The sequence below is a fragment of the Oreochromis niloticus genome, linkage group LG3 (genome assembly GCF_001858045.2).
Source record: "Oreochromis niloticus isolate F11D_XX linkage group LG3, O_niloticus_UMD_NMBU, whole genome shotgun sequence".
In the NCBI taxonomy this organism is placed as follows: domain Eukaryota; kingdom Metazoa; phylum Chordata; class Actinopteri; order Cichliformes; family Cichlidae; genus Oreochromis; species Oreochromis niloticus.
Window position 1 is genome coordinate 16,510,362 of NC_031967.2, and position 72,089 is coordinate 16,582,450.

The 72,089-nt window shown below is 41.4% G+C and overlaps 4 protein-coding genes and 1 long non-coding RNA gene across 6 annotated transcripts; 4 read left to right on the forward strand and 1 right to left on the reverse strand.

Annotated features, from left to right (window-relative positions):
* Positions 1–19,476: 19,476 nt before the first annotated feature.
* On the forward strand, positions 19,477–20,757 carry LOC112846203 (uncharacterized). Its single transcript, XM_025905574.1, has 2 exons — positions 19,477–19,487; positions 19,717–20,757. The coding sequence occupies exon 2, from the start codon at positions 19,726–19,728 to the stop codon at positions 20,512–20,514; it is 789 nt and encodes a 262-aa protein (XP_025761359.1). The 5' UTR covers positions 19,477–19,487; positions 19,717–19,725; the 3' UTR covers positions 20,515–20,757.
* A 10,636-nt stretch (positions 20,758–31,393) lies between these two features.
* Positions 31,394–36,313, forward strand: LOC109197043 (uncharacterized). Its single transcript, XM_019352066.2, has 4 exons — positions 31,394–31,707; positions 32,353–32,382; positions 33,727–33,830; positions 35,699–36,313. The coding sequence occupies exons 2-4, from the start codon at positions 32,370–32,372 to the stop codon at positions 36,311–36,313; spliced, it is 732 nt and encodes a 243-aa protein (XP_019207611.1). The 5' UTR covers positions 31,394–31,707; positions 32,353–32,369.
* LOC109201618 (uncharacterized) lies at positions 36,305–38,914 on the forward strand. The gene is made up of 4 exons (XM_019357392.2): positions 36,305–36,674; positions 36,943–37,095; positions 37,268–37,360; positions 37,978–38,914. The coding sequence occupies exons 1-4, from the start codon at positions 36,633–36,635 to the stop codon at positions 38,293–38,295; spliced, it is 606 nt and encodes a 201-aa protein (XP_019212937.1). The 5' UTR covers positions 36,305–36,632; the 3' UTR covers positions 38,296–38,914.
* A 7,133-nt stretch (positions 38,915–46,047) lies between these two features.
* Positions 46,048–47,348, forward strand: LOC109201616 (uncharacterized). 2 transcript variants are annotated; one of them, XM_025905575.1, is made up of 3 exons: positions 46,048–46,277; positions 46,671–47,060; positions 47,163–47,348. In XM_025905575.1, exons 1-3 carry the CDS (start codon positions 46,149–46,151, stop codon positions 47,190–47,192), a joined length of 549 nt encoding a protein of 182 aa, XP_025761360.1. In that variant the 5' UTR covers positions 46,048–46,148; the 3' UTR covers positions 47,193–47,348. The 2 variants fall into 2 exon arrangements, with proteins under 2 accessions (XP_025761360.1, XP_019212935.1); XM_019357390.2 differs by having other exon boundaries at positions 46,671–47,348.
* Positions 47,349–47,766: 418 nt separating this feature from the next.
* On the reverse strand, positions 47,767–51,891 carry LOC109201622 (uncharacterized). Its single transcript, XR_002061676.2, has 6 exons — positions 51,836–51,891; positions 50,242–50,288; positions 49,885–49,929; positions 49,008–49,037; positions 48,202–48,549; positions 47,767–47,841 (listed from the first exon to the last, which is right to left on the reverse strand). It is a non-coding gene; the product is annotated as an uncharacterized LOC109201622 (long non-coding RNA).
* Between the last annotated feature and the right edge of the window lie 20,198 nt (positions 51,892–72,089).

Genomic DNA, 72,089 nt, shown 5'->3' on the forward strand with positions numbered 1-72,089 from the left:
ACGATTCCTCTCCACTCGACCTCCCAGTAACAGCGAGCAGTCAGACCATTTCTACACAGCAGCTGATGATACACATCAAATCTGTCTGGATGATCAGGATATGACTGAACCTCCTCCACATGTGTCACCTTCCTGTTGTTGTCAGACAGTTGGAGCTTTGTGTTCACTGTGTTTGTGTCGATTGTGAGTTGACAGGAATCTGATGGAGAGAACAAACACAATCCAGCTGCAGTTATTGATCCATCATCTGTTCATTGATTGACACTTTGATGATGACTCCTGACATGATGAAGATGGTTGAATGTGTGCTGCTTTGTTTTCATGAATCCCATTAAAAACACACTTACACTTCCTCAGACCTGGTCTCAACCATCGGACTCCAGCAGGCTCCACCCTGAAAGGAGGAGGGGTCAGAGCAGCACAGTCAGCATGTACACATGGACATTACATGGCTCTCACACACACACACTGTTACACACTGATAAAGGAACAGTCCAACATTTTCACAAATACACTTCAATCCATACGTGGATCAAACTGCTGATGATTTGGACTGATCCTGGATCTGCCAGTACACCACCGTATTGAATGAAATATGACTGATTCAAACTTTGACCTTCATTATGTTTATATTCTTCTTCTGTTTAGCTGGAAAGGACACCTCCCTGTCTTAATTTCATTCATGACCTTTACCAAAAAACAAACAAACAAACAAACAAAAAACAACTAAACAACCCCCCCACACAAACACAATATCTGAGAATGGCATAAAGTCAATCCAACTTCTGGAATATTGGTCTACTAAATTATGTGCCATATAAGTTTTGTTTTTCTTAAAAAATAGGTTTCAACTGCATGGTGTTAATGAAATAAAAAACCTGGTTTTCGTTAATGATGGTAGCAGTGTCAAAGTAATAATAATCATACTAATTTTAGTATTTGATATAATGCATTTAAAAAGCAAAGCAGTACTGTCATCACATAAGTTTTGTCACTGACACTAAAATAGGATAAAATAGAAAAGCCCATTATTGAGATTGTACTACTCCCTCCAAGTGTGTAGGAATAAAATATAAATAGTAGACAGCAGGCATTAATAGCAAACTGGATAAATATATGAAATATATTATATTAAAAAAAACAAAAAAAAAACAGAATTCCCCGCTCGCCCCTGTGGGTGGTCTATCGTCCAAGCTCGGGTCCTCGGGCCTGGGAGCTTCAAGGTCCTGCGCAGTATCTTAGCTGTTCCTAGGACTGCACTCTTCTGGACAGAGATCTCCGATTTTTTTTCCTGGGATCACCTGGAGCCACTCGCCTAGCTTGGGAGTCACTGCACCGATTAGGGTAGTAATGTAACTACAATACAAAGCTTAAACTTAGTTTCATAATAATTCAATCTGAGACTTTGGTTCATTATAAGGTTGTAAATTTTTAAGTTGTGTAATAAATAAATATACATTTTAAATTTGATATTTTAATTAAATAACAGATACAATGCTATCTACAATGATGGCAATATACTTGTTTGTTGTTCAGCAGAACAGACTCATACTTACATACACTGTTTCTATTAAGTGTTGTACTAGAAATCGCTTAAGTTCAATGAGATAAAATAAAATGTGAATTAGTTGCATTTAATTTGTGTGTAAGCAAAGCAAAAAAAAACAAACAAACGTGAACGTAAACGTGAACAAACTTGAAATTTTTATCAGTGAGAAAACGATTAGTATTGTAACATCAAAAAAAATCAAATTATTGTTGGTACTGTGTATTTGCCATGAATACGTTGTCTTACCATAGATATCATTAGGTTTGAGTTTGTTTTGTATTTTTGGTTCCTTATATTGTTTGAAATATCTTAAGTTCTTCTGTTGCCACTATTATCTAGGATTTAGTTTAGTTTCATTCTACTTTTACTTCTTCTATAACTGATTTATAACTGAGTCTTTTTTTGTCTTTAGTGTCAATATATTTGACAATATAATGTATTACTTGTCTGCGTGCTTCATGTTGTCAAGTTTGTGTGCAATGTTGAAGTCTCTCATCATTTCCTGTGTTATTTTGAAAGTCTGGTGTTTCCATTTTTTAGTTTGCTTAGTTTTACTCTTCTCCTGTGGTGTCATTATGTTCATTTGTGTCAGCTGTTTCCTCATGTGTTTCTACTTCCCCTGATCACCTCCTGTGTATATTTAGTCTGTGCATTTTTATTGATTACTTGTCAGGTCGTCTATTGTTTCACACCATGTTTCCAGGTCTCCTGTAATCATGTCCAGGTTTCTATATTTTTATTTTAGTTACCAGTTGCAGGTACCAGCAGGTTAATGTTTTGTTTTGCATCCGTTTGCCTTGCCCTTTATTTGTACGTTTTTATCATCCTAGATTTTCTATGGGGTTGAGATCTGGAGCCTGGCTAGGCCACTCCAGGACCTTGAAATGCTTCTGACAAAGCCACTCCTTTGTTACCCCGGGCAGTGTGTTTGGGATCATTGTCATGCTGAAAGTGTCACAATACATGGCCACATTTCTTCTTTACTTTACAGGGATCAGTCGTCCTGGTCCCTTTGCAGAAAAACAAAGCATGATGTTTCCACCTCCATGCTTCAAAGTAGGTATGGTGTTCTTTGGATACAAATAAGGCTGCCACGATTAGTCAACTAGTCACGATTACCTCGACTATCAAAATCGTTGAAGCCTAATTTAGTAGTCGACGCGTCGTAAGGTCCTGAGAGGCGCAGGAATAACAGTAGGATTTAATAGTGTAATAATGGACTGAAACAGAAGATGGCGGCAATGCATCTACAAGGATGACAGCTGCCGTTAAACGCCAAAGACTAAGAAGAAGCAGTCTCTGTTATCATGGCTAGTCGGCAATGGAACTCGAAAGTCTGGATTTTGACAAAACAAAAGAAAAGAAGGTCCAATGCAAAATCTGCAAAATGGAACTTGCCTTTCATGGCAGTACGACGGCGATGCACGAGCATCTAAAAAGGAAGCCCGTCGTGGCTTCTGACGACGAAGTGGTACAGTCGTCTCGGTAAGCTAATTGGCTAGTTAGCTGCTAACATTAGTGTAAACAGTGAGCTACTTATGACTTATTATTATTATTATGCTGTCAGCATTAATCTTGTTAAGACAAAGTTAACGCCATAACTGCGTTAACGCGCAAATCCCCATTAGCGCGTTTACGCGGATCGTCTCATACGAGGGCTGCACGGTGCTAACCGCACTAACGCGTTGACACCGTGCAGCCCTGTCATATTAACAAGATTAACGCGGACAGCACTACTTATTATTACTTATATTGCTTATATAGCTGTAAGCATTACGTTACAGGACTGCTAAAAAAAATATGTTTGTCTTCAGTGGACGACTTTGTTATCAAGCCAACAACATGTACACCTCGGCAAGAAGATGTTCTGACTGAATCAATCTTGAACATGTTGACGGACATGAGACCCCTGTCTATGGCTGATGATCAAGCAGATGATCAAGAGATGATCAAGCAGTTCAACCGAGATTACCATGATAATTACCTACCAGACCAATCCCACTTTACCAAATTGATGGAAAAGAAATATGATGCAACCTTTGAGAAGGTTGGTCTCGCCTTCTCTCAAATCTCTCACGCCACAAAGACAAAATAGCAAATTGTATTACAATTTCATACATTTCATGAAGAAATAATATAGCAAGCAATAAATTAATCTTGGTTAAAACATGTAATGCAAAGTCGTTGTTTTTTACTGATATGTTAAATGTTTGTTTAACATACTTAACTGTATGTGATGTAACTGAATCATTCAATCGGTAAATTTAAATCTTGATGCATAAACTGACAAGCATTATTAATAATGAAAAAATGTACTGTAATATATTTCCCTAATGCTTACTATTGTTCGAAATCATCTCATATCTTTAGGTAAAGCAGACCCTTGGCGGTGTCAAAAGTTTTTTTATCCTGACTGCTGATGTCTGGACCAGTCGTGCAACAGAGGCCACAAAATCAATGCTTTTTTGCAATAAACTAGATATTTCTCTCATTTTGGTTTAGATGATATATTCATATCCTTAGCTAGTTTGCTCGGCATATACTGCAAAAGCTGGATCCTCCCTCTGAAAGGCACAAGTTGTTCATCCACTGTAACACAATCACTGGGGATGAAATCGTCATGAAATCCCTCTTACTTTTGCCGTTTTCCTTCCACCGCGATAAAAATCGCACTTCCTCCAGACCTCTCTCTCTCCCAGTGTACTTTAAGAACAGCTTCGCATCTCAAATTTCTGTTCTCTGCATTATTTGTTTGTGTATTACGCACAAGTAATGTACAGCACTGCCGGCTGCTGTTTTTTTTTCCCCCAAAAAATAACCTCCAACCAGAAAGCCTAATTTCTGCTGTTTTATAGCGAAGAAATTAAAACTTTTTTAAATGATGCCAAATTGCAAAACTTAGCTGTGTGTCTAATAAAACCTCTTTAACTTACGCTACGATACTGTGCTCCTCGACTGTGCAAAATAGGGAGAGATAAAAATATTATATACAGTAAGCAAATTGATATATACAAAGAGGATATTATGTGAAATAAGTGAGTGAATTGTATACATTATGTTAAACAGAACAAAACAATCTGGAAATTTACAGTTCAAAATTTGGGAATGTACATTGTGTGAGTGGGGTGTTAAAGTGACTTGTGTTGCAATCAAGTCAGAAGAATCAGGCATGATATGGGAATGTGTGAGTCCTGTCTCAGTTCGTTATGGAGCTTTTAACACATGGATGACCTCAGGGTAGAAGCTCCTGTTGAGCCTCTCTGTTCTTGTCCGGATGGTGCCAAACCTTCTGCCTGATTGCAGAAGCTGGCATAGTTTATTGCTGGGATGGAACGGGTCCTTCAGTATCTGAGCTGCTCTGGTCCAGCTTCTCTTGGTGTAAATGTCCTGTAGGGAGGGGAGAGCAGTCTTGCAGCAGCATTCTGCTATAGGGATCATTCTCTGAAGAGCATTTTTATCCTTGACACAGCTGTTTCCATACCAGGACGTGATGTTCTGTGTGAGGATGCTCTCCACAGCGCCTGTATAGAATCCCTGGAGAGACCCTGAACTTCCTCAGTTGCTGTAGGTGGTACAGGGGCTGCCTAGCCTTTTTGGACTGGACCTGAATATGAGCAGACCATGTCAAATCTGAGGAGATCTGGACACCGAGGTACTTGAAGGACTGCACCCTCTCCACTGGAGCTCTGTTGATGATAATGGGCTTGTAGTCTCTGTGCTTACTCCTTCTGAAGTCCACTAACAGCTCCTTGGTCCTGCTGACGTCGAGCTGGAGGTGGTTGTCCTGGCACCACGATGCCAGATTCTTCACTTCATCCATGTAGGCCGCCTCATCGTTGTTGGAGAGGGCACCCAACACTACTGTGTCGTCACTTCACAATGGTATTGGAGCCGTGGGTGGCCACACAGTCTGAAGTGTAGAAAGAGTAAAGCAGTGGCCAGAGTACACACCCCTCTGGCCCTCCCGTGATGATGGTGATGCTGTTCGAGATGCACCTACCCACCCTCACCACCTGAGTTATGCCAGTGAGGAAGTCCAACACCCATGCACACAGACAGCTGTTGAGTCTTAGATCCCTCAACTTTGCAAACAGTCTGCTGGGCACTATTGTGTTAAACGATGAACTGTAATCAACAAAACAGCAGTCTCACATAGTTACCCTGTTTCTTGTCCACGTGGCTAAGGGTGGTGTGCAGGACATGGGCGATGGCATCCTCTGGATCTGTTGGGTCGGTAGGCGAACTGGAGCGGATCTGTGGTGTTTGGGATGGAGAAGGAGATGATGTTCTTCAGCAGCCTTTTGAAAACCTTCATAACCACCAAAGTCAGTGCAACTGGCCGGTTGTCATTCAGGCATGAGGGCTTGTTGTTCTTGGGCACAGGGATGATGGCGGATCTCTTTAAGCATGTGGGGACCACAGACTTCGCCAGGGACTGGTTGAAAATGGAAGTGAAAACACCTGGTAGCTGGTCAGCACAGCACCGCAGCAGACGGCCAGTGATGCCATCTGGTCCTGCTGCTTTCCTTGTGCTCACTCTCCTTAGCGCCGCTCGGACATTGTGCTCTGCGATCCTGACCACCCATTCCCTCTCTAATGACGTCACTGTCCTCAGTTGTCAGGCGGTGGTTAGCATTAGCTGCCTGACTAACCCCAAAGCGGGCATAGAAATCGTTCAGCTTGTTGGTGAAAGCAGAGTTGGCGTTGCTCGTCACAGTGCCCCTGGCTTTATAGTCCATGCCACACGCTCCGTGTGTCCCCCTGGCTGAACCGAGAGTGTACGCGCTCCCGATACCGGCGTTTGGCATCCCTCACCGTGTGCCGCACGCCGTATGAAGCAGCACTGTATGCACGCATGTCGCCAGTGGCGAGACCGGCATTGTAGGTGGTGGTTCTGGTGGCCACTGCAGCGCGGATGTCCCCCCGTGGCTTCTGGTTTGGGAATCTCATGACTCTCACAGTTGGGATGATCTCCTCCGCTAGCATGCTACATCCGTAAACTTGTTGATGTCGACTGCGTATGCTCTGAACATGTCCCAGTCTACGTCATTGAGCGTGTCCTGTAGCATAGCTTCTGATTGGGCAGACTGACTGGGCAGACCAGCGTTTCACCTCCCTCGTGGTTACTTCATCCCTCCATATGTTTTGTTATTACTGAGGAATGAGGAAGATGGCATTGTGATCAGACTTCCCAAAAGACGGGTGTGAAACAGCCTTGTAGCCCTGCTTGTATGGCGTGTAGCAATGGTCCAAGATTCTATCTCCCCTCGTCGGACACGTGACATGTTGATAAAAGTTGGGCATGACTTGTCCGAGGTTTGCTTTATTAAAGTTTATTAAACAATCAGGGGCTTGTGAATCGGAATCGAATGGATTATAGAAATCAGTGACGATACCCAGCCCTAGTGAGCAGCTTAGGCCCGAAAGAAGTGGATGTAGCTGTGGGTAATGAGAAAAGAACAATTGATAACTTTTTCTTTAAGTTAATGCCTGATCCATCTGAAATTCATAGCCCTTGCTCTGACACGGACTCATCAACCTCTGAACGCTGAAAAAGCACAGTGTATCCAGAAAACACATTATATGTCATGATAAATGCACTGCCTTTCAGCGGAGGGAGTGGTAAACGGAGGTAAACAGGTCGTCAGAGGAAGCCAAGATGATGATTAAGTTTAACATTGTCTACAATATTGCCAAAGTGCCAAAGCACTTTAAGCACAAGCACCTTTTCAGTAACATATCTTCCTTGTAGAACTGTGCTCCAAATAGAGAACATTGTGTTGACAAGATTGTTACTTAATAAGTTACAAATCAATATTGTTTGTATGGACAGCAATTTAAAAAAAACAAACAAAAAGGAACATGTTAAGCGATGTGGTTGAAAGATTTGGGTGCAGCTAACTTTTGTGCTAGTGCACCTAAGAAATAAGTTAGGTGTGCAAGTGCAACCGTGGCAAAAAGTTAGTCTAGAGCCCTGGAAAGTCTGAGTTGCTAAGAATTACAGGTTCATAGAAAATTTCATACGAACTGCTTGGGGTTATTTATTTTTGACCTCACGTGTGCATCTAAGGGTTAAATGCAGAGGTGTATAAACACACAAAGAGTGAAAAGAGGTGAAGGAGAAACACGTAGTGCAATAAATAGACAGGTTCCTGTCTGTGATTGTTCATGTCTCATCTGCATGAAACAAACAGGAAGTGAGTGAAGGACACAGGAAATGTTTCCAGCTCTTCCTCCTCTATCAGACATTCTCTCAATACCTGAGAGTCTCCAGTCTCCAGTGTGGATCCTTCAGTCCAGCCGACAGCAGCTTCATTCCTGAGTCTCCTGGATGATTGTAGCTCAGGTCCAGCTCTCTCAGATGGGAGGGGTTGAAGCTCAGAGCTGAGGCCAGAGATGTACAGCCTTCCTCTGTGATCAGACAGCCTGACAGACTGCAGACACACAAAGAAGTAAAGGAGTAACCAATATATATGCTTGGATTCCTTCATAAACTGATACAGAGGTAATTGGTTATGGTTAATGGCTATGTATCGTAAATAGATAAACTCGACTAAATTCTGCAGCAGACAGTAGAGCACTTTATCTTTTTGAACTTCACCTAAATATGAATGAAAGGTCAATTTAGAATTCAATAATGTTTTTGTTTGACGAATATTATAATCCAGATTACGAATATAAATTAATGGGAAAAAAACTTTAATTAAAGTTTAATTAATTTAATTAATCTTCACCTGATAGTTTCCAGGGTACAGTTTGGACTCTTCAATCCAGCAGACAACAGCTTTACTCCCGAGTCTCGCAGGTCATTGTTACTCAGGTCCAGTTCTCCCAGACTAAAAGACTTAGAGATGAGAACTGAGTGCAGAGCTTCACAGCTTCTCTCTGAGAGGTTACAGCCAGGCAGTCTGAAAATCAATCACATTTTTGATCAAATTAAAAAAAACTTATTTTCAACGTACCACAGGAAAAACAAATAATTCCATGTCCACTTCATAAATATAGAATATGAATTATAATTCAAGCATGGAAAAAAAGAAAAAGAACTTGCTTTGAAACAGCACAGATACGCCTCTGTATCTGTTAACAACTGGGGAGCTAGTACTTTTAGTCTTTATAGATCAACACCCACTGACACAGGTATTCATACTTTTCAAAATACAATATGTGGAATTGTTGTTGCTAGAAACAGTTCAAAATAATCCTTAATAATCACATACTGAACCCGGATGTAGCCACCATTCATGCTCTGTTGGAAATGAGCTGCTTTAGCTCCTTCAAAGATTTTTTTATTATTTTCTCTTTATTTATATTAGTTTTTGAAGAGTTAAAGAAAAGCTGACTCTACTTTGATAAGGGTTATATACACAAATGTTTTATAAATGCTAAGAATTCCAGCTGCTATAAACCACACGTGCATGAATATTTGAACAATAAAAGCCTGCATAGATGCATACATACAGAGCTTTGTTGGAGGCTTTGACCACTGGCAGCAGCCTCAGAAGAGCCTCCTCTGAAGCAGAGTATTTCTTCAGATCAAACACATCCAGATCTTTTTCTGATGACAGTAAGATGAAGACCAGAGCTGACCACTGAGCAGGAGACAGTTTATCTGTGGAGAGACTTCCTGATCTCAGGGACTGTTGGATCTCCTCCACTAGAGAACGATCATTCAGTTCATTCAGACAGTGGAACAGATTGATGCTTTTCTCTGCAGACAGATTCTCACTGAGCTTCTCCTTGATGTACTGGACTGTTTCCTGATTGGTCTGTGAGCTACTTCCTGTCTTTGTCAGCAGGCCTTGTAGGAGAGTCTGATTGGTCTTCAGTGAAAGACCCAGGAGGAAGCGGAGGAACAAGTCCAGGTGTCCATTTGGACTCTGTAAGGCCTTGTTCACAGCACTCTCGTAGAAAAGTCTCCCTGTAGATTCTTTTGTTTCAGACATCTGGGATGTAATTACTTGTTCTTCCAGCAGATTGAGTAAAGAGTTGACGAAGGTCAGATGGACATGAAGAGCAGCCAGAAACTCCTGAACACTCAGATGGATGAAGCAGAACACCTTGTCCTGGTACAGTCCTCTCTCCTCTTTAAAGATCTGTGTGAACACTCCTGAGTACACTGAGGCTGCTCTGATATCGATGCCACACTCTGTCAGGTCTGATTCATAGAAGATCAGGTTTCCTTTCTGCAGCTGATCAAAAGCCAGTTTTCCCAGAGACTCCATCATCTTCCTGCTCTCTGGATTCCAGTGTGGATCTGTCTCAGCTCCTCCATCATACTTGACCTTATTCACTTTGGCCTGAACCACCAGGAAGTGGATGTACATCTCAGTCAGGGTCTTGGGCAGCTGTCCTCCCTCTCTGGTTTCCAGCACATCCTCCAGAACTGTAGCAGTGATCCAGCAGAAGACTGGGATGTGGCACATGATGTGGAGGCTTCGTGATGTCTTGATGTGGGAGATGATGGTGCTGATCTGCTTCTTATCTGTGAATCTCTTCCTGAAGTACTCCTCCTTCTGTGGGTCAGTGAACCCTCTGACCTCTGTCACCCTGCCAACACAGTCAGGAGGGATCTGATTGGCTGCTGCAGGTCGTGTGGTTATCCAGAGGCGAGCAGAGGGAAGCAGTTTCCCCCTGATGAGGTTTGTCAGCAGCACATCCACTGAGGTGGACTTTCTAGGGTCAGTTAGGATTGTAGTTTTGTGGAAGTCCAGAGGAAGCCGACACTCATCCAGACCATCAAAGATGAACACAACCTGGAAGTCTTCAAAGCTGCAGATTCCTGCTTCTTTGGTTTCAGTAAAGAAGTGATGAACAAGTCCCACCAAGCTGAACTTTTCCTCTTTCAGCACATTCAGCTCTCTGAAAGTGAATGGGAATATGAACTGGATGTCCTGGTTGGCTTTGTCTTCAGCCCAGTCCAGGGTGTATTTCTGTGTTAAGACTGTTTTCCCAATCCCAGCCACTCCCTTTGTCAGCACTGTTCTGATTGGTTCATCTCTTCCAGGGGAGGTTTTAAAGATGTCCTCTTGTCTCATTATTGCTTCTAGACTGTCTAGTTTCCTGGATGCTGTTTCAATCTGTCTGACCTCATGTTCATCATTGACCTCTGCAGTCCCTCCCTCTGTGATGTAGAGCTCTGTGTAGATCTGATTCAGAAGGGTTGGGCTTCCTGCTTTAGCGATGCCCTCAAACACACACTGGAACTTCTTCTTCAGTGCAGATTTAAATTCATGCTGATGCCACTTGAAGTTCCTAGTGCAGGTTCCTGAGTGACCCCCCCACACACACACAGAGAGAGAGAGAGGGAGAGAAAGACAAAATGAAGGATTTATCATTTGCACATATTTTGCATGTATTTTTGTGTATTTCTTGGGATATTATTGAACGTTTTAGCTGCGTAAATATTTAGAGAATAATTCTCACTTCTCAGCAAACGCTCAGCGAACTTATTCTGCTTCATTCTCTTCAGAAAGTCCACTGTGATCATCACAAATGCTTCTCTGCTGCTCTTACTCTGTTCTTCATCCACACTCTGTAATACATTGTCATCCCCACATTGACTCTTTAAACATTGTAGGTCATCTGGACTCATATCTGTCTGGATCTTCTTCAGCTCGTTCTTCACAAAAGTGATGATTTTTTCTTCCAGTATCTGAAACAAGATATGTTTATGAATGACCCAAAAACTTTTCTCACACAGGACAGAAAATAAGAACCTAGAATGAGGTATGTTTCTGGAAATCCGTTTAATTAGGTACAATATACACAATCCCTCAATCTCTAAAAGAAGTGGGAAAAGGTAAAATCCACATTTTTTCAGAATATTTTCCACATATCTATCCCTTTCTGTTGTTGTTAAATCTAAATGTTGTCACTAAAAGTTATCACTCATGTTGTTCATAAGAATATGTCACTCACACACACACACACACACCTGTAAGGATGCTGTACTTGCAGCTAATCTGGATATTATGGAACATTTATCAGATCTGGTGAAGTGAAAAGTAGAGCTCTTTTCTCTACTATAATAGTGTCTTTTAGCCACCTCAGTGCTACTGCACTGTGCTGTGTATTACTTTAATTCCCCTTTTCAGTACTATAAGTTTTATGATCCCTCAGCAGCTGACTCTAGGTAATCCATATAGTACATTGTATTATGCTCGCCATACCAATACCAATTAGATTTTTAAGTCTTAATATAAAATGAGTAATAGTACAGTTGTTTGGGTTTCCACCGGCATGGAAGTACTAGAAATAGAGAGAGCATAGTCTAACACACATGTGTCAAACTCAAGGCCCGCGGGCCACATCTGACCCGGCGGACATTTATATCTGGCCCACGAGATCATTTTATATAGATTTATTATTATTGTTATGCATGGCCCGGCGATATGAGGCGCTAATAACACACAAACTACAGATCCCATAATGCAGCGCTGCAGCCTCGTGGCCGACCGCTAGGCTAGCTGGGAACATTCTCGCGTCAATCAAGTCAAACTTCTGTTATTGCGAAGCTAGCCCCTCACAATTCGGCTAGAGAAAAGAGAAAAGTTGATTCTGAAAACAGAGCCTTTCAGCACCAGTGGGAGGCTGAATATATGTTTACAAACATTGCCGTGTGTGTAAAGCCGTGTCTTATTTGTGGAGCTAATGTGGCTGTAATTAAGGAATTTAATTTAAGACGGCACTACGAGACAAAACATCAGGATAAGCTGAAAAACCTAAATGCAGAAACTACAGAAAGTAGAAGAGCTAAAGAAGAATCTGACATTTCACCAGACTTCTTTTTCACCAGAGCAAAATCACAAAGTGAAGCTGTTGTGAAAGCAAGTTTTATTGTAGCAGAGGAGATAGCCAAATCAGCCCGGCCATTTACCGAGGGAGAGTTTCGAAGAGCTGCATGATGAAGGTGTGTGACGTCTTGTGTCCAGACAAAACGCAGATTTTGGCAAATGTGAGCCTGAGCAGAACGTATGTCAAAGTGTAACCAACATGAAACTGCCCTGGGACAAACTTGTTGGACTTACAAGATATGGAGCGTCGGTGTTCTGTGGTGAAAAAAGTGGAGTAGTCGGCAGGTTGCGACTCAAGATGCAGAAGAACTGTACCGGTGAGTTAACAGCATATCACTGCATCACACACCAGGAAACGCTGTGTGGTAAAGTCCTAAAAATGGAGCATGTAGTGATCACCGTGACGCAAACAGTAAATTTTATCCAAACTAAAGGTTTACATCACCCTCAATTTCAGTCTTTTATGTAGGAAATAGATTCAGAGTTTGCCAACATTCCATATCATACAGAGGTCTGTTGACTGAGTTGGGGAAAAGTTCTCAATAGAGTTTTTGAGCTCAGCAAGGAAATCTGTCAGTTCATGGACACGGCATGTATGATGCGGTGAAGGCATTTCAAGTGAAGCTGTCACAAATGCACCAGTGCAACCTGCCTCACTTTCCCTGTTGCCAAGTAATGTTGAACCAAGTCAGCGCAACAGTGTTCCCAAATGCGCACTTTGCTGATAAACTGAGCGCACTCAGTTTGTGCAGCGCTTTGGTGACTTTGAAGCACAAAATGAGAATTTCGAGCTGCTTCACAACCCACTTACAGTTGACGTGGAAACTGCACCTGTGCAGATTCAGATGGAGCTGCATTCTAATGGGACACTCAAGGGAAAGAATGCCACTGAATGGCCTTCAGAGTTTATTAGTTCAATTCCTGAAGCAATGCCCCATCTCCGACTACATGCGGCTCGAACCTTGTGTTCGTTTTCATTTATTTTTTCTGGGGTTTTTGGCAGCATGTTGCATAATTTTGACAGGATGTGTTTTTATGGAGAGCAAAATATTTAAAGTTAAAGTTTATTTTTTAAAGTTTATTTATTCTTGAATTATATTCCTGTCTGTTTTTATTCATATTTATGTTTAAAAAAAACATTGTTTTAGTGTGTTCAATAACTATTTATCTTTTTTGGCCCGCGACCTAAAGTGTGCCTTGAGGTTTGGCCCCCTGTGCAATTGAGTTTGACACCCCTGGTCTAACATATGAAACAGGAAAAGAACACTGTGTAATCCATTTAATTCAACAAAGTAACTGTATTCTGAATACCACCTTTTTAAACAGTAACTGTAACGGAATACAGTTACTCATATTTTGAATTCTAAATATGTAACGCTGGTACATGTATTTCGTTACTCCCCAACACTGCCCACAGCTAACATTACTGTTATTCTTGTACAAGTTCTGGTTATATTCCATATGGATTATTATAGTTTATCCTTTCTAGATAACCACACAAATGTCTCCATAGACCTCAAGCAAAGTACAGCTGCTTGTGTCATTACCAGAACCTCCACAACATTTTTATATCGTCATCGGATATATATCGTTATATCGAACAGCCCTATTGCAAGGTTTACTTGATTGTCTTGAAAGACACTTCTAAATAAAATAATATTTTATTCCATTTATTATTTTGGGCCTCCCCCAGCTGCCAAAAAAGATGGTTTGCTTTATTTCTGAAATACTGAGACATGCTTGATGGCTTGTGGCACATTAGTATATGTGAGGGGGCAAACTCCTCAAGATGGGTGGTGACCATGGTGGTCATTTAGAAGAATGGTGAAGTTAACAAACAAAACCACCACTATTGGTCTGACACTAACCCACATTGGATGGATCCCTCCAAGACTGTCGGAACAACAAAAGTGATGGCTTGGTGTGGTATATGGGATACAACGATAGTGGGTCCATTTTTCATCAATGGAAACCTCAAGGCCACTGGATATTTGAAATTGCTACATGATGATGCATTTCCCTCTTTATGCACTGAAGCTGGCACGTTCCCTGATTTTTTCCAGCAAGTTGGTGCACCACCACATTATGGGTGCCAGGTCCGAGCATTCCAAGATGAACAGTTTCCTGGAAAGTGGATTGGTCGTCGTGGGCCAGTTGAATGGCCCCCAAGGTCTCCCGATCTGACCCCCTTAGACTTTTATCTTTGGGGTCATCTGAAGGCAATTGTCTATGGTGTGAAGATACGAGATGTGCAGCACCTGAAACTACGGATACTGGATGCCTGTGCTGGCATTTCTCCTGCGGTGTTGCTATCAGTGTGTGGGAGCAGAGGGTTGCATTGACAATCCAACACAATTGGCAGCACATTGAACACATTTTATAAGTGGTCAGAAACTTGTAAATAACTCATGAAAGAATAAAGTTACCTTGGAACCAAGCACACCATTGTGTTTCTTGTGACATTACCAATAAGTTTGATGGGTCACATGGCCCTCTTCCTATTGAAAAAACAAAAGTTGTATGCAACATGGCCAAATTCTAAATGGCCACCATGGTCACCACCCATCTTGAGGAGTTTGCCCCCTCACATATACTAATGTGCCACAAACAGGACTTTAATATCACCAACCATTCCCATGTTATTACGGTGTATCCATATAAATGGCCCACCCTGCATATTCAATCTACCTTCTGAGCCAGAACCCAGCATGGAGATGACTGTGAAGAGAATAGATATAAAGCAGTTGTTGTACATGTACAGACCATAAATATGGAGTCCAGGTGTGTTTGATGCTGCTGGGCAGACTGACCACTGGGAACCTCTGAGCTCTGTTGGTCCACTCTGTGGAGGAATCATCAAGAATAAGAATAATACTTAAAACCATTACAACCTAAATGCAACCTGCTGGTGTGTACACACACACACACACATACATATATATACATATATATATACACACACACATATATATATATACACACACACATACATATATATACACATATATAAAAACACCCAGCACGCCCCTGCGGGCGGTGCGCTCTTCTGGACAGAGATCTCCGATGTTGTTCCCGGGATCTGCTGGAGCCACTCGCCTAGCTTGGGAGTCACCGCACCTAGTGCTCCGATTACCACGGGGACCACCGTTACCTTCACCCTCCACATCCTCTCGAGCTCTTCTCTGAGCCCTTGGTATTTCTCCAGCTTCTCGTGTTCCTTCTTCCTGATATTGCTGTCATTCGGAACCGCTACATCGATCACTACAGCCGTCTTCTTCTGTTTGTCTACCACCACTATGTCCGGTTGGTTAGCCACCACCATTTTGTCCGTCTGCATCTGGAAGTCCCACAGGATCTTAGCTCGGTCATTCTCCATCACCCTTGGGGGCATCTCCCATTTTGACCTCGGGACTTCCAGGTTATACTCGGCACAGATGTTCCTGTACACTATGCCGGCCACTTGGTTATGGCGTTCCATGTATGCCTTGCCTGCTAGCATCTTGCACCCTGCTGTTATGTGCTGGATTGTCTCTGGGGCATCTTTACACAGCCTGCACCTGGGGTCTTGCCTGGTGTGATAGACCCCAGCCTCTATGGATCTTGTGCTCAGAGCTTGTTCTTGTGCTGCCATGATTAGTGCCTCTGTGCTGTCTTTCAGTCCAGCTTTGTCCAGCCACTGGTAGGATTTCTGGATATCAGCCACCTCCTCTATCTGCCGGTGGTACATACCGTGCAGGGGCCTGTCCTTCCATGATGGTTCCTCGCCTTCCTCCTCTTTCTTGGGTTTCTGCTGCCTGAGGTATTCACTGAGCACGCTGTCAGTTGGGGCCATCTTCGTGATGTATTCGTGGATGTTTCTTGTCTCATCCTGGACTGTGGTGCTGACACTCACCAGTCCCCGGCCCCCTTCCTTCCGCTTAGCGTACAGCCTCAGGGTGCTGGACTTGGGGTGAAACCCTCCATGCATGGTAAGGAGCTTTCTTGTCTTTATGTCAGTGGCTTCTATCTCCTCCTTTGGCCAGCCTATTACCCCAGCAGGGTACCTGATCACGGGCAGGGCGTAGGTGTTGATGGCCCGGATCTTGTTCTTACCGTTCAGCTGACTCCTCAGGACTTGCCTGACCCTCTGCAGGTACTTGGTGGTTGCAGCTTTCCTAGCGGTCTCTTCATGGTTCCCATTCGCTTGCGGGATCCCCAGGTACTTGTAACTGTCCTCTATGTCTGCAATGTTGCCTTCTGGTAGTTCAATCCCCTCAGTTCTGACTACCTTCCCTCTCTTTGTTACCATCCGACTACACTTCTCCAGTCCGAACGACATTCCAATGTCATTGCTGTATAGCCTGGTAGTGTGTATCAGTGAATCGATGTCTCGTTCACTCTTGGCATACAGCTTGATGTCATCCATGTACAGGAGGTGGCTGACAACCGCTCCGTTCCGTAGTCGGTATCCGTAGCCAGTCTTGTTAATGATCTCACTGAGGGGGTTCAGGCCTATGCAGAACAGCAGTGGGGACAGAGCATCTCCTTGGTAGATCCCGCACTTGATGGTGACTTGTGCTATGGGCTTGGAGTTGGCCTCTAGTGTTGTACGCCACATCCCCATTGAGTTCCTGATGAAGGCTCTTAGGGTCCTGTTGATCTTATACAATTCTAGGCATTCCAGTATCCAGCTGTGGGGCATTGAGTCATAGGCCTTCTTGTAATCAATCCAGGCTGTGCACAGGTTGGTCAGTCTGGTCTTGCAGTCTCGGCTGACTGTTCTGTCTACCAGTAGCTGGTGTTTTGCGCCTCTGGTATTCTTGCCAATCCCTTTCTGTGCCCCGCTCATGTATTGACCCATGTGCCTGTTCATCTTAGCCGATATGATGCCTGACAGGAGCTTCCATGTAGTACTGAGGCAGGTTATTGGTCGGTAGTTGGATGGGACCGGTCCCTTCTTGGGGTCCTTGGGGATCAGGACCGTCCGACCTTTGGTTAGCCATTCCGGGTGTCTCTCGTTAACTAGCAGCTGGTTCATTTGTGCTGCCAGACGCTCGTGGAGTGCAGTCAGCTTCTTCAGCCAGTAGGCGTGAACCATGTCGGGGCCTGGTGCTGTCCAATTCTTTATACTGGAGACCCTTTCTTGGATGTCTGCCACTGTGATGGTTCTGTGGAGAACAGCTGGTTTATTCTCCTGCCTTCTCCTCAAGCGGCTGGCCAAGGCTGTGAGTCTTTGCTTGGCAGTTTCCAAGGCCTCAGGTATGGACAGCTTGTTGTATTTCTTATGCACCTTCTTTGTTGCGCCTTTCTGCAACTCCGTTAGTTGGCTAACCTACTTTGATCTTGCCCTCTAGCCTCCTTCTCCATGGAGGGTACTGCCCCTTGTGGCTGTTCAACTTGTAGCCAAGCATCTCACTGATCACTGCTGCCGTAGTGTAGATCAGCTTGTTAGTGTCGGTAATCGTGGTTGTAGGTATCGTCCGTAGTGCTGCATTAACATCATCTAGCAGACCTTCTGAGGGTACTTCACGTAATCTTGGTAACCGGCTACGGGAGATCCAGGTTTCAAGCTTGGCCATGATCCTATCTTTCAGGTCAGTTCCTCTCGCACTCAACGATCCTTCTCCTATCGCACTTGGGGCTATGTACCCAATCTCGGGTGGGGGTGATGATATCTCCCCCCTGACCTGGCGTCCTGACTCCTCCTTGCCGTAGCATTTATGTTGTACCTCGTCAATCTCTAGCTGTGAGAGCAGTCCCTTCTTTCGAATGTTGGAACACTGAGCTACTAGTTGTTTCGCCGTCATTGTGGATGTTGGGTATCGAAGAATCCATAGGTCCCTCATCCTATTCATGTAACCCCTTCCGCCAGGGTTACTTGCGTAGTAGCATTCCAACAACGCCCTGTTTTCGTCTCTTGCCCACCGATGCCTTCTTGTTCCAGTAGCCCACTTGTCGTCAGGGTGCCCTGGTTCCTCAACACCTGACGCGGACCTTGTTGATCCGGGCGACGTCCGAGCCGGCATGCCTTCATATTTATCTGTCTCGCTCATGTCTGCGGTAGGCTCACTTTTTTAGCATAGGGGGTCTAGCCTTAGGACCCTTACTGGATACAGACGCCCCAGGCAGGAATCGAACTTGCGATCTTCTGCTCCAAAGGCGTGTAGTTTTTTTTTTAGGTCTTCGTCAGCACACGAGCTGCAGAGTTTTGCAAAAGTTGCAAAGGTGAAATATTCTTTTTGGGGAGACCAGAGAGCAGGGCATTACAATAATCAATGCGACTGGTAATAAAAGCATGCATCAATATCTCCGTGTTGGCCCGAGAGAGAATAGGGCGGACTCTGGCTATATTTTTTAGATGATAAAATCCAATTTTGGTTACGTGTTTAATATGTGGGATAAAACCAAGCTCAGAGTCAAAAATAACACCCAGGTTTTTCGCTTGTAGTGAAGGGCATAGTGAAAATGCCTGTAATTTAGACAAGAGTTTCTCTCTCTGAGCCTCAGGACCGATGATTAAAACTTCAGTTTTGTCCTGGTTAAGCTGTAAAAAGTTTTCTGCCATCCAAGATTTTATATCTAAAATACAGTTAAAAAGGGCATCCATTGGTCTGGTGTCATCAGGAGACACGGAGATGTACAGCTGAGTGTCATCAGCGTAACTGTGGAAGTTCACTCCATGCCTCCTGATGACGCCGCCAAGAGGGAGCATATACAAATTAAAAAGTACAGGGCCTAAAACCGACCCTTGAGGCACACCACATGTCATTTTATGGATCTTAGAGGAGCATGTATCCATACTCACCATAAAAGTTCTGTCTGAGAGATAGGAAGTGAACCAGTTGTGTACAGCACCAGAGAGGCCCACCATGTGTTTCAGTCTGTTTAAAAGAATAGCGTGGTCTACTGTATCAAAGGCTGCGCTTAGATCCAGTAGCACCAGGACTGAGAGCTTTTGGGAGTCCCAGTTACATCTAATATCATTTAAAACCTTTAGGAGAGCGGTCTCTGTGCTGTGGTTCACCCGAAATCCAGACTGAAATATTTCTAGGATCTGTTTATCATTCAGAAAATCATTAATCTGAGTAAAAACAAGTTTTTCTAAAATTTTACTTAAAAATGGTAAGTTGGCAACGGAAGTTGGGACGGAAGTGACGGACAAGGTAAGCGACTCATGTTGTAACTGACGTCAGACGCCGGAGATTTTGGCGGAAAATTAAGCAAATGGTAGTTTAGATTTGAACAAATTCCTTTAAGCTTCAGTACCATTACCAAATACACTTATCAATTGTCTTATAACTAACAATATTTGTCTTAATAATCTCCAACACCCTGGAGAACAACGGGGAGAGTTTAGAGGCTCTCCAAGATTACATCGATCAGTGCTTTCAGGATCTCGTGATGAAGAAGGCCCAGAGTGCATCTTCCCCGGCCAAATCTGAGACGCCATCGTCGAAAAGACTTCGCCCGGCAGATTCCCCCGGCACAACATCGCCAGCCGGCAAAGATATTGCCGACATACTGGAGTCAATCGACAAGCGATTGTCCAGCTTCGACGCAAGGCTGTCCTTGGTGGAGATTCTTCACCGGGAATTTAAATGCTTGCGAGAATCCCTGGAGTTCAGCCAGCAGCAGGTGGAAACGCTCGCTGCTGAAAATGCCACGCTAAGGGAGTCGGTGAAATGTCTCACAGAAAATGTTACCCAGCTCAATAGAGAAAATAAAAAAATAAAAGAAACAGTTATTGATCTACAAGCCCGTAGCATGCGTGATAATCTGGTATTTTCTGGTATTCCAGAAGCCGCTGGAGAGGACGCGGAGACCACGGTAAAAAGCTTCATCAAAAACCACCTGAAGCTGCCGGAGGACACGGTGAAGAACATCGTCTTCGATAGGGTGCATCGCCTCGGCCCCATGCGGGCTGCGGCCGGGAGACCACGTCCTATCGTGGCCAAATTCGGCCACTTCAAACAAAAGGAACATGTGAAAAGCCGCGGCAGGGAATTAAAAGGAACGGACTTCAGCGTGAACGACCAGTTCCCCAAAGAGATCCTGGAACGACGCAGGGTCCTCTTCCCAATCCGACGCGGCTTCATCCAGAAGGGCTCCCGCGCTGTCATCGCTGTGGACCGGCTGTACGTGGACGGACAGCTCCACCGCGACCTCGACATCACTCCGTGGCTGTATTAACTTCACACCAGATAAGAATCCGCTACACCCTTTCCCCATCCACTCACACTAACTTGCATTAACATCTGTTTAACTTACCAGTATCAAATCGCATCTTAGGTGTGATATCATAGCAGTATTAAAACCGTCACTCTCCGTCAGTGGTTTGATTAGAATGTTTCCGGTTTTTCTTTTTCTTTTTTCTCTCTTCTTGTTTTTTTCTTCTCTCCTTTTCCCCTCTTGTTTTTATGCTGCTCACACTTGTCCTTGGTTTCTTTCTTTTTTTCTTTCTTTCACTGCTTCGATCACCTGCTTCCACACTCATCCACAAACAACATCCTTTATTTCGACACATACGCACAGCACGATCACGCACAGTCATGCGCTCAACGGCAGCACATTTACATCAGTCAGACAGCGCACACAGTCGTATAGGATACACACACTTAAGCCAAGCGTACTCATCTTAGTAAATATGCACACACATAGTCAGACTCAGGGAGCATCTCGCCACATATTCCTTCTCTCTCTCCGTCTCTTTATTTATGAACAAGTGATGTATTCTCTCCACCTGTCTAAGCGACACACACAGCATACACCCCTAGTTATACACAGACATCTATGGGTGCACTGAGATTCGTTACATGGAATGTAAATGGAGCTGGCTCCAGAGAAAAGAGGTTAAAAATATTTAACCAACTCAAAAAACTACAGGCAGATGTTGTCCTTTTACAAGAGACCCACAGACCTCTTAGAGGTTCGAATGAACTTAAAACACCTGAGTTTCCTAATGTGTTCTCAGCTTGTTATAATTCTAGACAAAGGGGAGTAGCAATTTTAATACATAAAAATATTAATTTCACAGTACTCGATACAGTTATAGATCCAGAGGGCAGATTCTTAATCATTAAACTATCTATACTTGATAAAAAGCTATGTATTGTAAGTTTATATGGTCCAAATGTTGATGATCCCTCATTCTTTCACAGTTTTTTCAGTGCACTCTCTGAACACTTAGATGGCACACTTGTTCTTGGAGGCGACCTCAACCTTGGACTAAATGAAGAAATGGATAGGCTCAATACAGCAGGAACTCAGCGTAATTGGCAGTCCACAAATATAATCAAACAGTATATGAGCGACTTTGGTCTTTGCGATGCATGGCGCTCCCTTCACCCCACCAGTAAGGAATATTCTTTTTTCTCACATGTTCATCACTCCTACTCTCGTCTGGATTATTTTTTGGTCAGCAGCTCACTGCTGAGTGACATTTCAGACACTGAGATTCACCCTATAGCTGTCAGCGATCATGCTCCTGTATCTTTAACACTAATGCACAAGAATAATACTACGCCAAGTAAAAACTGGAGATTTAATACATCACTGCTTAAAGATGAAGACTTTATTAAATATTTTAAAAAGAGTGGACTTCATATTTAGACTTTAATGACACTCCCGGAACATCAGCTTCTGTTTTATGGGAAGCAGGGAAAGCTGTGATGAGAGGTAAAATAATTTCTTTCTCATCACATAAAAAGAAAAAAGAAAACAAAAATATTCAGGAATTAGAAAAAACCATCAAATCACTAGAAGAAGCCTACGCGTCCCACCAAGATCAGGAAACATTGAACAAAATACGCAAAACAAAACTAGAATTAAATGAGATAATTGATAAAAAAAACAAAATTCTTAGTACAAAGACTACGCTTACAAAATTATGAACATAGTAATAAATCCGGTCAATTTCTAGCAAACCAGCTAAAAATAAATAAAGAAAAAACAACTATATGTGCTGTTCAAGATTCATCTGGGAACACAATATATGACCCGAAACAAATAAACAACATTTTCAGGGATTTCTATAAAACGTTGTATTCACCACAAATAAACCCATCTAAAAAGGAAATTGATCAGTTTTTAGACAACATAACTCTCCCAAAATTATTAGACACTCAAGCAATGGCACTAGATTCGCCACTGACACCAGGTGAACTCCAGGAAGCCCTGATAAGTATGCCCAATAATAAGGCTCCAGGTCCAGATGGCTTTCCTGCAGAATTCTACAAAGAATTCTGGACGATTCTAGCACCAGTTTTTTACAGAACGTTGTTGGAAATCAAAGAAAATGGCAGACTTCCATCAAATATGAATTCTGCAAACATTAATCTCCTGCTAAAACCAGGCAAAGACCCTGTATATCCCTCAAGCTATCGTCCAATATCCCTTATAAATGTAGACCTTAAAATAATCTGCAAAGCTCTCTCGAAGACACTAGAGAAAATAACCCCCCTCTTAATTCATCCTGACCAAACTGGTTTCATAAAAGGTAGGCACTCATCAACAAATACACGTAGATTACTTAATTTGATAGACTACTCATACAGTAAAAACCTTGAAACTACAATATTTTCTCTAGATGCAGAAAAAGCGTTTGACAGAGTTAACTGGAAATTTCTATTTGCAACTTTACACAAATTTGGTTTTGGATCTTCTTTCATCAACTGGTTAAAAATATTATATAATTCCCCAACAGCTTGTGTCAGAACAAATGACCAGACATCCTCCAGCTTCTGTCTCCTGAGGGGCACCAGGCAGGGATGCCCACTCTCCCCTTCACTGTTTGCGATTTTTATCGAACCACTAGCAGCAGCAATTAGACAGAATTCAGTAATTAAGGGCATAAAATGCAAGAACGTGGAACATAAAATCAGCCTTTATGCGGATGATGTGTTACTCTTTCTCCAAAATTCACAAACCAATATCTCTGGGGTAATCGAATTGATAAACTCTTTTGCAAGAATATCAGATTACTCAATTAACTGGTCAAAATCTACAGTCCTTCCGATTAATTGCTCCTTCCATAATTCCTCTTCTACTCCACTGCAATCGGGAAATATAAAATATTTAGGTATTAATGTTTCTCCCAAGCTTGCAGATCTAACTAAATTAAACCATATCCCACTTTTAAAGAAAGTAGAAGGTGATCTGGCTAGGTGGAAATGTCTACCCATATCACTCATGGGAAGGGTTGCCGCTATAAAAATGATGGTATTACCAAAATAAATTATTTATTCTCAATGATCCCAACTAAACCGCCGCAAGATTGGTTCAGATCTCTAGATTCATATATGTCCAAATTCCTTTGGAAAAATAAGCCCCACGTATAAGCTTAAAAACACTACAAAAGACCAAGGATAAAGGAGGATTAGAACTACCTAACTTTCAGCTATACTTCTTAGCCAACAGGCTTCAATTTATCTCAGGATGGCTAAAACATACCCTCTTAGATGAACCTTGGCTAGATGTAGAACAAGCACTTTGCAATAATCTAGAGATTTCAGATCTACCATTTATCAGCTCAAACATCCAACGACATGAATGCTTTAAAAGCATCAACATCAGCTCCTCTCTGACAGCATGGTGGGAGTTTCTGAAGTTGACAGAGTCTTCATTAATCCCATGCAAACGTACACCTATCTGGAACAACCCTGACATATTACAAAACAATAATATGATAAACTTTTCAGATTGGAGTAGTAAAGGAATCAAATATTTAGAACATATACTAGAAGGAACAGAATTTATTTCATTTGACAGACTAGTTACACAATATGGGATCAACAAGAAAAGATTTTTAGAATATCAACAAATTAAATCCATAGTAAAAAAGAGATTTAAACCGGGTCAAGTTGAACTACAAACACCACCAAGTGTGGTTCAATTTCTTACTCTAAAAACCCCCAAATTACTATCCAAAATATACAGAATGCTTTCTAAAACAGATGAATCAATATCACTTCCTATTGCAAAATGGGAAGCGGATTTATCAGTTAACTTAGACCAAAACTTCTGGTCTCAGATTTGCTTAAAAACCTTTCATTTAATTAGAAATCCCAGTCTTCAATTAATTCAATACAAAATACTACATAGAGTGCACTATACAGGTCATCGGATGTTCAAGATGGGCTTTACGTCTACCAACAACTGCTCACACTGCCAAACCAATTCACCGGACAATTATATCCACGCTCTTTGGTTCTGTCCACCAGTTCAGAAGTTTTGGCGTGAGATATGTGAAGACTTATCAAAGTGTCTGAAATGTAACATTCCAACTTCTCCTTTAGTATGTTTGTTGGGCAGCTTAGATAATGTCACTACGGAAAAGAATATAGCCCATATGGTTTTCACTGCCCTATGCATAGCCAAGAAAACAGTCCTCATGAACTGGAAAAATAAAATAATCTTAATTCTAACCAATATAGAAATTATCTATTAGATCACATTAGTCTTGGTACAGCCTCTGCCACCACATCAGATCAATTGCTCTGGGCTCCTTTGATCAGCTCCATCACCTAGTGGGGGTGGGGGGCCATAGTTTGGTCCCACCTTCACTGTTGTGATTGGTGTGGGGATAGGGACAGGCTTAGGGCGTCGGGGGTTCCCAGGAGCATCTTCCTTGGGGGGCTCAACCCGGGGTAGCGGTCATGGCCAATTAAGGGCTCTGTTGGCTCTTAGGTGACGGTTTCCTCGTGGCTGCGTGCAGCAGGGCTAGGGGAGGGTCTGTGCTGACGGACGTGGGTTACTGACCTGGTAGCCTGGCTGCCCCTGGGTGGGTCCGGGATGGGCGTGAGGTTCTGGGGGCGCTCCGTCTCTGGGCTGGGGCCCTGGCCAGGCCTTAGGGGCTTGGGTCCTGGTTGGTGTGTTGCCGAGGTTGTGGGCGGGTGGGTGTATGGGGGCCCGGCCCTGGCGCAGGGTGCCGCCGGTGCATTGAGCCACCTGGGGGGGCTCTTCAACTGGTGGGGAGGTTGTCACATCTTGCAGGAGCCTTCCTCTCTTCAGGAACTCTCTCTGCAGGAGGGGGAGATACAGGAGAGGTGGAGGAAGATCTCAGCCTGGGCGTCTATTGTCTTGTGTAGTCTGGAAGATGAGTGGATGATGGGGTGGGTGCAGTTTTCTCTGTGGTGGGGTCGGGTGGGCTGTCCCGGGCTCTGTGGGGCCGGGCGGCGCTGCTGCACTGGGCCCCGGTCCGGATGGGCCTGGGCCCCCTTTCCCTGGCGGGTAGCACAGCATGGGGGTGCCTACTGGGGTCAGCGGGGGAGCTGGCCCCAGGGAGGGGTCACCTGCCCCTCCCTTCCTTCCCTCCCCATCTCCAGCGGCCTCCCTCTTCCCGCTCCACCACAATCACCCACACATGCAGGGCCTTGGGGTAGGGGTGTGTCACCAGGGTGCAGAGGAGACATCCCCCCCCCTGTCCCCTTCTGGCTGCCTCTGCCTCAATTTTATCCCACAACTTAGACATTCACATTACTCACACTCTCATTACACATACATATAGGATCTTGGGGGTGGGCACGCTACACGGATTCCAAACTACCATCAGGGTGTACACCTCACCCCTGGCGTCGTTGCCCACCTCTCAATTTTAAATACATGTAGACATTGAGGGCTAGCAGGAGGGGCCATACGCTTACCTGCTGCTCTGGCAGGTGGCTCCATGCCCTCCTGGGTTTTAAATGCACCTTAGAACACACATACATCAACAGTACATATGAGCGGGTGGAGGGAGGTTTGGAGTCTTCCTACACCCCCGTTCTCTGCGGCCTGCTGGAGTGGGGGGGCTAGGAGGAGGAGTTGGCCGTCCGACTGGGGTCTGGTGTATGGGGCCTCCCTGCTGCTGCGGAGTCGGGGCGGTCTGCTTCTCCCCACCGCAGGGAAAAGGGTTACACCACCTGAGTCTGGGTGCAGTTTCCCCCTCCAGGGGCAAGGGTACCTAGACTCGGGGCTTAGAGTACGCTTGGGGAGTGTGATTGTGTGTACAGTGTCTCTCTATGTCTGTCTTCACGTTGGGTGAGTGTTGAGCAATTGTATATGAGAGCATGAGGGTGGGAATAGATGTTTGTATCTGTGTGTGCCTGTTTGTCTGTGTCTATATGTCAGGTTGGGTATCAGACGCCACCTCTCTGGGGACATCTCAGGCCCTCCAAGGTTTGGAGGCCCATCTCCCCCCCACCACTTCCCCTGCCGGTGGCGGACGCCCTCAGACATCGGTGCGTTGGTGGTTCTCTGTGTCCGGGGGTGGGCGCCCAGGTACCCACCGGCTCACTCCTTGGCGGCTGCTTATTGGGGCATGGAGCCTGGGGCTCGCTCGGGCCACTTTGGGGATGGGGTGCCCTCGGCCTCACGGCCCGGGGCTCGGCCACTCAGGCACAGCTGGCTGCCGGCGGAGCTCACGGGCACGTCACTGCAACCCCCCTGGCTTCTGCTCTGCGGCTGCTGAGTGACCCCTCATCTGGGACTCTCCTCAGCTCTTTCTGGGATGGTGGCGCGGCTGCCCCTCTGTTGGTCTTCCTTGGTCTCTTGTGTTCTGGGGCCTCTGGATGTCTGGAGTCTTGATCTCCTCCATACCTGCTTCATGCCCTGGAGGACGGGGCAGTGGCCCCCCACACCCTCTAGCAGATCGTTACATGAAGGAACCTTTTAAAAACAAGCGCGTCCATGCTCACAGGTGTACACACGGGTGATCACACACACAAACTACACCCTTTTTGGCTCCTACCTCAAAGTACACTGTGCGCTGTCGATCTCACGTGCTGCACAATAATGTTTAATATTTAGTATTTACTGTCATATTCCCATATATCATTGTGATCTTGTTTATTACTCTCGTTTTCTTCTGCTTGCTTTCTTTTTTCTTTCTCAACAGGTGATCCAGGTGATCGATATATGTATTTTTTGTCTGCTTATTCTGTTGGTTTTTGTTTTTTGCCCTTTTTCCCCGTCCCTCTTCTCAGGTTTTTTTCTTTCCCTCTTTCTTTCTCCACGTTCTCTCCTCCAGTCAAGTCTGTCCCGTATTCAGCAAGTGAAAATAAAATAAACAATAAAAAGTTGAATCAAATGGACCATTACGGCAAGGCTGGGATGGTCCATTTGGTAAAGTAAATCCGTTGGGCATCTTTCTTCGCCTTTAGACAATAATTCTGATGGCAAAAGAACCAAACGGGACAGGTTAAAAAAAAATTAAAAATAAAAATGGTAAGTTGGATACAGGTCTGTAGTTATTAAAATCATTACAATCCAAATTGCTCTTCTTCAGAAGGGGCCTCACCACCGCCGTTTTAAAGGCAGCAGGGAAGACACCCAACTGAAGAGAGCAATTCATCATGTATAAAAGCTCCGCTTCAAAAAATCCATAAATTGTTTTAAAAAGTGAAGAGGGGATTGGATCTAAAAGACATGTGGTGGGTCTCACTGTGGAGAAAACTTTCTTAAGGTTCTCAGCATTAACCAGGACAAAGCTGTCCAGTGACTCCTCGGGTACAGTCGAGCCCTCAGATGTGTTTAAAATCATATCACGAGAAGATAAAATATCACATCTGATGGTGTTGATTTTTCCCCTGAAGTGGTCTGCAAACTGCTCACAGAGCGAGTCTGTGGGGGTTCTTTGGGAGCTGTTAAAATCAGGGTTAAATAAGTGATCTATGGTGGAGAAGAGGACCTTGGGATTATTTTTGTTATTACTGATTATTTTGGCGAAGTATGAATTTCTTGAATTCCTTAGTGTATTAATGTAAATTTTAAGTTGCTCGCAAAGTATTTGATAGTTGATTTCATTTTTATTTTATATATATATATATATATATATATATATATATATACACACACACATACACACACATGTATATGTATATAACTGTATATACAGGTCCTCCCTATATATATATATATATATATATATACATATATATATATATACATACATACATACATACATACATACATACATATATATATATATATATATATATATATATATATATATATATATATATATATATATTTTATTTATTTTTTTATTTTTTTAAATTACTGATTTTGGTTTTATGTTGATATAGCCCAGACCCTTTGCAAAACTTGCAAAGTATTAAAGCCTTGAAATACCCACGTATAAAAACAGGTGCATGTTTTACATCATCGGGTTAGTTAATGAATACTTGCTTATTTATTTTAAAACAGTTTTTGTTTGTGTAATTTTGTGTGAATGGTTTTGGAAATTAAAGTTTTTTTATTGGTGTTTTTAGGACTGTTAACTTAACAAAAAAAAATATTCAGCAACTCCTGCCAGCATGCTTATATGACTTGGGCATTAACACTTTCAACAGTAAGAAAACATGAAATAGTTGACATGTACAGAAAACAAATGTTAAACTGAAAGTCTGCAGCACATTAAATCTGGATGTCTTAGATCTCTGCCCATCCAGAAAGGATTTTGCTGGTCTTGTTGACAAGGTAAGGTATGTGCTTTTCAGATATTGTACATTATGACTGAAAACATGCATTTTGAGATTTCTAATTAAGCATTGCAGTAATGATGAATTTTTTAAATATCTAGTGCACACATTTCAGGACCTTAAAAATTTAGTATGCAGATGACACATGTCAGATGTCTAGGGGAGTATCTCAAAATTGAATTCAAAGATCAAGTTAACATCCAAAGAGATACAAGAAAATAGCTCGGGTAGATTAAATAATTGGTTGTTGCACTTGTATTTTAAAGATAAATATCAGAAGTTGGGACTTTTTAGGGTTCAATCTTGTGCATTTCAGAGATATCTAAAAAAAATATCTTCGACAAAAATCTGGGTATGTTATACATTTCATATTATATATTATCTCATATCTCTTATCTAGAGTTGGGATTTTTCAGGGTCTAATCTTGTCCATTTCCTGAGAAATCTCAAAAGTATATCCATCAAAAATCTGGAGCGCATCACAGATATTTTATTACCAATTTTTCTTTCTTTTTTTTTTTCTTTTTTTTTTTTTTTTTTTACAGCTTTTAATGTCATGCACAAAAAATAAAGTCAAAGAAATGTTGAATGTCTAAAACTAAAAAGCAACTAAAAAGGAACCACTGAAGGAAAGTGCAGGGGGAGACTACAACAATAAATACCGGAGGTAATGAGGAAAACAGGAGTGAAACATTGAAACTACTCATAAAAAAAATCAGAAAAGTAAACCAAATGCCAAACACACGTGACAACAGGTTACCAAAATAAAACAGGAAATAACTAAACTGATGGAGACTTAAAACCAGTTAACAGACCACTGGGCAAAAGACAATTGATGGAAAATTATGTCTAACAAAATCATTATAATAAAATGAATGATGGGATAACTCTTTTCGTGGGGTTACACTGAGGATATGAAAACTTTGATACAATGTAGTACAAAGTAGTTGGTGTACAGTTTCTTCAACAGTGTGAATTTGCTGTCTGCTCAAAATAACACAACACACAGCCATTAATGTCTAAACTGCTGGCAACTGTCCAAACTATCAATACTTTTGTGTGAATTTCACCACTATTGTCCAACACTGCTTCAACCATTGAAAGACAATAAAAAATGTACAAAAATGTGAGGGTGTACTCACTTTTATGAGATACTGTAAATTTATATCAGCTGACCATACATCCACACACAGGCTGGAACTGAGATATTCACTCTACAACAGTGTGTAAGTTCCTCCCTACACTGCTAGAAGCAAAGCACAAAGGAGACACCTGCTGGAGCAGCTGGAGTCCTACACACACTCTTCACTGCAAAAACACCTCCTACAACATCCATTCTTTAAACTCTGACTGCTGTGTTTGTGGAAACACTCCAACACACACCGCTTCAACCGAGCTGAGCTGACATGAAACATGATGGAGGATTTATTCACACACACTGAGTCACAACAACATTTAGATTACTTACTGCTTTAGTTCATGTTAGAATAAAAGGTTTTTTACATGTTTCACTTCCTGTTTGCTGAAGTGGATTTTCAGCTGTTTAGAAACCAAAGGCTTGTTTTAAAGAGACAGTTTAAACGGAAATTGAGGGAATGATGTGTTTGCACTGCAGTTTATATCCAACAACATCAAGCAGTTAAATCAAAGAGTTCATGTTACTAACAGCTCACCTCTCTGCAGCAGACACAGGCTGGGCTCTAAAATTAACCACAAACTCTTTAGACGTGTCACTCTTTAAGGACACACAGCTGGGTTCAGGTTCATGTTTGCGTTTAGTTCCTCGTTGGTTCCTGTGAATAATGATGGAGCAGTGATGTGAGTGCTGAGCTGTGACATGGAGAAGAGTCATGGACAGTTAGAGATGGTCATCTCACCTCTGAGCTTTGGTCTGGCTCTCATGTTCCCCACACAGAGTGCTTTTAGAGGGAGGGACTCCCTCCTCTCTGTCCTCACACTGATCCATGCTGCTCAATTCAGCTCACACACACTTTCTACCTTCACCTGCAGAGGAAACACAAATCATTCATGTGCACATCAAATGAAATCCTGCTTTCCATCATGTGTGCTGTCCAAATATCAGCTGCTTCTTTCCTGCTTCATCTCAGTGTCAGCTGAATGCAGTCAGACAGCAGTGTGAGGCAGAGGAAGCTGCCATCAGCTGCTCTACTATCAGTCCACTAGATGGAGCCTGAAGCACACACGATGCATTCACAGTTTTTATTCATGTTTCAAATTCATAAGTCAAAAAGTATGTTGTCCACCTAAGTGGACATGTAACAAACTCTCTGAAAAGTACATGTTTAAAAAAAGATGTAGTTCAAAAATAATTTTTCATGTCTAAAGATTAATAAAAATGCTTAAGTTTGTCATAATTCGTGCATCAAAGGGTTAAAGGAGGAAACAAAACAAACTTACAGTTTCTTCACACACACACACACACACACACACACACACACCAACAACAAGCTCCACCTGGACACTAAACACGGACAAACAGGTGAGCTGCTTAGTGGAAGGAGGCAAGACTCCACCTGAAACAGGAGAGGTGGGAGGGCCAGATTTTCAGATGAGTTTCTGACTGTTTAACGTTGTGATATCAGATTTACACTGTAAACCCAGATTTTGTTTCTAGTTAAACTTCTGAGTGATCATTACTTATACTGTTATGTTTTGTAAAAACCTGCTATCATTACTAAACAACATTAGTTAATTGTACTTTTTAGCTGAAATAGTAAGTGCCACTAATCCGGTTTAGTAGAATTAACTTGGTGTGTTTAGTTTTATAACAAAGGGGAGGGGCCTAATTCAAAACTTCACTGGGCGCCCCACAAGGCCTCTGCAACGGATTCAACGCGGACTCTGCGGGAGGGAAGAAAGCAGACTGTTGCCGACATTTTCTCAGCAGCATTGAACGCCTTGAACGGTTAGTATGTAAAATAAGTAGTATAAATATCTTTGTTGGAACATGCAACACCAAAAAGCTTGGAGGTATTTTTTGACGCTGTCACTTACTGTACGGTTTAAACTTGGTGCATATCGGTAATATATAGGCTACTTATTGCTAGCTAGAGTCCATCTATTATTGTCAGCAGAATAATAAAGTTAGATTTAGTCAGTTTAATTTGTCAACCACAATTACTTTGATATATAGGGTAACATAAGTTTATATTTGCTGAATCAACGATTTAGAACACTATGATGACCCAGGTCAGAAACTCAGAACACGATGTCTTAGAGAAATGATTAACATTAAAAAAATGTAACAACGTTAAAAAACAACATTGTTAGACAAACTTTCTTGTGGCCTTCTGAAGTGTTCTTTAATTTTTCACAACTCTGCTTGGCTTGTTATCAACTTTTACACATACTGCCACCTTTCATTTTTAACATAAAAGGTCTTAAAAAGACTAACTAACCTGTAGGAACTCTGTTCTCGTTCTCCCTCACTCTCTCTTACCTATTTACGTGCCAGTTTTATGGTAACACATATATTTTGGTTCTATTACTTTTTTGTGTTATACAGCAATATTATTTTGGTCTGATAGTTTTCTTGTTTTATGTTTTACAGATCCTTGTGTTGTGAAGATGCTGTGGAAGTGTAAGTATTGTGAGTTTATGTGTGAGAAAAGGGGTTACCTTTTAAAACATTACCGGTTAAAACACGGAAACTATGGAAGAACAGCCCCATTTCCCTGCTTACACCAAGAATGTGTGTGCACATTCAACTCCATGAATGCACTCAAGGTTCACTTAGCAAAGATCCACCAAAAAACCCAGGTTCCACAGCCAATATATACTGCACAAGTAACCTTTCAGTGTCAGTCATGTGACTTTTCTGCACCCTGCACAGAAGCAGTCTTCCTCACTCACTTGCGCAGTACACATTTGAAGGTAAATCACAGAGTCCAGTGTCCATTTAATGGCTGCAACTTTCACACCAGTGTGTATTCTACATTTAATGCACACAGAAGTAAAGAGCACAGAACACTCGACTGGAGGATGTTCAGGCCGGAAATTGTTGCTGGTAATGTAACTAATGAAATGGCACAAGAATATCACGAGCCTCCCAATGACACCTCCGAATCGGAAGACAATGAGGACTCTACCAATGAAGATCTTCATGATTTAGAAAAACAGCTGGAGCACAATCTTGCTGCTCTTTTTTTAAAGATGCAAACAGTGCTACACATTCCAGAAAATACAGTACAAGAAGTTATAAAACAGCTGCTACAGATTTGTGAACTAGCCCAGCCACTGCTGCATAATGCAGTCAAGGAAATTCTCAAACCACATACAAATGTGGAAGATTCTGTTGTGGAAGAATTAGTAAGGGCTGCTGAAAAGGGTAATGTAATGATGAAATTCTGTGGCAAGAATGGCCCCTTATCAACTACAAAAAGGAGAGCAGCATATGTGAATAAAAACTTTACAGAGGTTAAACCAGTAGAGTACCTTATTGAAAGAGGAAAAAAATGTAGTGCTGTATATGTACCTTTGCATCCAATGCTACAGAAGATGTTGAGTAGGGCAGACATTTTGGATAAAGCTCTTTCCATCCAAAAGCATGTGCAACATGAGTACAGTTCATACAGAGATGGTACATACTGTAATGAAAATGACCTCCTTAAAGGGGATGAATTCAAAATCGCTGTTGGACTATATACAGATGATTTTGAAGTGTCCAACCCTTTGGGAACATCTAGAAAGAAACACAAAATGAGTGCAGTGTATTGGGTGATAGCTAATGTCCCATCAAAGTACAGATCCACACTCCACTCCATCCAGCTTGCTGTCTTGTGTAAAGCCTCTTATGTGAAAGAATTTGGCTATGCAAAAATTCTCCACCCACTCATTCAAGATCTAGCTTCTTTGGAGCAACATGGTGTCTATGTTGAGAAGTTGGGAGAATGTGTTAAAGGGACAGTTGTATATGTGGCTGCAGATAACCTGGCTGCTCATTCTCTGGCAGGATTCTTCGAAAGCTTTACGGTGGACAGATTCTGCAGGTTCTGCATGGCAACAAGGGACGAGATGCAAGCCAAAGAGGTAAATTCAGGTGCTTTTGAACCCCGCACTATTGATGCTCACAATCAGCAGGTGCAGGAGGTAAAGCAGGATCCTACTAAGGCAAAACAATATGGTGTTAAAGGAGAGTGTGTACTGACTGATGGTCTGGAGCATTTTCACGTTGTCCATGGGTATCCCCCGACATCCTCCATGACCTTTTGGAAGGGATTGTTCCTGTTGAGCTATCACTCTGCATTTCAAACATGATTTCTAAAAATATTTTACCATAGACACACTGAACTATGCTATAAAAGCTTTTGAATATGCCTTTGATGACAAAACTGACCAGCCTCAGCCAATTTCCCACAGCTTCTCTACCAAAGGGACCATTGGTGGCAATGGCCATGAGAACTGGGCTCTACTTAGGCTGCTCCCACTTATCATTGGCCATAAAGTCCCTGAGGGAGACGATGCATGGAACATTTTACTGCTCCTAAAAGAGATTGTTGAGTTGGCTGTTGCAACAAAGCACACTGAAGAGTCAGTACATTTCCTTGACTGCAAAGTGTCAGAACACAGAGAATTGTTGCAAACAACATTCCCAGATTTTAGATTACGGCCAAAACATCACTACCTCGAGCATTACCCCGAGCTGATCAAAGCATTTGGTCCCCTTTCAGACGTTTGGACAATGCGATTTGAGGGGAAACACAAATTCTTCAAACGGGTCATACGTAATGCCCACAACTTCAAAAATGTAGCTCTGACATTGGCTGTTAAGCATCAGAAAATGATGGCTTACTATTTGGACACAAGTTCATTTTCAGGCCATCAGTTGAAATGGACAAGGTCACTACAGCATCAATCAGATCTTATCCTGAGGATGTCCAACAGGTTTTCTGCCGGAAAGTTCCTCAGCTCACATCAGTGCTTGTTGCATCATCAGTCTCTGTAGATGGAGTTACATATCGTTCTGGCATGATAGTCTCTGTTGGTTCATGCGCTGGGCTACCTTCATTTAGGCAGATCAAACAGATAGTGGCACTCAACACCGAGATCCTGTTTATTTGTAATGAGATGACTGCTTGGTACCACGAGCATCTGAGGTCTTTTGAACTCATCTGTGACAGCAGGAACCCTCTCTGTGTGTGGTGCAGCTGAAAGATCTAAATGATGTGTTCCCTCTTCCAGCATACACATATGGTCAACATTTAGTAGTGACCCTCAAGCGTCATATTATATGCTAAAAAGCAAAAGTGTGGTTTCTGCAATCAGTCTAGACTGTAAGGTTTTTGTCTAATTTTAGAGCTCATGATGAAATATATAATAATACAGTCTGAGAAGGGTTTTATATTTTTTCATAAATGTCTGACTATTTTAGTAAATGTTTTTCTTGTACATTTGAGTAGGGGGCTTCTATAGAAATAGACTAAAAAATGGAATTACCACTTAAATCTCAGGATAAATCATAATTTTCTTATCTTACATAGAACACCAAGACAAACAACAAAGTCATGTACCACACAGACACAAGCAACACCAACAAAAACAACACACATTTATTGGATGTACAACTTCAATCTCATGGACATCCATAGTTTTTTCCCCCTCTGGATAGTACTCATAACTTGTTTCTGTGTTGGTGATAGTTCAGCTTGTTCAGTGTTTTCCAAAGCCCAGTATGATGCTCTCAAATATTTTGACTTGAAATCATAAACACTTCTATCATTTAAGTTATCTTAATTATTTTCATAGTGATGTTTCTTCTGAAGGAAAAAAAAGTGTACTGAATTTAGGCAACAAATGCATTAATCAACTATTTTTGTGATGCACATAGTGATTGTTTAGCCGTTAAATTCCTTTTTTATATGTAAAGTTATATTCTAATTGTTGTTTCTATTTCCAAGATGACTGCAAACCAGAAAATGACCATGAGAGTCATTCTAACAGAGGCAGATATAAGGAAAGTCATCCTACATTCAAGGCCTTCTACAGTAAAAGACTTGATAACCAAGCTTCGAGAGTCACTGGGACTTCAATACAACTTCAGTCTCCAATTCCAAGACCCTGAATTCAATAATGAACTATGTAATCTAACAGATCTTCAAGAACTTCCAGAAAAACCAACCATTAAAGTCCTGCCTGTCTTTGACCTGGTGCCTGTCTCATCTGATGACGTCTTTAGCGACACAAGTACTGCAGATACAGAGATACTCTCACATTCACCTCAGGATCGACGTGAACCATGGCCAGAATTTTTTGACATTCCAACATTTTCTGTTGATGTGGAGTATAGACTGAGGCAAGCAGATTTGCTGTTTATGAGTGAAGGAACACACCTTAAGGTCTCAAAAGAGCTGAAACATGAGATACTAGAGAGACTGGCAGAAAGCATGTATAGCTACACAGCATACCCAACTGCTGCTCAGTTTGAAAGTGTTGCAACAGCACTGATAAACAAACACCCCTGTCTCCAGGAGCGAGGCTCTGTCACTCGCTGTTGTGGTTGGAAAATAGTCTAAAGCATAAAATGGGAAATTATAGAACAAAGCGCAGGCAATCAGGATGCCTTGATGTTGCAGTAAATGCCGGTAAGCGGGGAAGGCATTCATCAGATGGACAACCAGCAAACAAGCGGATAAAAAAGGCAAAGAAAGGTGAAATCAACTACTTGCCCAACTTTCCGGATGGATTTGATCAAGCTGCCCTGGAAGAGGCCCGTAAGGACTTGGCTGATGAAATGCAGAAGAGAACCCCAAATGGACTTCTTGTAAAACAAAAGATGGATCAGACTTTTGCTTTGAGAAGAAAAGAGGTTGTGGACTCTGAACCCCCATAAACATGATGGTGAAACGCTGGCCTGCCCTCTTCACAGAAGATCAGGTATGTTCACAAAGCAAAGATAACTAATAACTATCTGTGTTTTATATAATGTGCCTAGATGTCGATTTCTTTTGACCCCTTTAAGGAAAACATGGATGACTTTAATGTGGAGCATGTCGTTTATACATAGAAACATCAAAACTTAAAATTCCACAAAAATGACATTCATGGCTGTTTCTCCAGCTCTACTTTGCAGATGGCTTGTCTTGTACAGGTTGGTTATGTTAAGTGCTTTTTTTTACTCTCTCTCTCTTTCTGTATTTTTCAGGTGTTCATGGAGTTCAGCAGGATTGTGGGCAAGAACCTCAAGCAGGAATTTTATGAGAACATCGATCGGCACAGTCCTCGTTTCCTTGAGTTATTTCGTTCCAAGAGAGGGAATGTTGGACAGTTGTTGACTCAGATTTCACAACAGACCAATGTAAGTTCATACAAATTATGTTTAGTATTGTTCTTTACAGGTTTTACAAACATCATAGTCCCAGTCTATAGTTTGTGTAATTCAGTTTATTGTTGATCAGTAGCTTTCTTACTGATAAGTTATTTTGTTTTATTTTAGTCGTCTAATGTGTTATTCTGTTTCATTCCCAAAGACTACTGACCCAACTGCAATCCGGACACAGGTGCTCAGAGGGCTTCCAATCATCCTGGGGGACAATCCTTCAACCTTCTTCAAAGCAGGCTTTGTAAGTACACTCTTGTGTTCTTTTAGCCAAACGTCTCCTGGCACAGCTTCACCCACATGCAAGGTGCACAGAGAAGGTCAAGAGTTGATTGGACAGACGCCTGCAGTAAATAAAACGCTTTGAGGTTATAGGAAACAATAATCAACCTGGAAATGCACAAAATATATTTGGAAAAAAGAACAAAAGAAAAATAATATGAAAAATAAAATATCAAAAGGAATGCAAAGAAAGAATGTCTAAGTATAAAAGGAAGTAATTAACACAATTAGAATGGAATTAGAACCGGATCAAGTCTGAAAAATCACTTATACTGATCCAGTTCAAATTGCTTTGACCCAATTAAATTGAAGGTACCACCCCTACATTTTGATTGGTGTATCGACGTTCCTTCCTATATTATGCTGCATATTTAAACGCTGGTTGGTTGGTTGTTGTTTTTTGTTTCAATAACCCTGTCAATCTACTTATGAAGATTGTTTTATAGCACTTCCAAGTGTTCCCGAAGCCTCTATTCCACTCTTTTCTTTTACATTTCACTATGACACTCTCATGGTATCATGATTGAAGTTTATTTTTGTAACGAGTATTCTAATGATTATGTACTTTTGTTTTACAAGGAATCAGATGCTGATTTTTTCCGTGACCTTGACATCGGGATTCTTCTCACTGAGCGTGAAGAGGCTGTGCTCACATCTGCCCAGCATCCAAGTCCAACCTTGTTGAAAATTATCATTGAGGGAGAAGTCGTGATGGAAAACATCCAAGATCTGCCTAAAGCAATGTGCATTCTGTTTGGACTCACGTATGCACTCCATCTTAACTATCCTAAAAGTATGAAGCTGACCTTTCTGTTCATCCAACAGATTTTGCTCTCATTAGGCCACACTGACCTAAAGCCAAAGATACAATCTTTGAAAAATCAGCTTACAATGTAAAGTGATGTCATCTCTACTGTGACATGTTTGTTTTTTTTCCTCACCTTTTTGGTTCTGTAAAACAGCCCAACAAAAAGGCACAAAACGCAGAAACAGACACATTCAGCACCCAGTCAGAACAGTCCCATACAACACCTACAAACAAAAAACACTACACATAAACTTCTATACACACAAACACACACACACACACACTTAGATGCTTTAGAAGTGAGCAGAAGCATGTGACGTGAAAGTAAAAATTGAAGAGTTGTACCTGAAAGACAGACATTGTTTAAGTTGTTGCATCATAAGTCTTTGTAGATGGAGTTGGATATTGTTCTAATTAGAAAGTCTTTGTTAGTATGTCTGTTGACCTGCCTTAATGTAGGCAGATGGTGCAGATCCTGTTTGTAACAGGGAATTTTTGGGAATTCTGTTTTTTGTTGGTTGTTACATTCACCTACCACACAACACACACACATTCAACTACCACACAAACACACACACATTCAACTACCACACAAACACACACACATTCAACTACCACACAAACACACACACATTCAACTACCACACAGACAAATTAACATTGGCTTTGTTGTGGCTTTTTCTTAAAAATAAAATGCATTGGAGCATTTGAAGATTTTGTTTTTTTTCCTATCCAACTTCATTGTAACAATGTTTTTTATAATTCATAAAAAAGTTATTTTGTTAGAGGAAAATACAATCTAATTTTTTTAGTAAGTACCAGTAACAAGTAATATCTTGTTATTCAATAATTCTGACTACACAAAAAAATATGAATATGAAAATTCATGTTATATTAATACAGCTAAAAGTATTTAGTTTCAGCTTGTGTAAAAACGTAGTATTCCATGTTAATAAAACTAAAAATATTTAGTTTTAGCTTGTGTAAAAACTTAACATTCCATGTTAGTTAAACTAAACCTATTTAGTTTCAGCTTGTGTAAAAACGTAGTATTCCATGTTAATAAAACTAAAAATATTTAGTTTCAGCTTGTGTAAAAACTTATGATTCCAAGTTGGTCAAACTAAACCTATTTAGTTTCAGCTTGTGTAAAAACTTAACATTCCATGTTAGTTAAACTAAACGTATTTAGTTTCAGCTTGTGTAAAAACTAAAGTGGTATAAGGCAACGGGTTTCCTCGCAATTTGCGAGTAAAGTCAACTAATTCGGGTTAAGAGTGTAGTCTTTTCTCATTTCTGTTTTCGACTGAGCAGATTTAGCTTTTATTAAAATAATGAAATGAGTTTGTTTCTTTTTCTAACTTCGTAATTATCAGTGAAGTGCCCAGAAAAATACCTCAGTGTGAAAATCAACACAGCTTGGTACTGATATAAGAACCTCGTTTTTATGGCCACCATTTAAAATGACGCAAACAGTTTCTAAAATCTGAAGAGCAGCTGCCTCTACAGATGTTTTACTGTTGCTCCTGAATTCAGCAAATGGTGAAACTGTCCACTCTAAGATACATGACTACACTACAGACTGATGATCCACACACATACATACGTATATACATACGTACATACACATACATATACATATATATATTTCTTTTCAATTTGTGTTTTTAATTCGGTTTAGTTTCAGTTAGTTCGCTTGTTTTAGTTTAGATGTTGTTTTTAATTTATTATGTATTTTTACGATCTACATCAGAGGATAGTCTGATTTAGATTAATGCAGACTCTATAATAAAACATGAACTCTTGAAAGCAGTGACTCACGGTCTTAGAGACATGCAAAGTCTAAATAAATCTGTCTATCAATGAATACGTTTTTCCATTTGTTTTTGTTTTTTTTAGTCAAACTAAAAAACACTAACGGGACATTTCGTATTAAATGTTTAGTTTGGACTTTTCTAAGTTCACAAAATCATTTCATTGATCATCATCAATAATTTAGTTTTAATTTGTGTGTGTAGTTTTTTTAGTTTTAGTTCTGAGTTAAGTTTTAGTCAAGTACTTTTGTGTGTTTTGTAACACTTCTTCCTGTTGGAGTAGAGCCAATAACTTGTGGCGCAGTATTTTTAAGCTCGACATGTTGAATTTCTATCTAATCTAATCTATCTATACAAAATATTCATTTTACAAAGTACGGTCTCCGTCTCCTACTGTTATATTCTGTGAACATAAACACCCGGAGCTCAGAGTTTCTCCGATCGAGCCGTATTCAGTGTGTCTGGTCTGATTCACAGACTCCGATCACACACACTAACAGAAAATGGCGGACACACTCGGCCTCATCAGAAAAGATTACACACTGACTTTAATGGAGAAAACACACACAGTTTGTTGTGTGAAGAAATCCAACATGAGCTGAACAAACAGTAAAGTTCCTAAAGACAAACTGTTAAAGGAGGAAACAAAGCAAACTTACAGTTTCTTCACACCAACAACAAGCTCCACTCCACACCTGGACACTGAACAAGGACACACAGGTGAGCTGCTTCCTGGAAGGAGGCGGGACTCCACCTGAAACTCAGCACAGGTGGGAGGAGAGAGGAGGCAAACTCAGCCAGATTTTCAGATCAGTTTATGATTGTTTAACTTGTGTTGAAAGATTGAAAGTGGACTGAACTTGTCTCTTTTCTGTTGTTTTTTTTTTTTTCACTGAGCAGGTTCAGTTTTTATTTAAATATATTTTTAACAATATTTACAGCTCACTGTGGAAGCACTCAAAGTGTTATTAACTACATGGACTCGCATGGAAAACTATAGGTGAAACTTGAAAAATTAGGATATCATTCAAAAGTTAATTCAGTTTAGAAAATTAACTCAAAAGGTGAAACTAATATATGATATAGACTCACCACTTTTAAAGTGATGTATTTCAAGCCTTTATTTCTTATAATTTTGATGATTATGGCTTACAGCTTATGAAAACCCCAAATCTCATAAAATTAGAATATTGCAAAAAGGTTCAATATTTTAGGCTCAAAGTGTCACACTCTAATCAGCTAATTAATCCAAAACACCTGCAAAGGGTTCCTGAGCCTTTAAATCAGGGGTGGGCAATCTCAGTCCACGAGGGCCGGTGTCCCTGCAGGTTTTAGATCTCACCTTGGGTCAACACTCCTGAATCACATGATTAGTTCATTACCAGGCCTCTGGAGAGGTACAAGACATGTTGAGGAGCTAATTTAGCCATTTAAATCAGTAATCATTTTAAATCAGCTGTGTTGGTTCGAGGACACATCTGAAACCTGCAGGGACACCGGCCCTCGTGGACTGAGATTGCCCACCCCTGCTTTAAATGGTCTCTCAGTCGGGTACAGTAGGAATGACAATCATGGGGAAGACTGCTGACATGACAGTTGTGCAGAAAACCATCATTGACACCCTCCATAAGGAGGTAAATTCACCCTGATTCCTGTGAGTTTAAGACCGTTGAAATAAATGTGTGTTTGTTTTCAGCTACAAAGCAAAGACCTCGAATTATTTCACACAAGGACACATGTATGGCCTGACTGTCAGCTAGTCCTTTCTATGGTAAAATTATGAGCCTCTGTCTCTACTCCTGAATGAAATTCAAGTTTATACCTACAAGTATGCAAGTGCAAGCCTGTACTTGGTATTGAGAAACACATGAGCTGCTACCAGGAATGAGTCAGAGCTCCACCTCTAAATGTGAGGAGAGGAGAGCAGGCAGGTTTTCATAATAAGAGGACATGTTGAAAAGTCTTGGAGCCAAACACATAAAGACAAAGAGCATGAAGCAGCAGTTTTAACAACATGTGAACAATGAATGAACATGCGATGAACAAAGGCCATCTTTACTCCAGCTCATGATTCAAAAACAACAAAAACACCATCAAACACTTTCAGAACAAAAGTGTCTGAAGCAGAAAAAAAATCTTTAATGAAGAAAAATCACATGAATGAAGAGCTCCACTAACAACTTTTAACAACTTTTTAAGTTGTGTACAAATGCATTGTTTTACTGCCTGTGTACAAACTGATCTTTGTGTCTCACTTCAAACTTGATTTAATAGCAGCGTGTGTGTGTGTGTGTGTGTGTGTGTGTGTCACATTCATGTGTTCACTCCAGAAATATGCTGTGTGGCTGCTCAGACTCACTCTAAGTCAGAGTAAAGTTCACATGCTGCTGTTTGAAACATGAAACCTTGTTGTATCTGTCAGTGTAAAAACACTGGCCACTGGGAGCTGAGCTGTGTCACATTTACAGAATCTTGTTCTCAGGAATCTGGAGTGAACTTATTCATAACAGCAAGTATATATACTTTAACTTGCTGTGCTTGGTATTTAAAAAAACCCAAAGTGAGATGTTACCTGGAAGGAGGCCTCTACGTCTGTATGGAGGCAGATTTTCACAATAAGAAAACCCACATAAGGATGGAGGACTGAATGCTCTGCTTTTCTAAAATAGAATATGGCAGGAAAAGCTCTAATAAGTCCAACTGGGAAACCAGGGAAAGACCCCACTAAGACCACATGTTATAGGCATATAGTTCCAACTTCTCTTCTAGGGAAAGTCATGGAAAGAATATCAGTGGACAGACAGATGTACAGCAGATTTCTAAAGGTGCTGTATGTGAAAATCTCACCAGGCATCAGTAACAACCCATCTGATCCACACACGCAAAGAAATCAAACCACAGATGTCCACAAATTAAGGTGAATAATAGCAAATGACACAGGGAGAAAAAGTGTTGAACACATGAAGAAAGAGAGGAGCTAAAAGGCACAGAGAGTCATGACACCTGCTGAAATCTATCAGTAATTAGAAAACAAGTATGTTTCAGTTCCAACTGATGGCTGATAAAAATGTGTCATTACCAGTGTGTTACATCTCATGGTGGGTAAAACCATGAAGTCTCTCAGATCTTTATGACCTTCTTGTTGCAAATCATACATAATCATACATTGGTTAGAGAAGAATTTCTAAACCACTAAATGTTCAAGTGAGCACTGTTGGGGCCAAAATCCAGAATAGTAAAGAAAATCATTTCACCATAAACTGACCATGACCAGGTGGTCCCCACAAATTATGACTATGATGATTTTATTAGACAGGATTTAAGAGGAGGGACAAAAGACACAGGGTCTGGTCTGTTTTTATGTGGGCAGAGTGACCAGCTCATAGTAAATACAAGTCTACAGGCATCATTACAAGTAAATGTTTGATAAAAATACGTTTAAATAATATTTCTTTCAAAGACCGAACTCAGGTCATATTCAGTGTGTTTAGTCTGATTCCCACATTGTGATCACAAACAGGCTAACAAACAGCAGGAGCAGCTGAGTTCATTAAACTGGACACCGAAATATTTCTCTCCTTTCTTCCTGTTTCATTTGCATTAAATTTGCATTTGATTTCCATGTGTGTGTCTCTGTGTTCAGATGAGACTTCTTGCCTTTTTTGACTCTCCTGTACTGCTGACCACAGTTTGTCATGACTTTTAAATTTTTGACTTTTAAACATCTCAGAGATTATTTTCCTGCTCAAACATAAAAACAGGAAAATATTGTAACGTTCTCAAAAACCAGACGTTTTTGATCTCAGTTTGTCCGTTTATTAGCACAGGCAAACGGGCCGTTAACTCCGGGGAGAGAGCTCTCGTACAACCCCTCCCTTCCAGCCCCGTACAGTCACACCCAACAACAAGGACCCCCCCCCCCCCCCCCGCCCCTTCCTGCACAACCAAACATGTAACTTAAAGAAACAACAGCGTGCAGAGAAAACCAACCTGACTGTAACACAACATTTAACCATCGTTACAATATGAACAGAATGTAAGAACTTAAGTCATCTTTAACTCATTTACAAGCTGATGTTAAAAAAAAATCACATTATTAAACTAATAATCAGACCTTTCTTCAACTACAAAATAAATGTTATCAATGATTTGTAGAAACAAAAGAAATCAGATCAGTTTAACATTTTCATAGATCCTGATCACTGTGCAGAGTTTACTGGCTTTGTAATAATAGATCCCTGTCCGTGTTTTTTTTATTAGACTTCCCCAGCTACATGTTTGACTTCAAACTGGTCAGAAGGGTTTTGAGTAAAGCTTAAAGCTTACTTGATGACATGAAGCCTTGTTGCTGCTGTGATGAGTGTGAACAGCACAGCTCAGCTCTGACAAAGCCACACTATACCTTTCATTTGGAATATGAAAAATGTAAACATTTACAGTGAGTTTCTCTGTTTTCAGTCTATAGATCCAGTCACACTTTCTACCTTCACCTTTGGAGTAAAGACTGAGAGCAGAGCTGAAACCAACCATCCAATCAGTGAGCAGCATCAACACCTGAGCTTCATTCAAATGTGGTGACAGGGTGGAGTTATTTGCTCCACAGCTGGATACTAAACACGGTAGTGATGTGTCTCTCACCCTCTCTCTCTCTCTCTCTCTTGCATGTTTTTTCCCCTTCACTCCGCACGCAAGCCTTGTGCTTTGCGCTGGGAAGAGGGGGGAGGGGCGGTAGTTACACTCTACAGGAACAGAGCGGGAGGGAGAGAGAGAGAAAGAGAGCCAGGGATAACAATGCCACATTAGAAAGGTATAGTAATCATCCACAACTATTTTCAGTTGCATATGATAAAGGATTCATTAAGTTTATTCATGCAGGTCCATATGACAGAGAATCTTGTTTTTGTTTTCATATTTTAATTTATATTTAATTGTGGTTTGCAGTGTTTTGTGTTGTTTCATTTTAAATTTGTTTAAAAAAAAAAGCTGAAAATTTAAATAGTTAAAAGTTGAACTGTGAATAGTTGGTTTTTGTATTATATGATTATTTATTATATTTTATGTGGAGTGAATAAATAAAAGTATATTTACGGTGGCCCCTAGAGACAAAGCACATACAAACTCCAAAACACATAAAAACTCAGAAGCACACAAAAACTCAAAACACGTACAAAAGACAACAGAAGTGCTCCAGGATGCTCGGCGCAGTGTTGAGCTTTTGTTACCTAGTGGCTACACAAGCCAGCAAGTACCAACGACCGGATTTGGTGTGTGGTAGTAACAGGTAAATGAACATTTGTTTTTTAAATTATTTGAATATATATGAGTGCTTGATGCTCAGCGTTTACGTGAAGCCACAGCTCAGTAAACCTTCCGGTTTCGCTCTGTCCTCTACGACAACAAGTGCAAAACCTTACTTTGTGAACAATATCAGTTTAACGGTTGTTGTTTGTTTTTTTTAACTCGTTAGAGGTTAATTTCTCCAGCTTACCGATGACAAAGTTTTAGTCCGCCTGCTCTGTTCGGCTGTAGAAGCAAGAGACTGAAAACTTGGGAGCTGGCACTAAGGAGGGACAAGAGCTGCCTAGAGCTTCACCAATTGGCTGACATGTGAGGAGTGGAGTAAAACAATAGGCTCTCATCAGAGCTCATCAACCCTCTGAGAAAACTTAACCCTTGTTTAACCAGAACAAATATATAAATCTGTGGCCCTTTTTTGTTTAAATAAATATATTGATCTAGTTTCACTTTCAATAAACAGGGACAGTAAGAACAGAAACAATGAACATTAAATGTTTTTCTTTTTCTTCTCTTTGTTTAAGATGATTTTAGGAACTGGGTTACACACTGTAAGTACACAGAGAGATAATGAGGTGATGAGGAACAGCTGGGACAAATCAGACCTAACAAGACAAGGGGAAACAAAACTAGACACACTAGTCGTGTCCAAATTCATGGGCTGCATCCTCCTGAGGACCCGGCCTTCACGGTCTACGTGGGCCGGGTCCTCAGGAGGTCGGGTAGGCCGGAAGTAAACGGCAGTGAAATTGGACGGTCTAGCCTTCTCGAGCTACTCCCGCCCTTAATTCAGAGTATTTCCGGTTGTCAGTGCCACAGCGCGAAAAGCGACAATGGACCCCGAAATCTTGCTCCGTTTTTTATGTACATTTTTAATTATCGACGAGCTAAAAAAACTGTGTCGCCATCGTCATCGCCGGCATCTTTTGCACTCCAGGTTCATCAGAGAAAATCATATCCAGGTAAAACTATTAATCTAGACGCATTTACTTAGCTAGTTTTATGGATAATTTCAGTGACTGAATGATGGCGGTCATTCAAAATATATGAACAAAATCTCTTAGAAAATGTTCTTCTCTAAGTTTAAATTTATTTTCAATTATTCATATGATCCTGTTACTTATTTGTGTACATAAAATTGCAGTAAAATTGTCAGAAAGCTGAAAACAGGGTTATTTTGGAGTTCACAAAAAAGCTTAGCTACGCAGATGAAATGTATAAAATGTTTTTTCTCAGTGTTAGTCTATTTTACTCAAGCTTAGCAATGAGAATAATGCTTTGATGTCATAAAATAAATGAAGTCATACCTTTCTATTAAAACTGTTTATGCTGTTCTCCACCTTTTCCTTAACCAGACAAGGCCATTGTACTGCAGGATTAACCAAAGTGTACCAGTCCTGGACCATTTTTTTAGCCAGGAGGATCCAAGGCCTGATTTTCGGCTAAGCAGGGAGTCTCTGGCAGTGTTGCTAAATCTCCTGAACCAGGATCGGCGGCATGGATGGGGTGCCACAATTGAGATCCTGGTGTTTCTTTTCTGGTTGGCAAGTGGAGCATCCTACAGGGTGGTCTCAAGAGTGTTTGGGATGCCTCGTTCTACTGTCCACTACATCGTCCACCGAGTCACAAAAGAGGTGTTGGCCATTCGCTACCAGGTCATCCACCTTCCAACAACCCCAGAGAACCTGGAGGTAGTGTCCCGTGGGTTTGCAGGGCTGGCACGCCACAGAGCCTTTATGAAAGCGGTGGGTGCAATCGACGGCTGCCACACACGCATCAAGTGTCCAAGTGGCCCTGATGGTCAGTGCTATAGGAACAGAAAACTGTTTCCATCCATCATCTTGCAGGCTGTTTGTGACCATCGGGGGCGCTTGTGACCATCGGGCCGCTTCATCGACACATAGGTGGGCTGGCCTGGGTCGGTGCATGATTCCAGGGTGCTCCGCCACAGCCCACTGTACAGTCAGTCAGTCTACCCTCCTCCAAGGCATTTCATCCTCGCAGATGGAGGGTACCCATGCCTCCAGCATCCACTCCCCTCATCACACCCTACAAGAGGCCAGTCCAAGGTGTGGGAGCCCAGCGCTTTAACAGCCATCATTCCAGGGCACGCTCCATAATAGAGCGTGCTTTTGGGATGATGAAGAACCGGTTCAGGGCCATCTTCCTGCAAGCGCTGGAGGTGCACCACACCTATGTACCTCATGTAAGTGACCACCCAATGTCAAATTAAGTGTGTGTGTGTGTGTGTGTGTGTGTGTGTGTATGTATGTATGTGTGTGTATATATATATATATATATATATATATATATATATATATATATATATATATATATATATATATATATATATATATACATATGTATGTGTGTGTATGTGTATATGTGTGTGTGATTGTGTGAACATAAGTCAACATACTTTAAATGTAATTTCTTTTCCTTTTCCAGCAGTCTCAGTTCCCCCAGCTTTCACTGCAATCCTCAAAGCCCTTCTGGACACATTGGGAAACCTCTTCCTTACTGCCACTGTAACAAACAAAAGTCACAGTTCTATTACTTTTATCAGAGTTAAAATAAAAATATGATTTATGTTAGCTGGCTTCATTTAGCAAACAGATATTTCTGTTTATATAGATACAGATATTAATACAGATATATTTTACGTCTATCCAGTTCACATTACAGTAATGCTAACACCCCTTTTGGTCGTCTCTCCTTACCCTCCAGCATTCATAAATCTGTTGACCTTCTTTGTCTGAGACCAACCACTACAATGCATCATCACCTATTTGTATTGGTAACTTACTTTACAACCTATTTTAATGGTTGCAAAGTAAGTTACTTGTGCTGTATGCAATTTTAGATACACAGAAAGTCTTCACTTACTATATATGGCTGTCATAGTGTCCTTATGAAGGGCAGTTCTTCACTTTGCGCCGATGTCCGTTTTGCTCTGTCCTATAAAAAGCATGAACATTTGAGTGTTTGACTAGTTTTAGATTTCCTAAAATCTGATATTTGTACAACTAAACATTTGAACTACAATGATATGCTATTGAGAGATACTTTTATGGGTACTTTTTGGTAAAGAAACTGGTGACAGAGTTGTAGGCTTTTTAGAATACTATTAGCTAACCATTTGAACTGACTTTCAAAGCTGTTTACCTTTTAAATTGCTGTGGATCAAAACCTCCAGTGGGAAGGCAGCCATTAGAAGAACACGCACCATTGAACCTGAAAATAACAAAAACAAACAAAAAACAGAACAATATATAAGAGTCAGGCAGAGTAATAAATCTCTTCTGAAGCAATATAGTTCATTTTGGGTGAAAAACAAAACATTCCTCTAAAATATATATACTGACATCAGCAATCAACATCATGATTGTAATTATTTCCTTTTTAGTACATCTACTGCTGTGTGCATGTGTCAAGCACTACGACTGTATCTATGCATATAAATTCACCATATATATCCTGCAAAAATGTCTTGTTATGGTCAAAAAAGGCCAACAAACAAAGGCATTCAATCAGAGGTGAGAAATTAATTGGGAATATCAATTATAGGTGAACTATTCTTTACCTACTAGCAATCAAGCTTATTTAACTAAGAAGCTTGAGATATTTGAATGTAAAATAAAATAAATAAATAATATTAAAATAATATGATGTAATATAAATGCACAACTTACATTAAGGAAATCTGCATTTGTATCCACAGGCTAAAAGTAAAACAGTAAATGTGTTAGTAATAGTACAGGTATTTGTAAAAAAAAAAAAAAAAAAAAAAGAGGCAGTAACTGTGACTCTTCTAGTGGGATGCTAAATGCAGAGATTTATATTTACAGTATAATACTGCATGTACAGGTAGCTGTGTTGTGAACTGTAACTGAATATTAGAGAATCTCAGAGAAATTAAATGTATTTATTTTTTGAATTTATCAATCATAAAACCGTCTGTTTTGAAGGCCTGTTACGATAACAACTTTTTGTTGGTCGGTATATTGACCAATAAACAATTGCAACAAGTTATGTCATTGTCATTTTAAGACCATTTTATGTCTTTGAATGTATAATCATAATATAACACCATAATAATGCAAGATCTACACACTTTCAATTGACAAACCAACATCTAATTCTAAAAATATTTAGATCATGGAAATTAGGTATCAAAATATTAGATACCATAAAAACTTGAATAAACAGTAAATTTTCTAACAAATAGAAAACAATGTTATTTAATGTTATTGTGTTGTTATTATTATATTTTATTTTTGTAAATATAATGTCAGATATATTGCATCATCAACAATTATTGAGGTCATGTACATGTATTGTGTGTTAAGTCGATATATCGATTATTGTGATAGGCTTACTGTTTTGGTATCATAACAAGCTTGTCAAACATGCATGACCACTAAGCAATGTCTAAGCAGTAGTACTGGTCTGAATGACAACAAACATAACTAGTGTTTTGGAAAATCTGTTAGAAAACAGTTATTTCAATAATTATGATTAGCATGTGACACAGACACTGCATAAAAAACTACAACAACAAATACTTACTTTAGGAGGATGGGGGAGGGCAGCATGAGGTTGAGACTTTGACATCTGTAAGAAACAAATTCATGTATTACAAACAAGTCACTTAAAAATACATTAATGTGGCAGACTGTTCCCTGTTCAGATGCAGTGTATAAGTACAATCAGGGCTGTCACAACAATGGGGTGGGGCAAAGTGGCTGCAACCCTAGGTACAATGTGCAGGTATATATAATTACATATAATATATGTGAATAAAGCAAGAATCTGTTTAGGTTAGTCACTGTGCTGACTGATGCTTGCTAGGTTTATATGATTGCAAACTGCACAAAAACAACAACAGCAACAACATTAATGACAATGACAAACAAAATTACTTACATTTATGTAAATCTCACATCAGGAAGATCTGCATTCGATTTCATGGGCTGAAACAAATAGGCAGAAACATTACTGCTAAAAAAACAAAAAACAAAAACTCTAAAAAGCCTAAAAATGACTTAAAAAGCAAGGAAATGTGGAACATTGTAATTAGCGAACATTAATAAGGAGACTGAAAAGATTCGGCATGAGCCCCCGCATCCTCAGGACCTTCTATCGCTGTGCCATTGAGAGCATCCTCACCGGATGCATCACCACCTGGTATGGCAACAGCACCGCTTACAACCGCAAAGCTCTCCAGAGAGTAGTGCGGTGTGCTGAACGGATAATTGGAGGTGAGCTTCCCTCCCTCCAAGACATCTACAGGAAGCGGTGCCTGAGGAAAGCGGGGAGGATCATCAAGGACTCCAGTCACCCCAGCCATAAACTCTTCAGACTACTTCCATCAGGAAGGAGGTTCTGCAGCATCCGGTCCCGAACCAGCAGACTGAGAGACAGCTTTTTCCACCAGGCCATCAGACTGCTGAACACGTCATAGACACCTCACCCTCACTACTGGAACTTCAACATTATGCACTCCATACTGTACATTAATGCCACTGTTTTGCACATACCAACCTCTGTATATTTTATATTTTATATATCTTATTTTATTGTTTACTCTATTTCATTTGTAAAACATGTATATACACACTCACACACACACACACACACACACACACACACACACACACACACACGTAGAAAAACATATTTAGTACACACATTCAGTAATGTATATACCTTTATATATGGTACATATATTTATTACTTTTTAGATTAACCATTTTTATATTTTGCTTGTTGCACGTTATTGTATTTTGCACAACTCTGTTGCTTGTGAAGCTTGCACACAAGAATTTCACTCGCATGTACTGTACCAGTGTACCTGCACATGTGACGTGACAATAAAGGTGATTTGATTTGATTTGATTTGATTTGATAAAGCATAACTGTGCTTTGTTTCTAACCTAAGTAAGTACTCTGTAGCCAGAAGGAGAGGTGGGATTTCTGTGAAAGCCAAATTAAATGTGAATAGGTTTTGATAGTTATTGTATATAACAAGTGTAAACAGTTTTATTTGTATTTTTTCCCTTTCTGAGAAGGCAGAATAATAAGAAAAGGCAAAAGTACGTCACAATATAATTAATTAAGTTACATATTTTGATTACCAAATTATGGAAGCGTGGAGCTGCCACCCAGGCAAAAGAAAAATAGAGCTATATCACGTTATAACGTGAAAAGTATATTGTTCTAACATTATGCTTTTCATGTTTGTATAATATAATATCACGTTATTACAATATACATAATTATCACGTTCACACAATATTGTACGGACGTGATAATTATGTACATTGTTCGTACAATGTTGTTCAAACATGTTGTTCAAACATGAAAAGTATATTGTATAAACATGATAGTATATTGTTAGAACGATAAACTTTTCACGTTATAACGTGATATACTTATATTTCTCTTTTGCCTGGGTGGCAGCTCTACGCTTCCGTGCCAAATAAGCGAGAATAAAGTAATATTATATGAGAAAAGGCACCTGCTAGCTTGATGATGGAGGCTTCATAGACCGGCCACCCGCCTTTTGGCTCCTTGTTCTTGTTCTTGTTCTTTGGCACCATCCTGGCAGGCCACGAATCAAAACAAGGTTGCTACGAACCATTCTGAAACGTAGCTCAAAAGAAAATGACGGTATAGAGACAGATTGTGTCCAGATGCAAAGAGACGGTACTTGATTGTTGAAATGTGGACCCGTATGAAATATAGCCGTGGAGTAGAAACCCTGAAGACCAAACCGCTATTGACTTAGCATGATCTACTCTCGTACCTTGTCTGTGGAGTCAGCGCATACACGGCGCACCAATTTTGCAATTATAAATCTCTGGAGGCGCACATCCAATTCACCAAGGACTGGGTACAAGATTTGGCTATTTTTAAGCCTCCACGTTGTGAGTACGCCGTCATTCAAGCAAAGGTAAGTCAGCTTGAGTACTGCGAGTAAAATGCGTTTGATTCCCCCCGAACATTCAAATTAGTGCAAGCATAAATTCATTCATGAGTGGGAAATTACAGTGAGAACATGTGGAGGCTGTTAGAGGGATAACATAGTGAGTTCAGTGCACTGATGTGACATTGTCCTGAAGGATTTAGTTATTCTTTATGGTTAAAGAAATTGCCCTAATTAATTCATATTTATTATAAATAATCCTAATTACACATCTTGCTTCCTTGTTGTGTCCTGTGTCACTAAAATACATTCTGATTAGTTTATACATGATAATGACTCAAATCTTTATCATATTCTGTCATAGGTTTCTAAAAAGAAACAGGCAGATTTAGAATATAACATGCAGCGTTCTATAGATGGATACATAAAAACACTTTATTTGTTACATTTATGATAAATGGATTTGAAAGTAGATAAAACACATTTGTGTCGGCCTTGGCTTATTAAAGCTCTTGTCTTTAAATGAACTTTGTCTGTGTGTGTTTCAGGTGCTGCACTCTTAAAGACTGAATTGCAGCATTGCAGCCACAGGTCACTGTGAGCATCACAGGGAAGGTCGAAGCCGCCCACTGCACCTGTATGGCCGGAGTCGTGGAGACCTGCAGCCATGTCGCTGCTCTTTTGTTTAATGTAGAAGCAACAGTGTTGATCTGTGGCAGAAGGACTTTTACAGATGAACCTGCATACTGGGTTTTGCCTGGTAATATGACCAAGACACAGCCAAAGATAGACTTCTCCTCTTCAGCTGCCCAAAAAAAGGTTCTTGATCAAAACATAAACAGACCGTTCGTTGTGACAGGTAAAAGAAGCCGTCCTCAGAAAAGAAAAGTTCCACCTGCTACTGTGGAGGAGTTGGATCAACTGATGGGACAATATTTTTCCAAGCATAGTTCTGTTCTGAATAACCCATAATGTTTTAATTTAGGCGGCCATGTAAATACTTTGCATTTACTGAATATGTACTTACTAAGTACCACTGTTCAAAAGTTGAATAAAGAAACAAAGAAATGTTTGCCTATTTTTAATTAAAAGCACTTTGTAGAACATCAAATCAGTTACAATGTAGAATCAATGTTATGTATAGTTTACAAATGACAAAATAAGATAAGATAAGACTTTATTGATCCCACGACGGGGAAATTTTTGCGTCACCTCAGCTCAGGTACAGATGTCGGAAAGAAATACAAAAATACAAATAAGTACAATCAATGAAAAAAGTAAGATAATACACTATACACAATGGTAGCACACACAGTATAATACACTATATACAATGGTAGCATACACAGTATGTGATTATGGATATGGTTGGAAATATGGAAGACATAAAGTATATCGCTTGATATAGCTATTGTACCACTACTATTCCTATTTATAGACATGTACACACACACGTACAAACTAAATATACATATGTATACATATACATACCTGCACATGTCCATACACATAGAAAGTCCATTATGCATGAAGTGGTGACCGTGGATGTTCACAGTGTCCAGTGACTTATGACATTGTGATTGAGGAGTTATAGAGTCTAACTGCTGTTGGGATGAATGATCTGCGAAAGCGCTCCTTCCTGCACCGAGGGTGTTTCAGTCTCTGACTAAAGGAGCTGCTCACCCCACTCACATACTCATGCAGTGGGTGATGTGGGTTGTTCATGATGGATGTCAGCTTTACTAACATCCTCCTCTCGCCAACCACCCCCACGGACTCCAGGGGACCTCCCAGCACGGAGCTAGACCTCCGCACCAGTTTGTCAATCCTGCTCCTGTCCCTGTCCGTGCATCCACTCCCCCAGCAGGCCACTGCATAGAAAAGGGCAGATGCTACCACAGTGTCATAGAATGTCCTTAACAGAGTCCTGCAGACTCCGAAGGACCTCAGTCTCCTCAGCAGGTGGAGTCGACTCTGGCCCTTCTTATACAGGATGTCTGTATTTGTAGTCCAGTCCAGTTTATTGTTGAGGTGAACACCCAGGTACTTATAAGAGTCCACTATCTCAATGTCTTTCCCTTGGATGCTCACCGGTGTTGTAGGGGGTGACTTCCTCCTGAAGTCTATGATCATCTCCTTTATCTTGCCGGCGTTGATTTGGAGTACGTTGGTCTCACACCAGCCAACAAAGTCACTGATGACCCCCCTGTACTCCTGATCATTCCCGTCTGATACGCATCCAATGATGGCTGTATCATCTGAGAACTTCTGTAGATGGCAATCGTCCGAATTATAACAGAAGTCTGAAGTGTAAAGGCTGAACAGGAAAGGTGAGAGAACAGTGCCCTGTGGTGCTCTCGTGCTGCATATTACCACCTCGGACACACAGTCATGGAGCCTCACATACTGTGATCTGTTGGTAAGGTAGTCGATGGTCCATGCAGTCAGCTGTTTGCCTACTCCGGCTCCCTCCAGCTTCCCTCTCAGTAGTGCAGGTTGGATGGTGTTGAAAGCACTGGAGAAGTCAAAAAACATGATCCTCACAGTGCTCCCCGCCTGCTCTAGGTGAGAGAGGGATCGGTGTACCAGGTAGATGACAGCGTCATCCACCCCAATTCCAGAACGGTAGGCGAACTGCAAGGGGTCCATCACTGAGCCCACCAGTGGCCGAAGGTGGTGCAGGATGAGCCTTTCCATGTTCACATAAAATCATGACAGCATTTAAATAATATCACCCACTACTAGCATTCTGTAATTTACTGTCTCTTTTGAAAACTTATCACTACATAAACAGCACAAGACTTAAGAGTATTTAACAAGAGCTTTTTTCCCTGGTTTTACTACCACACTGGGGCACATGTTCACCAAAATGCAGCAAACCTTTGCCATCTTATCCAGGAGGGTCACCTTTTTACCTACACATGGAAGAAGTAATCTGATTGGTATGGTGGTATGTAGCATGTAGTTTGAAGCAGGGATTTCGTAGTGCCCCATGTGTAGTGTTGGAACCCAGTCAGGATTTGTTTCTTTCATTTCATAGGCTGGTTTGCTGCAATAATGCCAAATAATTAGCAACTCTATAAATAGAAGGTAGTTCTGCATGTTTGTTCTAAGTTTGTGCTATGATCTCAAAGCGCATTGAAAATAAAACTAACAGGCTATAAAGAATAATATGAACTTATTTAGAACTTACCTGAATGAAAATACTGAAGCACACCAACAGATATCTGTGGATGGTAGAGAACTGAATATCAACTCGTCTCGCAGCTGCTATCCAGGCTAGACGCCTTCTTTTGGTAACATCCAACACATAAGCTCCCTCATGATGCTTCCAGGTGAGGAAACAATGAAATGAGAGCCTGTTTTCAAGCTTATTCCTTTGCCGGTAGTGCAATCTAACATTACAACCGGCCACACAGCAAGCATTTGTTTGGCCTGCTAATATGGTGCCTCGACCAAAAATCCTGGCTCTGCCCCATCCCGTAAGATCACGCTCCAGAGTCCTATTAACGTACGGATCTAGAAAGAAGACGCTGCATTTTTAACTCTGAGGGAGATGGAGAATGAGCCTATTTCCAAAAAAAGTGGAGTGTGTTCCTTTAAGTACTATATTGTATATATTGTCAAAAACTAAAGTGTACATAGCAGTTGTTGTATCTTGTTTACTGTATCACTGACAGATAATTTCAAAGTCAATGAGCGCTACATTATAGTGAGATATTGTGTAATGTGAAATACTGTAAGCAAATGAATAAACAACCTAATTCTTGCTAGACCTTTGACTCTGTTTTGTTTGAATCCAACTGTTTTTTGCAGATGTGCATAAAACATGTTACTTTTAGTATTATTATCATTATCATCATTATTGCACTAAATACATTTTAAATAAAGGATACTTTGATATACATTCTACTGTCAGGTTGGAAATGTATTTTCTTCACCCTAAAATATGTTTTGAAATGTATTTTGGTTTGAAAGAAATATATTTTCAATTTCAAAAATATATTTTTTTGGAGCATCACAAATACAAAATGTATTTACCATATATTTGAAATATATTTTGGCCAGGAAAAATGTATTTTTTTACCGTATGGGCCTGCACCCTGGTGACACACCCGCACCCCAAGGCCCTACCTGTGTGGGTGGGTGTGGTGGAGCAGGAAGAGGGAGGCAGCCGGGGATGGGGAGGAAAAGAAGCTCCCTCGCTGACCCCAGTAGGCACCCCCGTCCTTCGGCACCCACCAAGGCAAGGGAGCCCAGGCACATCCAGACTGGGGCCTACGGCAGCAGCACTGCCAAGCCCCACAGAACCCGGGGCAGCCCACCCGACCCCACCGCAGAGGAAACTGTACCCACCCCAACATTCAATCATCTCCCAGACTGCACAAGACAGTAGACACCCGGGTTAAGTTTGTTCTCCACCTCTCCTATGTCTCCCCCCACCTGCAGAGTGGACTCCTGCAAGGATGGAACAACCTCCCTGCCAGTTGAAGAGCCCCCCAGTAAGGCCGATGCACCAGAGGTCCCCTGCGCCAGGGCTGAGCCCCCGCGCACCCACCCGCCCACAACCTCGGCGACACACCGACGAGGACCGAAGCCCCCAAGGCTCAGCCAGAGTGTGTCTCTGACTGACTGACTGAGGAGAGGGGAGAGGAAGCACAGGTGGATCCTCCAAGGAAGAGGAGTGTTCCTACAAACCACATGATCACATGACCAGAGTGTAACAGTTGTATGTATCAACGTATGTTGAGCTAAAAGTCTGTTTTTAGAGCCATGAATGTTTCTCTCTGTCTGATTAGATCACAACAGTAACTGATGCTGACTGTCACCTGTTGTGAAGACATTTTAGATTTCTTTCACTTCCAAATTAAACACCTGCTATGACTGAACTGTGACTGTAGCAGTAACTCATTAACTATCTCTGCCACGGCTGGGAAAGAGCCATCCTCTATCAGTGAGGCTGAGATGTGACTAGAAACACACAATTAAGATCCAGATCATTAGTTCCAGCTCACATGGACCGGAGTGAGGACACCAGTGACTGAAAGAACCAGTGTTCCCATCACAGACTCATGAACATCATCATGTGTAACTTTATTGTCTCATTCAGCACAGACACTAGTGATGGGATTTCCGGCTCTTTTTAGAGAGCCGGCTCTTTCGGCTCCGAACCGGCTCTTCAGGTGTTTTGTTGCTTTAATTAATTTATTATTAACAATAATATAAAATTATGCACAAAAGGAATTACTAATGTAAAAAAAAAAGTGGTTTTATTTATGTATGTTTTTAAATAAATATATGCTGTGGCCACTAGAGACAAAGCATGTACAAACTTGTTAACTGTACTTCCAAAACAGAGCTACCTAGATCACTTAAATTACAAAATTGAAAGCATATGTGTATGGTTTGTGTATTTATACACTATATGTATATTTATACCCTAACCCTTTGTATACACAAACACTCATATATATTCAAATAATTCAAAAAAATGTTCATTTACCTGTTACTACCACACACCAAATCCGGTCGTTGATACTTGCTGGCTTGTGTAGCCACCAGGTAACAAAAGCTCAACACTGCGCCGAACATCCTGGAGCACTTCTGTTGTGTTTGTACGTGTTTTGGAGTTTGTACGTGTTTTGGAGTTGCTTTGTCTCTAGGGGCCACCATAAAATGTAATAAATAAATCATATAATACAAAAACCAACTACAATACAATACAATACAATTTTATTTATATAGCACATTTAAAAACCTGAAGGCACACCAAAGTGCTTCACAGTAACATGGAGAGTCAACATAAGTCAATAGCAGGGTACAAATCGGGCACCAGCACAGACAGGATAGAGGCACTAACAGACCAGGAGAGTTAGATAAATATATCTGCTGAGAAGACAAAAACAGCAGTAAAATTAATAAAAAAAATAATAATAAATTTAATAAAATCTAATAAAAGATTTAAAATTTAAAAGATTTAAAAGGGTATTAACTGGTTAGGAAAGCCAAGTCATTTTAATCTTGATTTAAAGGATTGGATAGAGTCCTCGAATAGAAGCAGGGAGGCTGTTCCAAAGGTGAAGCTGAAGCAAAGGCACGATCGCCTCTGGTCTTCAGTCTACACTTAGGTTGGGCCAGGAGTAACTGACCTGATGATCTTAATGCACTTTCATATGGGCCTGCATGAATAAACTTTCTGAATCCTTTATCATCTGCAACTGAAAATAGTTGTGGATGATTACTATACCTTTCTAATGTGACATTGTTGCCCCTGGCTCTCTGTCTCTCTCTCTCCCTCCCTGCTATTGAGTGTAACTACCGCCCTCCCCCCTCATCCCGGCGTAAAGCACAAGGCTCGCATGAGGAGTGAACCGGGAAAAAGTGCGAGAGAGAGAGAGAGAGAGAGAGAGAGAGAGGGGGTGAGAGAAAGAAAAAAAAACCCACGGCTTGCGATAAGGAGCCGGCTCGCGTCGTTCACGTCAAAGACCATTTCGTTCGCGACCGACACATCACTAACAAACACATTATTCCTGTTAGGTCCTGTCAGCTGTCAGCACTTTGTACAAGCTCGACTGTGAACAACACAGACTTCTTTTAAATGTGTCACATAAACATTCAGTGTCAGAGCCTCTATGAATGTGCACACACAGGACAGACTGTAAGCTCTGTTGGCTGCACTGGAGTTTGTAGGCAGCTGGCAGTTTTCCAACATGTCCTCCACCCCATGATGTCAGTGGTGGGACCCCAGTCAAAGCATTCTGCATGACCTCCTTTAAAAGTATTTTATACCAGTTACTGCCCAGCTGCTGTTTTCTTTTCTGTCAGGGTCTCCCATTAAAGGAAAACTGTGCTAAAGACATTTTTGTCCTGATATTTTTAAGTATTTAAATTACTCAGGCATAAAATAGATTTGAAGTTAACCAATTTATGATCCTGAGGCTGATTTCAAACAAGGAGGTCGCTTTGATCCACGAGTAGATCTCAGACTAACAGCACAAGCACAAAACTGGAAGGATGAGAAACTGAAGGAAATGTTTTATCTTAATGCTTCACTCAGAGTTAGTGCAAGACGGACGTCTTCACATAAATAAAGACAGAAACTTTATTCTAATATGATGGAGACCCATTTAGCTCATTGCTGTCATCTTCTACTCAGTGCAACGTTTCTTAAATGTGTTTGTATTACAGTGAGTTTTGAGCTTTGCAGGATAAAAACACAGCAGCTAGGTGTACAGAGGACGTCAGCTGACGGAGCAGAGGGAAGCAGAATGTGGATGAATGACAGAGTGAGATAATAGAAGGACAGGTATGGCAGATACAAGTGGCTTTATAGATATTTATAATCAGCCCTCGTGCATGCTGTGGAAATAAGTCTGTGTGATGAAGGTGACGTGAGCTTATCTTTGGTCAATAAAGCTGAACAACGAGTTTTTGCATTGCTTGTTATCGTTGTTTAGTGAGGTTTGAGTTTCTTTTGAGCCTGAATTCACAAAAAGTTGGGCTCCAAACAAACCCAAACCTGGTGAAATCATCTGAGATCATCTGAGTTCAGCACCTGGTGAAAAGACTGAGCATCGCTGAAGGGTAAGCACAGAAAGTGTGGGACATAGGTTTGCTTTGGAGACATGGACTGAAATAAAAAACAACTAACACACATGATTTATAATGGACAGTATGGAGAAGTGAAAGGACATGAAGGCTGCGCTGTTACACTTTTTGATAGCTGGAAATTTTGACTGTCATCAGAAAATATATATATATATATATACACCTTCGTGAACTCTGTTAATAAATCCTTGAATTCAGCTGATTCAGGAGTCCCACGTTTGAGTCCTCTGCATTGAACCTTAACAAACATTAACTAATTGTTATTTACTAGCTAATCTTAAATGAGTACAGATATATGAGTACAGTACAGATATGAAGCCCAACTATCATGTTTTACAGTCTTGTGGTCTCAGCCTCAGATACTTATTAAATCACCCAAAGCTCGTGTAGAAACAAACAAACAAAATATGTTCTCCTTCCTTTCTGTCAACCACACGTTTCCAGCTATCATGGTTGCTAGGCAACCTGGGCAGCGCCACGGAGGCTAGACCGTCCCATTTCACAAGCCTCGCACTTCCAGCCTTAGCGGTCTTTGAGTACGCGGCCCTTGAGGACCGTTGAGGCTGCAGACCCTGAATTGGGATACAGCTAGTGGCTGTGTCCCAATTCAGGGTCTGCATGCTTGAAGTACGTGCACTACGCGTACTATGTATGGTGCGTACTGTAAGTGGGACGGTATGTGTCATGGTTCTGGTGACCCAGTGTTTTTGATTTTGTACTCTTATTTTTGATATTATGAATTATGACAGTTTGTGTTTTGGGTTTGTGTTTTATTCTGTGCTCCCTCTGTTTTCCGTCGTCCCTGCCTGTGTATCCCCTGTAGTGTAGTCAGGTCTCTGTGTTAAGCCCGCGTCTATGAGTCTGTCTTTGTGTTTGTGTTTCCTGTTTTATTTTGAAAGTCCGTGTCTGATCTCAGTGTGTTCAGGTTATGCTTCCTTGTCTCATCAGTTCTGATTTCCCCCAGCTGTGCTCTCCTTCTGTGTCTCATTCCCCTTGTTACTTCCCAGTGTACAGGTCCTTCTCAAAAAATTAGCATATTGTGATGAAGTTCATTATTTCCTGTAATGTACTGATAAACATTAGACTTTCATATATTTTAGATTCATTACACACAACTGAAGTAGTTCAAGCCTTTCATTGTTTTAATATTGATGATTTTGGCATACATAACTCATGAAAACCCAAAATTCCTATCTCAAAAAATTAGCATATCATGAAAAGGTTCTCTAAGCGAGCTATTAACCTAATCATCTGAATCAACGAATTAACTCTAAACACCTGCAAAAGATTCCTGAGGCTTTTAAAAACTCCCAGCCTGGTTCATTACTCAAAACCGCAATCATGGGTAAGACTGCCGACCTGACTGCTGTCCAGACGGCCATCATTGACACCTTCAAGCAAGAGGGTAAGACACAGAAAGAAATTTCTGAATGAATAGGCTGTTCCCAGAGTCCTGTATCAAGGCACCTCAGTGGGAAGTCTGTGGGAAGGACAAAGTGTCGCAGAAAATGCTGCACAACGAGAAGAGGTGACCGGACCCCGAGGAAGATTGTGGAGAAGGACCGATTGCAGACCTTGGGGGACCTGCGGAAGAAGTGGACTAAGTCTGGAGTAGAAACATCCAGAGCCACCGTGTACAGGCGTGTGCAGGAAGTGGGCTACAGGTGCCGCATTCCCCAGGTCAAGCCACTTTTGAACCAGACAGGTTTTAAAGCCTGTACTTCTATGTATATATATATATATATATATATATATTATATATATATATATATTGTTTCAGCGTTTACTTGAATAAGTAAATGCTGAAACAAACATCACTAATGTCACACAACTTTGCCGACATGTGGCCAACAGTAATGTTTTAATGTTCTTAAACATTCGCACATAAATAAGTGACATCATATTCAGTACTTACTTTTGACAGTTCACTCTTCGGCCGCTCCCTTCTGACGTATTTTGCGGCAAAATTATCCACACCCACCGCCGCGCTATGGATTGTGGGATATATGGGACAACAAAGCATGCACCGGACCATGCTTGATATTTGGGGAAATCGACGGCGCATTTGAAGTACACTTCAGATTGGGACAGTCGTCGTCGCGTGGCGGTGACGTAATCGCACTCAAAATGCGTACTTCAAGCGTGCATACCCTGAATTGGGACACACTCCTGATCTCAGCTCATGTGTGGATGAAGCACACCTGTCCACAGATTCACTTTCTTCTGCTCCACCCTCTCCACCACCACAGGACCAAAGAGCTAAACCACGCCCCCTCACCCCCATCACTGCTAACCTCTTACAATAACACACTTATTGACTCAGGCTGTGGAAACTCTTTGCTCGTCACTCCTGCCTGGATTTTGCACTCAGCTCATAATCATCCATAGTTCATATTTTCTCATCTATATCTGTGGGCAGGTCTGGAACAGGTGAGTGATCAGCAGGTGTGACCAGCCCACCTACTGACCAATCAGCTGTCATGAGGGTGTGTCAGAGCTGTGTGGGGAGAGCACAGTTGTTCACAGTTGTTCCTCTGATGAGCATCAGTGTTGATTATGGAAGCTCAGACACAACTTTGCTCTCTGATTCTTCCTCCATCAGCTGCTCTGTGAGCAGTAATATAGGATCCTGTCTCTGACAGACAGATGATGACCTTTGTGAACTCTGTTTTTAAGTTTACTCTGAGCGTGAAACAGCATGAAAACTCAAATTTAAACATTCATTCAATGAAACACGATTCTTCCTCACATTCTCCTCGTCTTCATATTGATGCTACGCTCACTAAACATCATTAATACTTCACACACACCAGCTTTGTCTCAAATGTCCAATATAATAAATCCCTGTGTGATGTGTGATCAGCTTTAACATCACTGTCACTGCTGTGGGCGGAGCTGAACTCTCAGAAGGAGACAAACGAGCGTAAAACTGCGAGTAGAAGAGAAACTGACTGAGACTGAATGAGATCCAAACATCTGGAGCTGATTTTACCTTCATCTGTTTAAACTGTAACACACCTGGATCCCTGTGATTTTATTATTACGGAGCCTCACGTGTGATATGTGAGGAGTCCAGCACACACCTGCTTCCTGCTCTCTGCTGACATCGTGACCCTGAGCAGTCGTGTAACTGTGCAGAAGGTGGAGCAGCTGCTTCCTGCTGCGTCTGAGATTTATTCAGGAGGAAGAGAAGATGTGTTTGTCTCTTCTTCTCTGGAGCCAACCACAGTCCAGCTGCAGCCCTGATACGCTGCCTTCAGCTGCAGATACTGAGTGTGTGTGAAGCTGCTGTGTGACTGTGTTTGTTGAGCCTGTAGTTTCACACTGTTGTTAGTGTAACTGTGCTGCTGCCTTAACTCGGCTACATTACAGGACGTGGCCACGATCCTATAGGTCCAATGAAAACTCTGCAACACTAAATGTTTTTAAAGTGTCAGCCTCCTCTAGAGCAGAGCTGTCAAACATAAGGCCCGGGGACCAGAATCGGCCAAAGACTTCAGCCCATTGGACAGCTTTGGAAAATATGACGCAGGGCATCAGTTTCTGTAACTTTAAATATATTAAATAAGTCTCACAGCGCCCTGCGACAGACTGAAGAGCTGTCCAGGGGAAGCCCACCTCTCCCCCCGTGGTGACTGGGAGAGGCCGTCCTGTCCTGTAGAAACACTGAGACGTGCTGCTGAAGCTGCTCCTTTATATTAACATGTCTCAGGAATCAACAGTGACTTAAACATCTTTGCACTGACACAAAGAGGAGCTTCACTCATCCACTGACCATCAACATGTGTGTAAAATCAGTGTGACGCTGCGCTCTACAGGAAGAGGACGACACTCCACACACAGAATCCAGAAACTAGAAAAGCTGAGGACAGAAACCCGAGAGGGGCGCGAGCAGAACCAAGGCGTCAGCGACAAAGACGAGAGCACGATCAGATATCTGCTGCACCGAGACGCCGAGCCAACAGCTGGATGTGAAGAACATGTGAGAAGATAGCGCGCCCCAGAGGCCGACGAGGGAACAAGATGTTCCCACAGGAGCTGAAACAAACACGTCTTAAACTTTATATCCTGTATATTTAACTTCAGCTGTGCTCTCAGACCAACCGTGGACCCAGCAGAACTGGGTTCAGATCTCTGGAGCCACTTACATCACCTTCATGTCCCGGGTCCATGAGAGCTCTTCAACACCACCTGGGAAAGAACTCTATGGACCAGTGACTGTAGTGCAGAACCATCACTGTGTGAGGACACAAACCAGTATGTTTGATGGTGAGGACAGGACCCAGTAAACTATCTAAATACTGCAGATTTAATGAGGCTGTGCTAAATGATGATGTCACTAAACAGGAAGTACACATGATGATGTCACAGTCTGGCTGTCTACCCTGTGGGCGGGGCCTAAAGTAGGCATGAGGGGGGCATTACAGCATGTAAACAAAGTGCACAGGGTTCATTCATGTTTGCAGGGCGCCATCACTGCGCCTCCACAGCTGGAAGTGTGTGCGAGTGTTCAGTCACCCTGCAGGGATCTGTGATCACTCTCAGAGAAAACCAATCATAATACAGACACTTTTCTTTCTCCCTGCTGGAGGTTGGCTGGAGTTCTTTACTGTCCAACAGCTGAGCTGGACAGAAACAATCACAGGTTTCCCTGACTGAAGGTCACCGTGCTCACCTGTGATCAGCGTGGGAGGACCTGCAGCGTCAGACAGACGGCTGCAGGTCAGTGCTGCACCGACGTTGTTGGGTCCTGAGTCACGGGGACAGCAAACGACTTGTCAAAGCATCTGCAGGAGAAGAAAGCAGCAAAAGGACATAAAAGCAGTAGATGTGAGTAAAGAGCTGCTCCTCGGCCCCATCATCGTGTGCTTCCATGCTGCAGCTTCTACATCAGGTTCTAGTGGACAACCATGAACCTTCAGTTCAGTTCAGTTCAGTTCATTTTTATTTCAAACATTTCAAACATGTGTCTTCACAATCATTACAAAATATCATTTCATTATTTGTTTGAAAAGGAGTAGGCAGAAGTATTTACTTATTTGTCCCTACCCCCTCAAGTTTTACCTCTCATTCATTTAATTTTCTTTTAGTCTTAAATTAAACAAACAACATATGAAACAAAAGTAAAGCAAAACAAAACAAAACGTACATAAATCAAAAACAAGAAATAAGCACCACCACAGTATAGTTTCTTTCATATGAAAAATACAGAATGTGTATATTTGCAGATTCACAAGTTATGGAAAAACAAACAAACCAAAAAAATGAAAAAAACAAAAAAGAAGTACAATACCATTACCAGCAACATTACCGTCCTGGGTTAACCCTGTTTTCTTCATTCTTATAATTATTTAAAATTAGTTTTTTATATTTTATTTTAAACTGGTTTATGTTTTTACTTTCTTTTATTTCTTCTGTTAGACTGTTCCATAATTTAACTCTTGCAATTGAGATAGACATAGTTCTTAAAGTTGTTCTAGCACTTTGTATTTTTAAATTCCATTTCCCTCTTAAGTTATACCCACCTTCTCTTACTATGAACAATTTACAGATTTCTTTTGGAAGCAATTTATTTCTTACTTTATACATTATTTGCACTGTTTTAAGCTTCACCAAGTCTTGGAATTTAATAGCTTGCATTTTGACAAAGAGTGCATTTGTATGGTCCCTGTACCCCACATTATTTATTAATCTAATGGCCCTTTTCTGTATTATAGTTATTGTTTGTGAGTTACTTTTGTATGTGTTTCCCCAGACCTCTACACAGTAGCTCATATATGGCAGTAGTAAAGCACAGTATAAAATGTGCAGTGCTTTCTGATCCAACATATGCTTTGCTTTCCCCAGGACGGCAATGCCCCGTGCCAGTTTCCCCCGAACATAAGTAATGTGTGGCTTCCAACAGAGCTTGTGGTCAATGATCACACCAAGAAATTTTATTTCATTTACTCTTTCTAAATTTAGGTCACTGCTGTTATCTTTCACTCAGTGCAGCATGTCTGAAATGTCTTTGTATCATAGTGAAGTTTGAGCTTTGCAGGATAAAAAGAAGAAGAAATCAAAGATGTGCACACAGCAGGTAGTTGTACAGAGGAGGTCAGCTGATGGAGCAGAAGGAGGCAGACTGTGGATGAATGAGGAGGTGAAGGTCTGCAGGCGGGTGGAGACAGAGGAGGTGATGGTCACTAATGACTTCAGAGCAGCTTTCACCTTATTAACATAGTTGTTTGGTCACGTTGTGTTTCAGTGAGACACGTACAGTTTGTGGAGTGGACCCGGGGCTTTGTGTGTTTGTGGTCAGTCTTGGTGTTGAGGATTTCTCATGTTCAGCTCCCAACCAACAAAGTTTGAGCTAAAACTCTTCCTGTAGCCACGTGTGCTTTGCATCCTGCAGCAAAGTTCTACAGATGTGCAAAGATCTGGGCGAGCAATGAGCTGTGACATCAACATGAACTGTCTGTTTCCTCCAAAAGTCCACAGCACTTCCTGTTGTTGCTCAGACGTGACTGATAACTAGAATTGAACAGAACTATTTGAAATGACTTAGCTTTAGCTGTATGCTAGCTACACTCTACAGTGACTTTCAGCTTCTTTTGCCACCAGGATGTTTCCCTCAAAGATGCTTGTAGGTGGATCTGACTGTGGCCAATCAACACCTGCGCCTTGCCGCCCTGATCAGATACCCAGCTGGGATAATGAGCTCGCCAAATGAGAAGACTGAAAGCACTGACACGAGGAAGGAACGAGTCAGAGGACCAGTGAGTGTCAGCAGAACCACTGTTCAGGACCAGACCACAGACATCAGCCACAACTGACCGTGTACTTAGTGAAAACCTCAGACAGCAGAAAGCAGAGAAAGAGGAGGAGCAAGGAGAGCAGCCATGATGGAAGGACAGGTATGTACCACCAGCAGATAGAGGAAGTGGCTCTGTAGATATTTATAGTCAGTCCTCATGCAGATGCTGTGCATATAGTAAGTGTCTGTCATGAAGGTGTCATGTGTGCATATCTGTGGTCAGTAAAGCTGATTGTGATTAATAGCTACACTACAGAGAGCCCAAAGAGTTGTTGCATTGCTTGTTAGCCTTGTTTAGGGAGGGCTGGGGTTTCTTTGGAGCCCCAATTCATTAAAGTTAGTTCAGCACCAAGTGAAAAGAATCCCTGAAGACTCAGCACAGAAAGTGTGGACAGAAGTTTGCTGTGGAGACATGGACTGAGTTAGAAAACTAGCCAACATGATTTATAACGGACAGTCATCATTAATGATGGAGAACTGAAAGGACATGAAGGCTGCGCTGTTACACTTTTTGATAGCTGGAAACTTTAACTGTCATCAGAAAACATCAAATATTCTGGATCCTCTCTGCAGTGTCTCTTCTTTCCTCTGTGACTTCCATGGATTTTAGCTCAAAAGTGTTTTTAAATGGTTTGTCAGCAAACTGACCTCTGACCTCTGCAGTACTGACCTGTACAAAGAGCTGTCAGTCTCAGCTCTTCTCTCCCAGCACTGGTGGAGCAGGTGTAGTTGCTGCTGACAGCCATTGTTGGTTTTCTCAGAGACAGGCGGAGGTCTGAAGTGTTGAGAGCATCAGCTCTCATCGATGTGCGCCGCTGTAACGCTGCTTTTGTCCTCTGAGATCACCAGGTATGAAATCCGAGTACTGACAGGGCAGCAGGACAGATCTTTCCCCCTCATTCACTTCCATGAGCACAGCCAAGGCATGCTGGGAAACTGAGGACACAGCAACAGATGTAGAAATGACCTGCATGCTGTGGGTTTGTCTCAGAGTCCTCACAGGTGACACATTAGCTGCAGAAACCCAAGCCAGGTGTCTGAATACTGACACATGGACTCTTCCCATCCAGAGGGAGGATTTAGTCGCACTTTATAATAACGACACAATAGTGAGCATTAGTATGTAGTTTATTAATGGAACCAGACCCAAACTGGTCCTTTTATACTTTCAGGACCTCCAAGTCTGCACTTATGTTTATTATCAGTTGGAGCCCCTCCTCATTCTTCTTCTTTGTCTTTGGTGCAATCCTGTAAATTTTGGGGTACCCCTTTGGCCCCTCCCCTTTTCTACAACTCCCCTGTGGGAGAGGTCGGTGTCATTTCTTTCCCAATACTGTACAACACACATATAACGTATATTTAGCCACCCTGATGTTTCTGATTGTGTTTTTAGTTCAATCATTGTCATCATTGTGTCTTTGCTAGATGCTGTAAATGTGTAGTACGTGTGTGCCACAGATGTGTTACAGGCACAGGCTATGCTAGCATGAATAGATCATTCTTGCTAGCTTGGAAGTTGTGGTGGGTGGAGCTAACCCTCTTCCCTACTGTTTGCATTTGGTTGTTGCAGCTGGAGCGAGCAGGTTCATGACTTGGAGCTCTTTGTTTCTTTGACCTTTCATTGTCAGACACAACGTAGGAACACGCTGGTTACATTAAGACAGATTTAAAAGATCTGGATCAATAAGTTCAGAACATCATCAGTGACAGCAGTTTATATGTCTAAAGTATGACATCACAGACAGACCAGTTATTTAGGAGCTGTTATGGTTGGAAATTATAGGTTTATTACTTAGAAAATGATTCATGAAGTATTTAGATAATAATAATGTTTCAGATGATTAACATACAGGATAATTCTGCTTCTATAAATGTTATGAAGTTTGATTTCTCTGAGGTTTCATAAATACTGATCTCTGACTGTAATTTCTGCTAACTGAGGCACTTACTAGTCGTTATTGTTAGTTAGTGCTTTTGTCTGATCTCAACGAAGGTGACGATTATTCAGACTTTCAGGAGGTTTTAGATGAAACTGAAAGGCCCACAGAACCAAACACGTCTCAGCTGTGATCACACCAGAAACAGACAAACACAAAGTGATCAAACACACACCAAAGCCTACACTGCCATCTAGTGACAATTCAGTGTTGTTTTACTGCAGTTCTCTCTTCACTTCTTCTCCTCTGATTCTCTCCACATGTTGCTCTGCATCAGTGTTCAGTTTCCTGACAAAAACAAGATTAAATATTGCTGAATATAATAGTATCTCATTACACTTCAACATAAGTGTTTTTTGTAATGGTTTATCTGTTATTTTTCAGACTGAGTCACTGTGACCTGTCAGAGAGAAGCTGTGAAGCTCTGGCCTCAGCTCTCAGCTCTCAGACCTCTAATCTGAGACAGCTGGACCTGAGTAACATTAACCTGAAGGATTCAGGCGTGAAGCTTCTGTCTGAAGGACTGAAGAGTCCACACTGTACACTGGAAACTCTCAGGTGAGATCAAGCATTTTTCTTTCATCAACTGACAGAATTAGCAGATTAATAATAAGGCAGTCCTCTAATAAGAGGAGAAGTGGAGGTGTTTTGAAGGGCAACATACTCTTATGTTAACAAGACAGGAAGTAGTTCCTGGGAACTACTAGGACTACTAGAACTACTACTACTAGGACCCTTCGGCTATCGGGGTTCGTTTAGCTAATCTGTGCAGGTGAATGAATTTACTAAAGAAATCAAGAGAAACGCCCCGGGCTAATCAGTCACTAATTACTGTTACTGTACTTTTATTACAAGTATTATACTGTAAAAACAACAGGCTGCACCCTGCTTCAGCTCCTGTGCAGAGCTGAATATTAAATATGTGCAAACAACAGCATGTTTTCAGTCTCTTGCCACATCTGTAAAGACAGTAACATCTTTTTTAAAAGCTTGTACTTCAGTAACTCCTCATTAATCAGTAACTATGGATTAAAGTACTGTAGTCTACTGTAATACTGAAAAAATGTAAGAGAAGAACTTCAGATCCTGAGTGTGTGAGGACAGAAGAATCAGCTTTATTCCAGTTTTGAGGGATAAAATTTATATTTGAGTTTGATGGTTCTGTTCTCTTTGTGATTACAGGAGCTGCCCTCAGATTCAGACCTCAGCACCACCCAGTGACAGCAGACAGATCATCCAACATGTTCACATGTTAACTGCAAAATGAACTGATGAAAACAGTGCGAAGGTTAAAGTACTACACGTGCTGTCAGTGAAAGCTGCAGCTTTATTGATAAAGTTAAAGACAAAAAACAAAAGGATTAATCACTCATGTAACTGTGTCACTATATATCAGCATTAACAGGACCTCAGTTTGGTGTTTCACAAAGCTGCTGATCTCAGACCTGCACAGCTTCCGTTTTAAACACTTGATGTACTCAGCTGCATGAAGAGCATATGAGATTTTCTCTGGCACAATTAAATAAAACCTGATGAAGGTCAAAGGTCGTCACTTGTATGTTGAACTACAAACTTGTCATCTGGAATTCTTTCACAGTTTTTTGCAGATAGTGTGTTATTTACCATAAAGTGATTCAGAGTTATTCATACCAGAGTAACCAGAGAGGATCATATATTTTTAAATATATAACTTTCTACAGGACTGAATATAATATCTTTATGTAAAAGTCCGGAGCCTCTGGGGAGTATCTGAGTATTTATAACATTACACAAACCAAAGGTCTCCATCACAGTGTTCATGAAATGCTGTTTATCCATCTCTTGGATCAGGATCACCAGCAGCTCAAGATCAGGAGTCCTGCTTGATCAATGCGATGAGCTTCAGTCTTCCTGGTGTTTCTTAAATGATGCCTCTCTCAGTAGGTCAACAGAACTTCTGGCACAGGACATCTGTGATGAAAGAAAGGGAAGAAGTTTCTCCAGACCTCTGGACCCAGGAAACCCAGCTTGGTCCTGGTGGTCTCCCTCACTAGTTTCTCCCCAGGGTGAATGTAGCTGTTGATATAATATGGACTCTATTATTAAATGAAAAGAACAAATCGCACTACACTACTGAAACGTTCTACTGATGTTTTTAAAGTCTCCATGTTACCAGGCTGTAGAGGGCTCTGAAGATTTAAACAGTTTTAGATCCATGACACTCACAGTCTTATGTTAAAATCTCAAAGGACAGCATGATATTTTTTATATTAACAGTAACTCTGGGCTTCTGTAGAGTGTGCAGATGATCTCATCGCTGTTTAAAAATGGATAAAAACAAACATAAGAAGTGCTGAATCCTTCCATAACACAGACTATTAGAGTAGCAGGTGTGTAGCATCGCTAACTAGCTAGCAACAAGCCTCCAACACAGCGCGTATGCTAGCGGCTAATCTAGCTAACGAATTAGCAACAGAGTGATTTTAGAACTATAAGATGATAAGCTGTGCGTCTTGTTTTATAACAGTGACATGGTTGTATTTACCTTAATTAAAGGAGTCGTCAGTCGCGGTAAACCAGCAAAAAAACTCGAGCAGCCGGGCTAAGTAAAAAGTGTAGGGGGGCGTGTTTGCGGTCATGTCCAGCGGGTGTGTGGGCGGGAGCGTTACACAGTCGCTCCACCTCAAGTCACTACTGCGCAGACTCTGGCTCCAAATTTGCAAGATGGCAGCCTCCACAAGCGGCTTCATTTTTGCACAATGGTAGGAGGCGGAGTCGCGTCGTCCATGTTTTCTACAGTCAATGGTTGAGACCAGGTCTGAGGAAGTGTAAGTGTGTTTTTAATGGGATTCATGAAAACAAAGCAGCACACATTCAACCATCTTCATCATGTCAGGAGTCATCATCAAAGTGTCAATCAATGAACAGATGATGGATCAATAACTGCAGCTGGATTGTGTTTGTTCTCTCCATCAGATTCCTGTCAACTCACAATCGACACAAACACAGTACATGCAATGCTCCAACTTAATGACAACAACAGGAAGGTGATACATGTGGAGGAGGTTCAGTCATATCCTGATCATCCAGACAGATTTGATGTTCATCAGCTGCTGTGTAGAAAGTCATTGATTAAGGTCGAATAACACAGAGACACAACCACTCACAGTTAACCTGACCCCACTAACTGCATGTGTTTGGACTGTGGGAGGAAGCCGGAGTACCGGAGAGGACGCACACAAACACGGGAGAACATGAAGCACTGAAACAAAGATGGTGGATTTGACCTCAGGACCAGGCGCGTAATCTCCAGGGGGGTTACGGGGGTCATGACCCCCCAATGATCAGATCCAGCCAATATAATTTCATCATTCCAGTTTATAAAATTATGAGTTATCTTGATTTTCTTTAATCGTTTCAATTATTATCAGCAAAATAGTTTCATGTTTAATCATCTAGTAATGTAACCCCCCTCCTTCGCTGCATACACTCATAAAAATTAGTCATTGGATGAACTCAATTTGAG

Bases quoted from the DNA above. Each gene is read 5' to 3' on its own strand.
- LOC109197043 (XM_019352066.2), top strand. The intron at 33,831-35,698 runs GTAAATTCAGGT...TCTATTTCCAAG, and splicing joins ACGAGATGCAAGCCAAAGAG to ATGACTGCAAACCAGAAAAT.
- LOC109201616 (XM_019357390.2), top strand. From the start codon at position 46,149: ATGGACCCCGAAATCTTGCTCCGTTTTTTATGTACATTTTTAATTATC. The intron at 46,278-46,670 runs GTAAAACTATTA...TTCCTTAACCAG, and splicing joins TCAGAGAAAATCATATCCAG to ACAAGGCCATTGTACTGCAG.
- LOC109201618 (XM_019357392.2), top strand. From the start codon at position 36,633: ATGATGGTGAAACGCTGGCCTGCCCTCTTCACAGAAGATCAG. The intron at 36,675-36,942 runs GTATGTTCACAA...TGTATTTTTCAG, and splicing joins CCCTCTTCACAGAAGATCAG to GTGTTCATGGAGTTCAGCAG. The intron at 37,361-37,977 runs GTAAGTACACTC...TTGTTTTACAAG, and splicing joins CCTTCTTCAAAGCAGGCTTT to GAATCAGATGCTGATTTTTT.
- LOC112846203 (XM_025905574.1), top strand. From the start codon at position 19,726: ATGAAGAAGGCCCAGAGTGCATCTTCCCCGGCCAAATCTGAGACGCCA.